Source organism: Magnolia sinica, chromosome 4 (genome assembly GCF_029962835.1).
Source record: "Magnolia sinica isolate HGM2019 chromosome 4, MsV1, whole genome shotgun sequence".
In the NCBI taxonomy this organism is placed as follows: Eukaryota; Viridiplantae; Streptophyta; class Magnoliopsida; order Magnoliales; family Magnoliaceae; genus Magnolia; species Magnolia sinica.
In genome coordinates, this window is record NC_080576.1 from 1,253,972 (window position 1) to 1,323,390 (window position 69,419).

General features: G+C 40.5%; 9 protein-coding genes across 10 annotated transcripts; all 9 read right to left on the reverse strand.

Annotated features, from left to right (window-relative positions):
• Positions 1-1,315: 1,315 nt before the first annotated feature.
• On the reverse strand, positions 1,316-15,602 carry LOC131242084 (ribonuclease 3-like). Its single transcript, XM_058240484.1, has 4 exons — positions 15,412-15,602; positions 15,142-15,297; positions 2,036-2,234; positions 1,316-1,754 (listed from the first exon to the last, which is right to left on the reverse strand). Exons 1-4 carry the CDS (start codon positions 15,508-15,510, stop codon positions 1,501-1,503), a joined length of 708 nt encoding a protein of 235 aa, XP_058096467.1. The 5' UTR covers positions 15,511-15,602; the 3' UTR covers positions 1,316-1,500.
• Positions 15,603-19,167: 3,565 nt separating this feature from the next.
• LOC131242086 (extracellular ribonuclease LE-like) lies at positions 19,168-23,770 on the reverse strand. Its single transcript, XM_058240487.1, has 4 exons — positions 23,488-23,770; positions 23,206-23,361; positions 19,886-20,084; positions 19,168-19,587 (listed from the first exon to the last, which is right to left on the reverse strand). The coding sequence occupies exons 1-4, from the start codon at positions 23,644-23,646 to the stop codon at positions 19,328-19,330; spliced, it is 774 nt and encodes a 257-aa protein (XP_058096470.1). The 5' UTR covers positions 23,647-23,770; the 3' UTR covers positions 19,168-19,327.
• A 6,421-nt stretch (positions 23,771-30,191) lies between these two features.
• LOC131242085 (wall-associated receptor kinase-like 1) lies at positions 30,192-31,936 on the reverse strand. 2 transcript variants are annotated; one of them, XM_058240485.1, is made up of 2 exons: positions 31,798-31,936; positions 30,192-31,331 (listed from the first exon to the last, which is right to left on the reverse strand). In XM_058240485.1, the coding sequence occupies exons 1-2, from the start codon at positions 31,883-31,885 to the stop codon at positions 30,319-30,321; spliced, it is 1,101 nt and encodes a 366-aa protein (XP_058096468.1). In that variant the 5' UTR covers positions 31,886-31,936; the 3' UTR covers positions 30,192-30,318. The 2 variants fall into 2 exon arrangements, with proteins under 2 accessions (XP_058096468.1, XP_058096469.1); XM_058240486.1 differs by lacking the exon at positions 31,798-31,936 and adding an exon at positions 31,632-31,790.
• A 2,651-nt stretch (positions 31,937-34,587) lies between these two features.
• LOC131241969 (wall-associated receptor kinase-like 17) lies at positions 34,588-40,055 on the reverse strand. Its single transcript, XM_058240325.1, has 2 exons — positions 38,807-40,055; positions 34,588-34,927 (listed from the first exon to the last, which is right to left on the reverse strand). The coding sequence occupies exons 1-2, from the start codon at positions 39,910-39,912 to the stop codon at positions 34,588-34,590; spliced, it is 1,446 nt and encodes a 481-aa protein (XP_058096308.1). The 5' UTR covers positions 39,913-40,055.
• Positions 40,056-48,316: 8,261 nt separating this feature from the next.
• LOC131242090 (wall-associated receptor kinase-like 1) lies at positions 48,317-57,760 on the reverse strand. The gene is made up of 2 exons (XM_058240492.1): positions 52,673-57,760; positions 48,317-49,446 (listed from the first exon to the last, which is right to left on the reverse strand). The coding sequence occupies exon 1, from the start codon at positions 57,740-57,742 to the stop codon at positions 56,876-56,878; it is 867 nt and encodes a 288-aa protein (XP_058096475.1). The 5' UTR covers positions 57,743-57,760; the 3' UTR covers positions 48,317-49,446; positions 52,673-56,875.
• LOC131241970 (wall-associated receptor kinase-like 1) lies at positions 48,434-49,992 on the reverse strand. The gene is made up of 2 exons (XM_058240326.1): positions 49,914-49,992; positions 48,434-49,446 (listed from the first exon to the last, which is right to left on the reverse strand). The coding sequence occupies exons 1-2, from the start codon at positions 49,990-49,992 to the stop codon at positions 48,434-48,436; spliced, it is 1,092 nt and encodes a 363-aa protein (XP_058096309.1).
• On the reverse strand, positions 52,669-53,252 carry LOC131241971 (wall-associated receptor kinase-like 1). The gene is made up of 2 exons (XM_058240328.1): positions 53,017-53,252; positions 52,669-52,957 (listed from the first exon to the last, which is right to left on the reverse strand). Exons 1-2 carry the CDS (start codon positions 53,250-53,252, stop codon positions 52,669-52,671), a joined length of 525 nt encoding a protein of 174 aa, XP_058096311.1.
• Positions 57,761-61,582: 3,822 nt separating the features above from the next.
• On the reverse strand, positions 61,583-62,642 carry LOC131242089 (wall-associated receptor kinase 17-like). Its single transcript, XM_058240491.1, has one exon. The coding sequence runs from the start codon at positions 62,596-62,598 to the stop codon at positions 61,717-61,719; it is 882 nt and encodes a 293-aa protein (XP_058096474.1). The 5' UTR covers positions 62,599-62,642; the 3' UTR covers positions 61,583-61,716.
• Positions 62,643-65,392: 2,750 nt separating this feature from the next.
• On the reverse strand, positions 65,393-66,925 carry LOC131242088 (wall-associated receptor kinase-like 1). The gene has a single exon (XM_058240490.1). It carries the CDS (start codon positions 66,496-66,498, stop codon positions 65,593-65,595), a length of 906 nt encoding a protein of 301 aa, XP_058096473.1. The 5' UTR covers positions 66,499-66,925; the 3' UTR covers positions 65,393-65,592.
• Positions 66,926-69,419: the final 2,494 nt, after the last annotated feature.

Below are 69,419 nucleotides of genomic sequence, written 5' to 3' on the forward strand. Positions count from 1 at the left end.
AGCTTAGCTTATGGGTCTTACACTCAGATAACCCAACCCAAAGAAAGCTGGTGCTCAGACTAGTTGCAAGCAGGCGTACCTAAGTCAATAGCTGTATGAACCTTGAAATCATGGACAGTATCCCTGAACCTCGAATTTGAACAGTTGTGGCTGGCACATGAATTGTCCAATGTGGAGGGTAACCTTACAAAATAAATAAATAAATAAATAAAATCCCAATTCTAATCCTTCAACTTGTGTCCTGCGCAAATAATCGTAAATAGATCTATTTGGGAGCTTGGAAAGTATTCGAGTGGAAAATACTTTTTGAGAAAACAGCGTTTTAGCTTGATTGGGAGTTCATTTTTGTGAAAAATAGTTTTCAAGAATGTGGTTTCATAGAAAAAGTCCTAAAAAGTTGTCTCAACCTTCCCCTTGTTTTTTGTTCTCTCCAGATGCTTTGTTGAACAATATAAATTAAAAAGAAATGTCACCCCTCTCTTCTTTCATTTTCCAAGCTCTCAAACAGTAAGAATAAAATAGAGCACACTCAACATCTGATGGGAAAAGTACAAAATATCGGATGGCTACAAGCTTCCGATCCATGAGGACTTCGGAGCATGGCCTACATCTGGGCCTGTTAGATGAACTGATTGTGGAGCCCAACTGATTCTACCACATTCTTGCTTTGTATAATGCAACCTTGGGTCCACAGTAACGCCGTCAGTAATTGGATGGCCATATAGGGGTTATTGGTCCATTATGGTCTGGCAGGAGCTATCCTCACTGTCTCAATATAGAAGTGAAGATTACACCATCTCAACTCAGTTATTTAATTCAGCTCTATTGCATGAATAATTGGCGTGTATGAAGTACCTAACATCCCTTTTCGATTGGCATGTAAAGGCCTTCTCTAACATTCACCATGTGGTTGAACATAGGTTTGGCGATTGATTGAATGGTTAGAATAATCCGGTTGGTGTGATTTGCGGGTTATAATCCAATGAAGATGTGTGCCTATAAATGGGACAGTCCATATTTGATTTTCATTCACCTTTGAGAAATAAAGGGGTGCCTCTGAAATTTGAATGTGCCATGTTCCTCTACGGATGGCACATTTTCCACATCTGTTTATTTTTATCCCTCCAATGGAAGGGTTAACATCTTCCAATTAATGCATTTCCCATTCAGTTTAGACCATATGGGATAAATGGTATGGAAAACCGAACCATGTGGGTGCCACATGTAAAATCTTTGCTTGCCCTTAAACAAATGAATCACTTAATATAGGATTCATGAACCAAAACCCTCTCCAAGTCCGTTTGTGAAGCCCTACTTACCGTTACTAAAAAATAGCCCTTTAAACTAAGTAGATGTTATTAGAAATTGGAGAGAAGATACTCGCATGAATGTTACATTAGGTGCATTTCAATTCAATTTTTATTAATGGAACCACCAATGATTTCTCTCAATTTTAGAAGAGAGAAATAAGAAAACAACGTAAAATGAAAACCATCAGAGTTATCCATCTGTTCTTTCTTCTTCCCCTTCAAAAGAAGGGAACTGGATCTTTCGTGAAGAACACCTACTCCTTGGCAGAACAGGGCACTGGATGAAGTTCGATCCGGAAGTGTCAACACACATATAGATCTGAAACAACTGACGGTTACCATCTTCATCCACATTGCACTCTATACCTGGTGTGTAACCAGTCGCTTCTCTTATAGCCGTGCTTATTCTGTTTAGATTGTAAAATCGATCATCCGGTTCAGTCCCTGAACAGCAGATATATAGTCAGGAACATGGTTAAAACACACAGCTGACTCGGATCGACTCATCCAGTGTTGAGCTGAGTCCCGACTCGCCCGAGTCAGGGATTGCTTATCTGGGTGACTTATTGATTTTGGCCACATCGGGTCCTGCCGAGTTTGAGTTGACTCGTCCGAGTTTTAAAGCCATAATCAGTAAAAGCAGTAGAAATCAATAATGATGATGAAGAAGAAGAAGAAGAAGAAGATGAAGAATATTGGTAAATTCGGATTTGTCATCTCCTTACCTGCATCCATCAGTATTTGGAGGAGATTTGCTTGTTTTTTGAGGTTGAGTGCTGCCTGGAAGTATCCGTGTTGGTCAAGGACGGACTCGGAGCACGTGCCATGCTTCTGCCACTCGTGTGACCAGAACTTGATGCCACTGTTACTTGGACAAGCAAGCGTTGGCCAGTCCGTTTGCATCTCACAAATCAGATCCTCGATCTACGGTTAGAAGACAACAGTGAAAACGTGTCAATTCGCATGCTGGTGCGTTACGTACAAACTAAGTACTGACTATTCAATTGGTGGCTACCAAATGGTCGGCCAAAATAAAATGCTGACAAATTCTAAGTGATTTTCGGACCCGAGTCCTCTAATGCACTTCTTTTATTCAGGGCGTAAAACCCACCCAGCTCTGTGGGGCCCATCATGTCTGGATGGGTTTTATTAACCCAGACCTGGTTAAGTTGTCCCTATGTCGTATAAGTGAAATCTACCGTCCACGAGGTTCTAGTCTGGATGTTAGGCCATAGGGACAACTTAACCAGCTAAGTAAATCAGGTGGGTCACACCATAGGAACATGGTACATGATGCTAACCATAGGTTTGTGTGGCCACCGTGGCGTTTATCTTTCATTAAACCTGTTAATTAGGTGTAACTCACAAGAATCAAGATAATATATAAAAAATCAGCCACATCGAAGACTCAAATCTGGCGGCACCGTGTAAATTTAAAGATCTTTGGTAAAATTATAAATTATTTCCCATTGCTGTTGTCCATTGGAGCTTTTTTAAGGTTGCCATCTTGTATGTACCGCGAAAATAGGTGTTATTACATGATTAGTGATGTAGAGTGGGTTGCGGACAGTTATATGGCCAAAATGGATCAGAAAAGGCCCGGTCGACGACGGAAGTGATCCAGACCATCGAACCTTAAATCGGGTGTATCTTGCAATTCGGAATGAGTTATCTGACGTAAAATATATGATTTTGGGGTAGAACGAGCTACTGAAGCCAACCAACCCCGCTACGCCGGGTTGCGCAACCCGGAATTGCGAAAAACTCCTGGATCGATGGTCGTTTCCCCGTTTTAATTTCGTTTTTACTATAAATAGTAAGTTTTAGTTTGATTATAACTCTTCATCCGTCGGGGTTTAGGAGTTGCGCCCAACGTGAAAAGAGCTTAGAATAATTAGGAGAACGGTTTGGTGAAGCCAAATAAGACACTTACTATTTTTGGCCGAAAACCTTGGGAACTAGTAGATATCATGACCGTCTATAAATAGTAAGTTTACTATTTATAGTAAGTCGCGGATTCTAAGAGTTTGAGTTGTAGTTTGATTCTAATTTCTTTCCTATTGCTTGGTACCCCTATTTAAAGGGTTGTGAACTCGTTTTTATTCATCAATTAATCAATTTCGAGTTTATTAGAATTTATTTCTATTTTCTGCTTTCTTTCCTCGTGGATTCGAGAAGTCTCTGTGAAGAGTCCAGAGAAGCTCCGTGGATTCGGAGTAGTTATCCTCATCACGTTCATCCCTCCGTCAATTGGTATTAAAGCGAGGATTCCCCTCGGGCCAATGGCAAACAACGAAGGTATGAATTAAAATCCTGTGGACGGTGATCCAGGGATTCGTTATCTTTCGGAAAGAATGGACGCTTTCCACCGGGAGAGTCAGTTGACCATGCAAGGGCTGCAGGCAACTCTCGACCGTCTTGCGGATGCGCTACTTCTGCCTCGAGTCCTAGGCGGTGCTCCACCACCCATGGTTGCTGTACGACACAACCCCGATTTTTGTAGAGCACTACCAGTGGCAAACCGTAGGGCTACACCAGATGATTCAAGATCTAACGACGAGGACCTTAACGAGGGTTTTGCCCGACGACCAATCCATGGAGGTGATCATCTAGATCGTGCTGAAAGAGACTATCGAGGTAAGGCTGAACTTTCTAGTTTTAACGGTTTATTACGTATAGAAGATTTTCTCGATTGGCTAGCCGAAGTAGAGAGATATTTTGATTACATGCACGTGCCAGATCATAAAAGGATAAAATTGGTAGCGTTTAAATTAAAATCTGGTGCTTCTGCATGGTGGGAACAATTACAACTCTCACGAGCTCGCCAGAACAAGGCGCCCATCTCATCATGGCCACGGATGAAACGTCTTCTTCAATCTCGATTTCTTCCCAGTGATTATGAGCAGATATTATTCCAGCAATATCAAAATTGCAGGCAGGGAAATCGAACAGTCACAGATTACACTGAAGAATTCCAACGGCTGGCTACACGAAACGATCTATCAGAATTTGAGTCATAGAAGGTGGCACGATTTATAGGTGGGCTGCGACCGATAATTCAGCACCGAGTTCAGATGTACCCAGTCGGGACTGTGGATGAAGCAGTTCAATTGGCGGGTAGGGCAGAAACATAACTTGCAAGAGCTCCTACTCGTCCATATCCTTCAACTCGATCCCCCATGACGAGTCCTACGCAGGATCCAGTGCTGCCACGAGGAAAAGACCCAGTACCTCAACTTCCTACAACCGCAAATCGTGATACGGGGAGCGGCTCATCCAGGCCTCAACGTGCAGCACTTACAACAGCGAGTCCGAGTAGGATTTCAAATCCTTATGCTCGGCCAAGGTCAAACAATTGTTATCGCTGTGGCCAACCAGGCCACTTATCAAACACTTGTCCTCAACGTCCCGCAGCACACTTGACTATAAATGAAGGGGGCACTGAAGATGAGGCCGCAGTAGAAGACCATCGCTTTGATGAACATGAACAAATCACTGAAGAAATAGCAGGTGGCGATGAAATGACGGGCGAGGATCGTGGTGAATTTCTAGTTGTGAGGCGATTGCTGTATGCCCCACGAAAGGAATTACATCCACAACGACACAATATATTTCGTACTCGGTGCACCGTCAATGGAAAGGTCTGTGATGTGATCATAGACAATGGTAGTAGCGAGAACATCGTTTTAAGAGTGATGGTGGACAAGTTGCGGCTACCAACGATGAAACATCCTTCCTCGTACTCAATTGGCTGGATAAAAAAGGTGAATGAGACTAAGGTAACTGAACAATGCACTATCTCGTTTTCAATTGGCAAAAATTATAAAGATCAAATACTTTGTGACATGGTCGATATGTAAGCTTGTCATATGTTACTCGGTCGACCCTAACAGTCGGACCGTGATGCGACCCATCGAGGACGAGATAATGTTTACATATTCGTCAAGGATAGTCGAAAAATAATCCTTGCCCCTATGGCACCAGAGAACCACCCTGAAGCCTCTAAAGTGGAGGGGAGTTCCCTCTTGACCATTCGAGATTTTATGGAAGAATTCAAGGAAACCAGCGAGGTATACGCTATAGTAGTGAAGAGCGAGGAAGATGAACCCTCAAACATCCCTCCAAGTTTAAGACTGTTGCTAAACGAATTCAAAGAAGTCTGGCCTAAGGATTTACCTGATGGATTGCCCCCCATGAGGGACATCCAACATCACATAGACCTCGTCCCTGGGGCTAGCCTGCCCAATCGCTCTCATTAACGGATGAGTCCGAAGGAGTGTGAGATACTTCAGGGGCAAGTAGAGGAATTGATCCGTAAGGGTCTCTTAAGAGAGAGCATGAGCCCATGTGCCGTACCAGCATTATTAATGCCAAAAAAAGATGGAAGCTGGCGCATGTGTGTTGACAGCCGAGCAATCAACAAAATTACCATCAAATATCGGTTCCCAATACCACGGTTGGACGACATGCTCGATATGTTAGAATGGGCCAAGGTGTTCTCTAAACTAGATCTAAGGAGCGGGTACCATCAGATTCGTATTCGACCCGGTGATGAGTGGAAAACGGCATTCAAGACCAAGGAAGGGTTGTATGAGTGGCTGGTCATGCCCTTCGGCCTATCGAACGCACCAAGTACTTTTATGCGTTTGATGAATCAAGTTCTAAAACCGTTCACTGGCCGATTTGTGGTAGTATATTTTGATGACATATTGACATATAGCCAGGATGAGGCGGAGCACAAGAAACATCTCAGGCAGGTGCTACAGGTCCTACAACTTAACAGGTTGTACCTCAACTTGAAGAAGTGTAGTTTTTTAACTAACAGCCTATTGTTTCTAGGATTTGTTGTAACGTCCACAGGCATTCGTGTGGACGATGAAAATGTGCGAGCTATTAGGGAATGGCCGATCCCGACAAACATTCATGAGGTGAGGAATTTTCATGGGTTGGCGACTTTCTATCGTCGATTTGTGCGAGATTTTAGCACCTTAGTCGCGCCTATAACAGATTGCATGAAAAAAGAACCGTTCCAGTGGACCGATAAAGCTGATAAGAGCTTTCATGAGATCAAGCATCGTTTGTCTACAACACCGGTCTTGGTGCTTCCTAATTTCGACAAATTGTTTGAGGTTGAGTGTGACGCTTCATATGTCGGAATTGGTAGAGTATTATCACAGGAAGGTAGGCCGGTAGCCTTCTACAGTGAGAAGCTCAGCGAAGTCCGAAAGAAGTGGTCGACTTATGAGCTTGAGTTGTACGCAGTTGTTCAGGCGCTGCGACATTGGCGGCATTATCTGATTCAAAGAGAGTTTGTTTTGTACACTGACCATCAAGCATTAAAATTTATTAATAGTCAGACTAATGTGAATCGTGTGCATGCTAGATGGGTTACGTTTTTACAGGAATTCACGTTCGTTCTGAAGCACAAGTCAGGGCAGCAGAACAAGGTGGCTGATGCACTTCGCCGTCGTGCATCACTACTAGTAACAATGAGCAATGAGGTAGTTAGCTTCGACTGTCTCAAGAAGCTGTATGCCGAGGATGAGGACTTCAAAGATTCTTGGATGAAGTGTCAAGAAGGTCACCCCAGTGACCTTCTTGACCTTCATATACAAGACGATTTTCTCTTCAAAGGGAATCGATTGTGCATCCCCCAAAGTTCTCTGAGGGAGCAGATTATTCAGGAGCTACATGGAGGTGACCTTGGTGGACACCTGGGGCGAGACAAGACGCGAGCTCTTGTGAAAGAGCGGTATTACTAGTCGCAGTTAGTACGCGATGTGGGAAAAGCCGTACAATGTTGTCATGTTTGTCAGACCTCCAAGGGGCAATCTCAGAATACGGGCCTCTACACCTCGTTACCTGTGCCTAATGGTCCTTGGGAGGATTTATCAATGGACTTCGTGCTTGGTCTCCCACGAACACAACGCGGCATGGATTCGGTGTTCGTGATGATAGATCGTTTCTCAAAGATGACGCACTTTATCCCATGCAAGAAGACCCTCGATGCAACACACGTGGCGAATTTATTTTTCAGGGAGGTCGTTCGGCTACACGGGGTCCCCAAGACCATTACTTCCGATCGTGACAAGAAGTTCATTAGCTACTTTTGGCGGACTTTATGGAATCGATTCGATACACGACTTCAATTCAGTAGTGCTTACCACCCACAGACTGATGGGCAGACCGAAGTTGTGAATCGCACGTTGGGAAACCTCCTTCGCTGTATTTCAGGAGAAAAACCGAAGCAGTGGGATTTGGCCTTGTCTCAAGCAGAGTTTGCATTCAACAATATGGTGAACCGCTCGACAGGGAGATCACCGTTCCAGATTATTTACGGATGAGTGCCTCGCCACACACTTGACTTGGTCCCTCTGCCCAAGCACCCAGGCATGAGCATTGCAGCAGAACATATGGCAGATAAGATCATGGGCATCCATGCAGAAGTGCAGACCAAGCTACATGCCTCGAACGAGAAGTATAAGGAACAAGCGGACAAGCATCGGCGACAAAAAGTGTTCGAGGTAGGCGACCGCGTTATGGTCCATTTGCGCAAAGAGAGATTTTCGACCGGGATGTACAATAAGTTAAAAAATAAGAAGATTAGACCGGTACCAATCATCCGAAAGATCAATGACAATGCTTATGTTGTTGATCTTCCAGATGACATGGCAATCTCACAGACTTTCAATGTTGTGGACCTGACCGAGTATCATGAACCAGAGCATGACGAGAACTCGAGGACGAGTTCTTTTGAAGTGGAGGAGACTGATGTAGAGCGGGTCGCGGACAGTTACATCTCCAAGATGGATCAGAAAAGGCCCGGTCAACGACGGAAGTGATCCAGACCATCGAACCTTAAATCAGGCGTATCTTGCAATCTGGAATGAGTTATCTGACGTAAAATATATGATTTTGGGGTAGAATGAGCTACTGAAGCCAACCAACCCAGCTATGCTGGGTTACGCAGCCCGGAATTGCGAAAAACTCCTGGATCGATGGTCGTTTCCCCGTTTTAATTTTGTTTTTACTATAAATAGTAAGTTTTAGTTTGATTATAACTCTTCATCCGTCGGGGTTTAGGAGTTGCGCCCAACGTGAAAAGAGCTTAGAATAATTAGGAGAACGGTTTGGTGAAGCCAAATAGGACACTTACTATTTTTGGCCGAAAACCTTGCGCACTAGTAGACATCACGACCGTCTATAAATAGTAAGTTTACTATTTATAGTAAGTCGCGGATTCTAAGAGTTTGAGTTGTAGTTTGATTCTAATTTCTTTCCTATTGCTTGGTACCCCTATTTAAAGGGTTGTGAACTCGTTTTTATTCATCAATTAATCAATTTCAAGTTTATTAGAATTTATTTCTATTTTCTGCTTTCTTTCCTCGTGGATTCGAGAAGTCTCTGTGAGGAGTCCAGAGAAGCTCCGTGGATTCGGAGTAGTTATCCTCATCACGTTCATCCCTGCGTCAATTAGAGGGAGCGTATTTTATATAGCGGACATGGTTGGCCCCACGAAGCTTGGTTGTTTAATCTTTGCCTGTTGGATGCTTTCAGCGATTGATCCAACCACTAGGATTGTGCTGCCTTTTCATCTATTATTATTATTATTATTATTATTATTATTATTATTATTATTATTATTTTCCTTTTGACTTCACTCATAAGCAGTAGGACGAACGAGCCAACCAATCTAAATCTCGTGAACGTTCAGCATGTTTCACATGGACGCAGTGGATCGGGGTAAGCCTGGAGTATTTTGAAATGGGGGTAGGAATCATGCCCCAAAATGAATTAAGCTGATGGGGGCGCGGATTATAGGTAATACCCCTGCCCGTGCAGAGCTCAAGACTTGGCTAGACATGTAGCCCTGTATTAGTGGAGAGCGATTACATCAGAAGGCAGAGGACACGGAGAACCCCAAACGTCTTTTCTTTTTAATTTTTTTCTGACTTTCTACCTGCTCCCAAGGACGGATTTCCTCCAAAAGCCTTTAGCAGAAAGTTGCTTCCCAAGGATGCTTGGTGAGGCCCAAAGCCATTTTTTTGGAAATCTACTCCGTTCATCTATTTTGAGATCTCATTTTAGGACAAAAGACCAACAATGGGTTGATCCAAAACTCAAGTGGGCCACACGAGAGGAAAAATTGGGGAAAGATATACCTACCGTTGAAATCTTACTAGGCTCCACCTTGATGTTTATATGACATCCAAACCGTTTATAAGGTCATTAAAGCTGTAATGAAATGGAAATACAAAAAATTTAGCCTGAAACAAATTTTTTATGGCCATAAGAATATTTCAACGGTTCTCACTGAATCCCCACTGTTTTCTCTCGTATGGCCCACTTGAGTTTTGAATCTACCTCATTTTTTGTATAATGTCGTAAAATGAGATCTCAAAATGGATGAACGGACTAGAATCCCCACTAACATGGTGGTGGGACCCGTCCATCATCCTTGTGTAGAAACTTCACGCCAAAGGCTTTGGCTGGAAATCCACATCCCCTTTTCCCATTCAAGTAAGAAACGGATTGGCTACTCCCTCTACCACCGGCCAATAGCTAGTGGTCGGTATGTGTTTCATCCTCCCGTCCATCTATTTTTATAGATCATCCGTGCCACAGGAAAACAATTGTGATTGGATATCCACTATTAAAATCCTCCTAAGGCCCACTGTAATATTTACTTGACGTCCAATTTATTGATTAGATCATAAAGACCCAGATGAACCTAAAAACAAAGATCAGCTTGATCCAAAACTTTTATGGCCCCCCAAAAGTTTTTAATGGTCAACATTCATTCAACACTATTTCATGTAATGTGGTCTACTTGAGATTGGGATATACCTCATTTTGGGTCTCATACCATAAAATGATCTACAAAAATAGATGGATGAGCATGGATGAAACACATACCGACCACTAGCTATTGGTTAGTGGTAGAGGGAGTAGCCAATCCTTTTGGGACGCGGATTAGATACGGACAGTAGAGGTGGGCATCGGACCGAGTTGGATCGGATTGGGGCTAACCCGATTCGGTCCGAAATCTAGCTGGATTGATCCGAATCCGATCCGATCCGGGACCGGGTCCGGAACATAGGACTTGATTCGACCTGACACACGGTTGGCCTGACCCGAACTGAGTCCGACTCGGTCAGGGAAACTGAGTCGGATCGGGTTGGGTGCGATTCAAATTGTTAAAAATGGTGAAAATCATTATCTCATTGCTATTTTCGGTGTGGTCCATTTGAACTTTAGATATGATTTTTTTTTCCAAATGATCTAAAATGATCATGAAAAATGGATAAACAGTATGGATATAATAAATACATCATTGTGGGGCGCATATAAGGTTGATATCATTTGAGCCGTTTGTACAACTCGGAGCTCGAGGCGCTGCAGCTGCGAACGTGCTGTGCACGGTAGCTGTTGTAACTTGTTGCCCACGAAAAGATGACTTTGATGTTACCAAGTTATGTAGGTCTGATCATGGGATATGTGTTATATCCAAACCGTCCATCCATTTGGCGAGCTCGTGTTAAGGCTTGAGATAAAAAAAATAAGATAAATCTGACTATCAAGTGGACCACACTGGTAAAAGCAGTGGGACCACACTGAAAATCATTCTCTGTTGCTATTTGTGGTGTGGTCCAGATGATCTTTGGATATGATCCATTTTTTTGGATAATGCTCTAAAATAATCTCTAAATATATATCAACGGTGTAGATACAATAAATAAATCACTGTAGGGTCATATAACTTGGATCTCCTTTGAACTGTTCGTACAACTCGTAGCTCGAGGAGCACCAATGGACTGAAGGCGGAAACGGATTGGCTACTCCCCTTGACACCAGCCCTGTGGCTAGTGGTCGGTGATCTGTGGGCCCCACCATGATGTATGTATTTCATCCATTCCGTTCATCCATTTTTAAAGATGATTTTAGGGCTTTATCCAAATTATTATAGGGAGATAAATCTCAGGTGGACCACACCTCAGGAAAATAATAGTGATTGGATATCCATCATTTAAATCCTACTAAGGCTCACCATACTGTTTATTTGACATCCAATCTGTTGATTAGGTCATAAAGACTCAGATGAAGGGAAAAACTAAAGATCAGCTTGGTCCAATGCTTTTATTATGGGCCCCAAAAAGTTTTTAATGGTTGACGTACATTCAACACTGTTTCCTATAATGTGGTCCACTTGAGATTGGGATATACCTCATTTTTTGTGTAATACCATAAAATGATCTAGAAAAATAAATGGACGGCATTGATGAAACAAATACATCATGGTGGGGCCCACAGAGCACCGACCACCAGCCAATGGCTGGTGGCAAGGGGAGTAACGAATCTGTTTCCACTGAAGACGAGTCGTCTTGGCACGACACGTACCTACAGCTAGCTACACATAGCTATGTGTGGCACACCAGCAAACATTTTCTTATTTTACACAGTAAACATTGTTGGGGCCCACCTTGAATGCATGTGGTTTATCCACGCCGTTCATTCGTTTTTGCAAATCATTTTAGTGGTTGAACTCAAAATGGATGCATATTCAAAGCTCAAGCGGACCATACCATAGGGAAAAGTAGAAGTATCGATAAGAGCTACTTCAGATCGGGTAGGATCGGATCGGTCCGGATCCATTTAGATTGGGTTTTCAGATCGGGTCGGGTCGGATAAGGGCCAATCCGAACTCGACCCGAAAAGAATTCGGATCTGGATGGAGCTACCCGATCCGCACTGATCCAGACCGTCGGTTTGATTCTGATTGGGTCGGATCGGGTCTGATCGACTGGATTGAGTCTATTTTGCCCAGCTCTAACAGATAGGTTGAGTAGCCACACTCGCTACTGAAGTGACGTCGGTAAGTTCTGTGGACCCCACTATGATGTATGTGTTGTATCCACAACGTCCATCCATTTGGAGATATTATTTTAAGGCATTAGTCAGAGAATGAGGCAGAACCAAAGCTTTAGTAGACCCCACCATAGAAAACAACGGGAAGATTGATGTCCACCGTTGAAACCTTCCTAAGGCCCACCATGATGTTTTCTTAAAATCCAACCTGTTCAAAAGTTAACAAAGACATTAAAGAAGGGAAAACACAAATATCAGCTTGATCAAAAACTTTTGTGGCCTTTAGAAGTTTTTAACGGTGGCATCACTCTCCCCACTGTTTTCTGTGGTGGGGTCCATTGGAGCTTTGGATGTGACTCATTCTTTGGATCTTACCCTAAAATGATCTCTCTAGATGGATGGACAACGTGGATACAAAACATACATCATGGTGGGGCTACGGAACTTGGTGACGTCACTTCAGTAGTAGTCTCGCTACTCAAACTGTTAGTAGCCAATCCGCGCTCATCCGTTTCCTACTATGGGGAAAAGGGGGCGCGGATTTCCTCCCAAACCCTTTCGCATAAAGTTTCTGTGCAAGGATGATGGGTGGGGCCCACTACCATGTTAGTGGGAATTCTACTCCGTTCATCCGTTTTGAGATCTCATTTTATGACATTATATAAAAAATGAGGTGGATTTAAAACTCAAGTGGGCCATATGAGAGAAAACAGTGGGGATTCAGTGAGAACTGTTGAAATATTCTTATGGCCATAAAATATTTGTTTAAGGATAAATTTTTTGTATCTCCATTTCATTCAAGTGTTAATAACCTTATAAACGGTTTGGATGGCATATAAACATCAAGGTGGAGCTCAAGAGGGCTTCAATGGTAGGTATGTCATTTTCCAATTTTTCCTCTCGTGTGGCCCACTTGAGTTTTGGATCCACCTCATTATTGGTCTTTTGTCCTAAAATGAGATCTCAAAACAGATGAACAGAATAGATTTCCAAGAAACAGATGGCTATGGGCCCCACCCAACATACTTATGCAGGAACTTCCTGCAAAAGGCTTTAGCAGGAAATCCATACTTGGGAATAAGTAGAAAGGGGAAAAAAGAGGAGATGTTTGGAGTTCTTCGTGGGGCCTGAATACAAATGTGGGCCAACGTCTTCGTTTGCTGATGTGTCCTCCCACTTTCTGATATAACTGCTATCCACCAGTACCGGGGCTACATGTCTAACCTGTCTTGAGCTCTGCCTGGGTGAAGTAGATGCCTTCCACTTATGACACCTGTCCAATGGAAGGTATGGATTGGGGCAAACGTAACCAACCTGGATCTCAGACAGGCATGTATGTGTCACAAGGAAGGAGTGTTGATTGGGGTTAACAAGGAATGCTCACATGCGTGCCTTCTTACGTGAGCACCCGTGTGCACCTTTTCACATGTGTCATGGGCTTATAATATGAACGGTCCATTAAAAAAAAAAAAAGAAAAGAAAGAAAGAAATGCAATCAAGGGAGGAAACTGTTTCCTTTCTTTCATGGCACAAGAGTCTTGCATCGGGCTGAAAATTGGCCCAGTTAAGTTTCAATGGGTGCCACATCGCGTGGACCGTTTAGATTCTGTGCCTATCACACGTGTACAATTAAAGGTGGCACGTGCTAAGGTAAGAAGGTGCGCAGGTGAGCATTCCTCAGCTTTGGACAGATGAGGGAGTTGAATACTAGCCTAAGTAACATCGTCACGTGGACGGATTGGATTGGCGTAAACGTGAAGTCAACTTTGCTCGAAGGATAAGGATCAAAACCAAAGTATTATAATCCGAACAAGCCTAGAGATCGGGCAAAGGAATCTTTTTTTGTCATCTTGCGGCTCGTTTTTCTCTCCTCTATTTTTTAACACTTCTCTACCCTGTACCACATAGATAGGGAAACCAACCTTCTCCCTTCCCTTTCTATAAAATGCATAAAATGTGACATCTATCCCTTCAACAAGTAATAGGTAAAGTCCAAAATATCAGAGTGTATCATATAATATTGCAATTGGACGGCCATGAATTCATCTGGCAGTGTGATACAAAGACATAGGGGCAAAAGAAGTATTGTTTTTACCTATTTGTCTCGTAGCAATATGTGTATACCAAATTCAATAATTCAGGAGTTTCAACATTAAGTGTCTTCACAAAGACTTTAAAAAATGAAGAACACGGAATAAGGAAAAAGCAACAACAAGAAAATTGATGGAGGCAATATGTGAGAGTGATCAGATTCAGCAGTTCTGTCAGAAGTTACTGTACACCTTTTTAATTTCCTCCAACTTGTCACACGTGTAGAATATCCCATCCGTGCAAAAGGTGGCCTGCACCATGATTACTATCTGGTAGAAAAATCAGGCCGATCTACTCATTGGGTAGGCCACACAAGTGCAGTGAGTCAAACCATTGTCTGTCCAGTGATTTTGATGTTATGTCTAGATCCATGAGTAGATCTGTCTGATTTTGATATCAGGTGATCATCATGGTGTCGTCTATTGCTTTCGCAGATAAGAAATTATACAACATGCTGGCAGGAAAAATGGATGTTTTATAATTTATGATACAGCCGCTGTATCAGATAGTTTTAAAAAAAACCAAAAAAATAAATAAATAAATTTCCATCCTCTCCATATAAAACCATCTTTCTAGCCTTATGATGAAATGGAAAAAAAAAAAAGGCAAAATGATATATTGGATTAATAAATTTTAAAATATGCTGACTAATCATTTGCACTTTATTTCTGTATGGATTCGAATTCTCAATCAATAAAAATAAGTTTTTTGGTTAAAGAAAAATGTTCATTAATCTATATTGAGTCAAGTTAAAGAAAAATGTTCATTAGTCTATATTGATATCTTTTGATCTTGCAGGAAATGAGCTCTCTCTTTCTAGTGCATCTGTTATGTCAATGAAATATTTCCTTCAATTGATTGATTGTAAACATACCTCCGATGGATCAAAACGGCTCTCAAAGTCACAATTGGACGGGTATGATCCGTCATTGTAATTTGGCCAAAGCCCATGAATGCTGAAATCTGCAGCAGGCTTTCCAGTTGTGGGGTAGCAACAACTTCGTCTGGTGTCGCAATGGGACCCGGGCCACTGAATGGATAAATAGAGGAACCATTATGTTTAATAGAAATTCAGATAAATTTTGTGAAGAATAAGGAATTAATGCTAATATATATGGAAACATGTAATGGAGAGAGGAATCACCTGTTGAACGAAGTAGAAGAAATCGAAATCTTGGGCTGCGGACAGAATTACAAGAAGGGATGCTACCAAAACATGAAGGATTAAAACATTGGATTTCATGGTTTCTTGCTCTTGGAAATGACTTCCCTTTTGTGGGTTTCGATGGTATGGAATTGCTTTCCCAATAGCTATATTTTATAGGCAGAGCCAGTAGGATTTTGGTTGGCATATTCGGTGAATGCTAATGAGTTATTCCATAGAGAAAAACCTTAATACTCCCACGTACTGTGATTGATGATACATGGGCACTTAGAAACTGCCATATTTATTGAACATTGAAAAATGAGTAGTGTCCAATCTTCCAATATCAATAGACAAGTGTCCATGAATCAGAGGTTAGGATTGCTCAACCAATCTGATTTTGGGTATGTGACGTACAGACAATGAGTTCCATAATTCAGTTGGTTTATGCTAATTAATGCATGCCATGTGTACGATTTCTGGGTGCCTGTGTATCAAGCATATACTCTGCTGGAGTATCAAGTTACTACCATATATCGTTATAAGGAGGAGTATGCATAGAAGCAATGCGCAAATTGCATTTAATGTATGCCAATCCAAACTGTCCAAATCATGGGACCCACTGAGAATCCTGTCAATATCTAAAAACCACAGTAAACAGATTAGAGGTCATAAATCGACTAAACCACAAATCTGCGTTGGTTATTGTGATTCCCAAAACTTGTGACCCCTGAATTTGGTTTAATTGGAACTTGAAAACTATACATGGCATTTGTCATACTAAAAACTTGGTCCGGTCATTAACCTAGGCCATCCATAAGTCAAAGCAGAAATTGGGATTCTGTGAAATCCAAACAGTCTCTTAAGAACAATCTGCTCACTTTAGAATGATGACAATGATGACTATGATGAAACCATATAGTGATCATCCATCAGTCAAAAATACTCTAGAAGCTTTCTAAATGATTCTAATAAACCCCTTTTACACGACTCCACGGGATAAATTTAAAAACTTCATGAAGGTCTCCAAATTACATTATTCTATTGCTTTCTAAACTTGGCTATATGCCATTCATAAACCTCTTGTGTTGCAATAATTAGCTGAGTAGCAGCTGGTACAGCCTCTTGGAGAGGTAAGCGAAACACCAATGCATGCGGATTGTCATGACGTCCACCTTGAGTAAGTTGCATCCATTTGAGCCAGTTCGCTAGAGCGCGGCCTCCATAGCATTTCTTAGTAGGACTGTCTTGGTTGGCAAAGGTGAGCTTGATCAGGCAAGCCTGTTTACTTGCACTTAATTAGTAGGTGTTGTAGAGCGGGTCACGAACACTTTCATGGTAAAGATGAACTAGAGAAGGCCCGATCGGATGCAATAATGATCATGACTATTAGAACATTAAAATAGTCGTATCTCGCAAACTGGAATGAGCTTTTGGACATATCATATATGATTTTGGGCTAGGAGAAGCTACTTTAGCCAACCAACTGCTATGCCAGGTTACCCATGCCGGATTTGCAACATTCCATCAGATCGATGGTCAAAAGTCCGTTTTATTTTTGTTTTTACTATAAAGAGTAAGTTTACTATTTATAGTAAGTCACAATTTTAGGGAGTTTGAGTCTAAAACTTAGTCCTAGGTTTGAACTCATTATTTAAAGGATTGTAATTTCATTTTCATTCTTCAATTAATTTATTTCGAATTCATTAGAAATTTTATTTTTTATTTTTACCTCTTGTAGATTTGACAAATCTCAATGAGGAGTCTAGAGAGCTCTGTGTATTCGGAGTAGTTATTCTCTGAGGAAGATGGTGATTGGCGTCATCACATCCCTCCCTGCATCAGTAGGACTGTCCTGGTTGGCAAAGGTGAGCTTGATCAGGCAAGCGTGTTTACTTTTTTGTACTGGAATGATTTTGGGGCTTGGCTCTTGGCCTAAAATTCAGGCCAAGGGCCAATGTATGACAACTATAAACAAGCACGGATTCATGCTCAGGCGAGCCTAGCTACAAGAAGTATTGCTAGAGGACAACACATTAACGTACATGGTAATCCTTTTAGGCCTGTGCCTGGCCTGCGGACGATCATAAAGCTTGATCTCAATCAATGCCAGGCTAAACCTGTCAGTCATCTTTGGACCTGGCCATTAACAACTTTGCCTGCAAGTAGTAGATTTGCAACTGGACAATCTTGGAATGGGCTGAAATTTGTCCATGCCCAAATCATGATCTAACGCCCCAAGTCCAGGCCAACCTAGCTTTCAATCCAATGAGCTGCCCAGGTTATTATGGATCTACTCGCGGAATAGTTGGTCTAATTGCATAAATAAGTCGGTATGGGTCGGGTTGAACCATCTGGGCTTTAGGAAGACTCAAGAACAAGCCCATCCCATTTATTTATTGGCCAAAGATTCAGGCCAGAGCTTAGCTTATGGGCGTTACACTCAGATGAGCCCAACCCAAAGAAAGCTTGTGCCCATGGCTGACATGGGTCAACCCGGACTAGCTGCAAGCAGGGGTACCTAAGTCTGTATGAACCATGAAATCACGCGCAGTATCCTTGAACCTCGAATTTGAACACGTGTGGCCCATGAATTGTTCATCTACACTGGAGGGTAACCTCACGAAAAAAAAAACCCAATTCTTATCCTTCAACTTGTGTCCCACGCAAAAAATCGTAAGAGCTTGGAAAGTATTTGGGTGGAAAATACTTTTTGAGAAAACAGCGTTTTCCCTTGATTGGGAGTTCATTTTGGTGAAAAATAGTTTTCAAGAGTGTGGTTTCATAGAAAAAGTCTTAAAAAGTTGTCTCAACCTTCCCCTTGTTTTTTGATCTCTCCAAATGCTTTTTTGAACAATATAAGTTAAAAAGAAATGTCACCCCTCTCTTCTTTCATTTTCCAAGCTCTCAAACAGTAAGAAGAAAATAGAGCACACTCAACATCTGATGGGAAAAGTACAAAATATCGGATGGCTACAAGCTTCCGATCCATGAGGACTTCGGGGCATGGCCTACATCTGGGCCTGTTAGATGAACGAATTGTGGAGCCCAACTGATTCTACCACATATTCTTGCTTTTGTATAATGCAAACTTGGGTCCACAGTAATGCCGTAAGTTGGATGGCCATATAGGGATTATTAGTCCATTATGGTCTGGCAGGATCCTCACTCTGTCAATATAGAAGTGAAGATTAAACCATCTCAACTCAGTTATTTAATTCAGCTCTATTGCATGAACAATTGGCATGTATGAAGGGAAGTACCTAACATCCCTTTTCGATTGGCATGTAAAGGCCTTCTCTAACATTCACCATGTGGTTGAACATAGGTTTGGCGATTGATTGAATGGTTAGAATAATCCGGTTGGTGTGATTTGCGGGTTATAATCCAATGAAGATGTGTGATGTGTGCCTATAAATGGGACAGTCCATATTTGATTTTCATTCACCTTGAGAAATAAAGGGGTGCCTCTGAAATTTGAATGTGCCATGTTCCTCTATGGATGGCACATTTTCCACATCTGTTTATTTTTATCCCTCCAATGGAAGGGTTAACATCTTCCAATTAATTAATGCATTTCCCATTTACTGTAGGCCATATGGGATAAATGGTCTGGAAAACCTAACCATGTGGGTCCCATGTGCAAAATCGTTGCCTGCCCTTAAACAAATGAATCACTTAATATATAGGATTCATGAACCAACAAACCCGCTCCAACTCCACTCGTGAAGCCCTACTTACCGTTACTAAAAAGTAGCCCTTTAAACTAAGTAGATGTTATTAGAAATTGGAGAGAATATAGTCGCATGAATGTTACATTAGGTGCATTTCAATTCAATTTTTATTAGTAGCACCACCAATGATTTCTCTCAATTTCAGAAGAGAGAAATAAGAAAACAACGTTAAATGAAAACCATCAGAGTTCTCCATCTGATCTTTCTTCTTCACCTTGAAAAGAAGGGAACTGGATCTTTTGTGAAGAACACCTACTCCTTGGCAGAACAGGGCACTGGATGAATTTCGATCCGGAAGTGTCAACACACATATAGATCTGAAACAACTGACGGTTACCATCTTCATCCACATTGCACTCTATCCCTGGTGTGTAACCTGTCGCTTCTCTTATAGCCGTGCTTACGCTGTTTAGATTGTAAAATCGATTGTCTGGTTCAATCCCTGAACAGCAGATATAAAGTCAGGAACATGGTTAAAACATTCAGCTGACTCGGATCGACTCATCCAGTGTTGGGCTGAGTCGAGACTCGCTCGAGTCAGGGATTGCTTATCTAGGTGACTTGTTGATTTTTGGTCACATCGGGTCCTGCCGAGTCCGAGTCGACTCGTCCGAGTTTTAAAGCCATAATCAGTAAAAGCAGTAGAAATCAATGAAGATGATGATGATGATAGTAATAAAGAAGAAGAAGAAGAATATCTGTGTTGGATTTTGGTGAATTCGGGTATGTCTTCTCCTTACCTGCATCCATCAGTATTTGGAGGAGATTTGCTTGTTTTTTGAGGTTGAGTGCTGCCTGGAAGTATCCGTGTTGGTTAAGGACGGACTCGGAGCACGTGCCATGCTTCTGCCACTCGTGTGACCAGAACTTGATGCCATTGCTACTTGGACAAGCAAGAGTTGGCCAGTCCGTTTGCATCTTACCAGTCAGATCCTTGATCTACGGTCAGAAGACAACAATCAAAACGTCAATTCGCATACTGGTGCGTTCCGTACAAACTAAGTACTGACTATTCGGTTGGTGGCTACCAAATGGTCGGCCAAAAATAAAATGTTCACCAAGTCTAGTGATTTTCGGATCCGTGTACTCTAATACACTTCTTTTATGCAGGGCGTAAAACCCACCCAGCTCTGTGGGGCCCACCCTGTTGTATAAGTGAAATCCACCGTCCGCGAGGAAAAAATTAGCCAGCTAGGTAAATCAGGTGGGTCTCAGCACGGGAACATGTGACATGATGCTAGCCATAGGTTTGTGTGGCCACAACGGTGTTTATCTTTCATACAAAAATTAGGTGTAACTCACGTGAATCAAGAGAATGTATAAAAAATCAGCCACATCCAAAACTCAAGTGGGCCACACCCTGTAAATTTATACATTATTCCCATTGTTGTTGCCCGAAGCTTATTTAGGGCCCGAATGGGAGCGTGGAATTGTAACCCCTTGGATTCGGAACCTCTAGGATTAGAAACCCCGTGGATTTGCAATCCTCTCAGTGTGTCTGGCACCTTGGATTGTGAATTAACTTTAATCCAAAAGTATCTATCCATAGTATATTTCCGGGGATTTGAATTTAATTACTAAATCAACTTTATTATCTCTAATCAGTGAGATATGTAATTTTTGATACAATGGTTGTGATAAGCACACTGAAATATATGCTTTGCCCGAAAATGATGAAATTCCGAGTCTCAGATGGGCCACAAGCACAAGATCATGTCTGAGTGACTAACTAACGATTTTTTAATCGTCGATTTACATAAATAATGTTTGGACAATGCTAGACAATGTTTAGATAGTACTGATTTACATGGACAATGTTTGGACGGTGCTGATCATCATTAGTGGGCCATGTGCCTAGTAAAATAATAGTGTACAGTGACACACATGTTACACCTGCAAACAACCAGGGGATTGGATACCCCTCAAATCTGCTCCAATCCATGGTGCCAAACGAGCCCTTAAGGTTGCTGTCTTGTATGTAATGGGGTTATCGTATGATTAGAGGGAGCAAATTTTATATAGCGGACATGGTGGGCCACACGAAGCTTGGTTGTTTATTCTTTGCCTGTTGGATGCCTTCAGCGATTGATCCAACCACCAGGATCGCGTTGCCTTTTTAATTATTATCATTTTTTTAAATTTGGACCTTGCCCATAAGCAGTAGGGCGAACCAGCCAACCAATCTGGATCTCGTGGACGTGTAGCATGTTTCACATGGACGCAGTGCATTGGGGTAAGCCTGAAGTATTTTCAAATGGGGTAGGAGTTGACTGGGGTTAATGGGGAATGCTCACATGGGCGCACCTTCTTACGTAAGCACCCATGCGCACCTTTTCACATGTGTCAATGAGCTTATAATATGAACGGTTGGCGTGATGCATCTCCTTGTTAAACCATGCTAACCCAACTTTCAGCCAGATCCATAGCTCTAACTGGCAGACTGAGTGGAGATATCTCATTTCAACACTTGAGGTCTTGGTATCAATCCCTGGCGGGGGTGGCTAACATGGAGTGTGTGTACTAACAAGCTAACCCAAAAACATAAAAAAAAAAAAAAACTTTCAGCCTGATGCAAAACTCTAGTGTGCAATGGAAAAGAGAAATGTAATTAAGGGAGGAAACTGTTTCCTTTTTTCATTGCCCACAAGAGTTTTGCATCAGGCTGAAATTTGGGCTTGTAAGGCTTTAAGGGTGCCGCATCACGTAGACTGTTCATATTTTGTGACCATGACATGTGTGAAAAGGTACACACGAGTGCTAATGTAAGAAGGTGCGCAGGTGAGCTATCCTTGGGAGAAACATTAAGTAAGCTTTGGACAGAGGAGGGATTTGGATACTAGACTAACAGTAACATGGTAACGTGGACGGATTGGATTGACGTAAACCTGAAGTCAACTTTGCTTGAAGGCTAAGGATAAAAAACAAAGTAGCCTAATCCAAACAAGCCTGGAGATCCGGCAAAGGAATTTTTATGTCACTTTGCGGCTCGTTTGTATCTCTTCTATTTTTTAACACTCCTCTCCCCTATACCAGGAGAGGAAACCAACCTTCTCTGTTCCCTTTCTATTAAAATGCATAAAATGGGACATCTAGCCCTTGAACAACTTAATAGGTAAAATCCCAAAATATCAGAGTGTATCGTGTAATATTGCAATTGGACGGCCTTGAATTCATCTGGCAGTGTGATACAAAGAAATACGGGCAAAAGAAGTATTGTTTTTACCCGTTTGTATCATAGAAATATGTGTATGCCAAATTCAATAATTGAGGAGTTTCAACATTAAGCATATTCACGTAGACCTTAAAAATGAAGAACAAGAACAAGGAAAATGCAACAGCAGGGTTCTCACTCTTGCTCCAGTGGTAGACTCTTAGGGGTTTCAACACCTGGTCAAGGGTTCGAGTACCATAAGTGTTGAAATCCCACCAGCGTGAGTGTGTGGGGGTGAGTACGCGTGTGTTCAAAAAAAAAATAATAATAAATAAATAAAATGCAACGGCAAGAATTTGAAGTAGGCAACACGTGAGAAGTGATCAGATTCAGCAGTTTTTGTCTAGATCGGTGAGTGGATCTGTCTGATTTTGATATGATTTTGATATCAGGTGATCATCATGGTGTCGCCTATTGCTTTCGCAGATAGGATATCATACAGCATGCTGGCAGGAAAAATGGATGTATCATAACTTATGATACAGCCGCTGTATCAGATAGTTTTTTTTAAAAAAAAAGATCCATCTTCTCCTTATAAAACCATCTTTCTAGCCTTCTGATGAAATGGAAAAAATGCAAAATAAGAAAACCACCTAACATTTTTCAAGATATATGCATTAATAAATTTTAAAATATGTTGACTAATCATTTGAATCCTCAATCAATCAAAAATAAGTTTTCAAGTTAAAGAAAAATGTTCATTAGTCTATATTGAGTCAAGTTAAAGAAAAATGTTCATCAATCCATATTGAGATCTTATGATCTTCGAGGACACAGGACTAAGGCTCTCTCTAGTGCATCTGCTATGTCAATGAAATATTTCCTTCAATTGATTGATTGTAAACATACCTCTGATGGATCAAAATGGCTCTCAGAGTCGCAATTGGATGGGTATGATCCGTCATTGTAATTTGGCCAAAGCCCATGAATGCTGAAATCTGCCGCGGGCTTTCCAGTTGTGGGGTAGCAACAACTTCGCTTGGTGTCGCAGTAGGATCCGGGCCACTGAATGGAAAATAGAGGAACCATTATGTTTAATAGAATTCCAGATAAATTTTGTGGAGAATAGTGAATGCTAATACATATGAAAAGATAATACATATGAAAAGATGTAATGGAGAGAGGAATCACTTGTTGAACGAAGTAGAAGAAATCAAAATCTTGGGCTTTGGACAGAATTACAAGAAGGGATGCTACCAAAACATGAATGTTTAAAACATTGGATTTCATGGTTTCTTGCTCTTGGAAATGACTTCTCTTTTGTGGGTTTCGATGGTATGGAATTGCCATCTCAATAGCTATATTTTATAGGCAGAGCTAGCAGGATTTTGGTTGGCATGTCCGGTGGATGCTGAGGAGTTATTCCATAGAGAAAAACCTCAATACACCCGCATACTGTGATTGATGATACACCGGCACTTAGAAACTACTCTGTAATTGATTACCACATTTATTGAACATTGAAAAATGAGTAGTGTCCAATCTTCCAACAGCGATAGACAAGTGTCAATGAACCCGAGGTTAGGATTGCTCAATCAATCAACCAATCTGATTTTGGGTCTGTGACTTACAGACAATGAGTTCTGTATTCAGTTGGTTTAGGCTAATTAATGCATGCCATGTGTACAATTTCTGGGTGCCTGTGTATCAAGCATAATACTCTGCTGGAGTATCAAGTTACTACCCTATATCGTAATAAGGAGAACAGTATGCATAGAAGCAATGCGCAAATTGCATTTAATGTATGCCAATCCAAGCTGTCTAAATCATGGGGCCCACTGAGAATCCTGTCAATATCTCAAAACCACAGTAAACAGATTGTGGTCATAAACTGATCGACTAAACGACAAATCCAAATAAACTGATCGCCTAAAAGGAAAATAAAAATAAAAATTCAGTGATCCAAATCCAATAAACAAGTGTCCACAAACCAAATCCTGGGATCCGCTTACTTAATCTAATTTCGAGACGTGCTGCATTTACCGTTGTATCCACAATTTGAATGGTTTGGATTGAATTTCATGTTCACGACATGTAAGGTGGATCTACATATATATGAATGAGAATCGATATTTTTGTCACATAATGTTGTGTGATTGTTAGCATCCACATATAGAAGAGAATTGATATTTTTGGCATGCATCTTGTGTGATTGGTGAGCATCAGCTGAATTGGTGCATGGCCAGATGTATCATCGATCGCTGTATTTATTGAAAGTGTGCCCATTTCGTGCTTGTAAAGGATCGCCCAATTTTAATGGCATAACTATACTATTGAATATGAAAACGAGTGAGTGCATTAGTCTATAAGTGGCAACCATATACGGGGGTCGAGAGCTTTCATCTGAGAGGTTTATTTGTTAACATTCCATGATACGAGTGAGATTTATCATGTAAACAGCTTGGGTAATTTAAAAGTGGCCCAGATTCAAAGGCTGAAGTTCTGACGTATGGTATTGTGATACGTGTAAGATGTATTCCAGGAAACCTGTTTATTTTAGTGTGGAAGTTTGTTGGAACATTCCTTGTGGGAGATTGCAACTCTAGCCTCGAAGGATGACTCAAGGAATCTAAAATGGATAAGCCAGAGCGTTAGGTTGTCTGCTTCGTTTTGAGTTCCTCATCAATTAAAGAGATGGAAGAATTAGTAATCACTACTCTAACACACATCCATCCTACGTAAGGTAGTATGAAGATCAATTCGGGTACCACAATGGAGGGCCATTGGAAACATTTCATGACCAGAAATCTAAACAGATTGGATGAACACATCAATATTCATTTTATTTAATTGGAATTATATATTAGAGTTAAACCTTCGTTGGTTATATTTTCAATCCCTACTAAAAACATATAATTAGGATCAAATAAAATGAGATGAACTCATTTTTAAGGGCAACCATACAGACCCTTAAGCTTCCCATGTGTGGCCTTCCCACAATCAATTCTAAGACGTCAAGCGAAGAATTGCTCGGATCTTCTAATCAAAGTTTTAATACTTGAAAACTCGACCTGACTTAATATTTGGCTGGGTTGGGTGGACTCAGTGACTCCATCGAGTTTTTATTCAACTCAATTCGGTATGTAATAAACAAAATTAAGAAATATTTAATATAACGATTGGCTGCATTTCTCTGGTATCTGGTGGTGGGCCTGCTGATGATTGGACTATTGTAATTTCCTTTGCATCATTTAAATGGAGCATATATTGTAATTTCTTTCGCATACATTTCTCCATTTTCTTTACCAAGTGGTTCCAAATTGTAAGAGAATGTTTGGTAGATGGCCAAAAATGAGTTTGCTCATTTTAATTAATTGTAATAATATATTAGAGATCATGATTCCTTCACGAGGATAAAATAATCATGAATACCGAACGATCAAATCGCTAATAGATAATTATAATTAATTAAAATGCACAATCTCATTTTTAAGGAGTTTACTAAACAGGCCATGATGTACATTTTCTCTAAAAAAATGTTTTTAGTTATTTTAGGTGAGATGGCCACATAACGAGAAATGCTGAGGCCATTAAGGGAAAGAGAGATTGAAGAGACTACTCGCAGCTCACACGCCAACCAACTGGTGCATATGTGTGGATCTGAGCGTTAATCAGCTAGGGACCACTAACAACATGCCAATGTCAAATGATCAAGACTATCCACTGGTTAGATCCTTCACATCTGTTCGGAGAATATAGACCATTGGTAATCTGTTTTCCTAACCATCCGTTTTTCTCGTATAAATGCAGCTAACCTGATGATTTTACAAGCCTGAATTTTGGGCCAGATCTTGTTCATTGTGGGAACCACCTGATGAATGGTCCGGAGGATGGCATCGTGCGCTGCAGATCACTGCTTCGAACTATCACGTGCGAATATCCCGCAGTTATTGATACGAGGCGTGTACTGTCATTCCATGTGCACTGATTTCTCACGTGACCATCACGACCATATGGGTTTTGTCTAAAACGCCCGTCTTTAGGCAGCGGATAAAGCACCCAAGCTTTGTTGGGTCCACCATATCATGTATGTAAATCCACTCCGTTCGTAAGGTGAGACACCTCGTTTTAACGGTAGCATTGAGATAGAAAACTCCAATGGGCTAGACCAAAGGGAACAATGTAAAATTACTCCTAAAACCTTTAATTTCATGCCATGTGGTTCACCCGAGTTTTAGATCAGGTCGGCCTTTTTTTTTTTTAACCTTCACCCCATCCTGGTGAGTTACACCTGATTAACGGGTTTGATGAAAGATACACAACATGGTGGCTCCACACACAAACCTATGGTTGGAATTCCATCCCATGGCTCTCTGTGGTGTGGCACACATGAATTGTGGATCCGGCTGGTTGCTTCTTTTTAGAGCCTAGAATGCAGGATAGAACCTGCATGGACGGAGTAGATGTTACATATACATCAATGTAGGCCTCGTTTTTTTTTAAAAAAAAAAGTAAAAATAAAATTTTAACACACACTCACACCCGCGAACACACAATCACACCACAATGTGTGCTTAAAACAGGTGTGGTAGAGGAATGTGGTCCTGGATTGCAGGTGCTGTCCTTTCGAGTGGTCTATAGATAGAGAAGATAGATGGGAACGGGACCACCTTCTTAATATCTATTTGAACAGTACTTTTGTGGTTTGAGGGTTGAGTGAGAAAGGGGAACACGCTAATACAACTTGGTAAGATGGATATTTTTATTTTTTTTGAAGCAATGTATTTTCGCATTGGAAACTTCCTAGATGGTCCCTCAAACACAAATTATTGGAACGAAGCAGGCAATGGGCTGGGCCTGGGCCGGGCAAAAACAACATTGATATAGCCCAGGGTTTATCTATATTTGATAGTCTTGGCCAAACCAGTTCAAATTACGGTCCTAAGCCAACCTTAGGCCAACCTATTGCAGACATACCTGGATGCTGGCTCATAATCCCTTTGTGGATGAGTGAGCCTACCACTCAAGAACTGAAGTGCTTACAGCTTCATGACGCACCTCAAAATGAGAGCCCTCCTTATATAGCTTTAGGGTCATTTGTGTTGGGGTCATGTAAATGACTTCGAAATTCAATTATAGTTCTAAAGTTGGTTCACTCAACTTGATACTTGGACCGAGTCAACTAGGCTCGACAAGATTTCGAGTAGAATCTTTAGTAAACTTGATTCTGGCAATGACTCGTTATTAACTCAGGAAGACTCATCAAGATGAGTAGGCAACTTGGTCGGCTTGACACGACACGAGTGAATCCGTCTGGGTCTCTCACTCAATTGGAATTTTAATAAAATTTTAAAAAGAAGAGTTTAGAAATTGAACCCACAAGACCATTTTTTTTGCTCATAGACACTCCCCACCACCAAGCTAATTAATGATTTTGTTGTGTGATATCCTTTTTTTACATATACATATATTTTAAAGATTCCTTGTTATTTCTAAAAGTTGTAATTTATATTTATTAACTATCAAGTGGAATCAGGTCGAGTCAACCTTCCAGTGACAAACTGAAATAACATGTTTGATTAAAACCATTCTAGCTACAGTGGAAAGAAGGTGCAATTTCCATCCTGCAAGGCAGTTGATGATTTATTTTGCACCAATGGCTGAAAAAGCACAACCAAGCTCTCCCCTTGGAAATGGGAACTCTCATTATTTATTTTATTTTGAATTTGTTGTTTTTGTTTGTGCATAATACGGATTTACCATATGTTTTGTTTACCATTTATATATAGGGATTCTCACGGGGACACCCTATGAATCAACGGAAACCTCAGATTCATCTCTAGCGGATCTCTCAGTAGGATTCAAACTCAGATGAAGTTCTTACCATCTGTCAGAGAAAAAAGAATGAATTGATCTTGTAAGATTCTCTAAAAATTCCAAGGCATGCCACTGGAAGGTGGGTTTGATTGCATCCTAAAGCCCTTTCTACTACTTGAATTCTAGCTGGATTGGCCTTTGATGAAACGATGAATTTGCTTTTTTTAGGGATTTTACTTTTGGTCCAAGCCCTTTCATACGACCTACAGAAACAATTTTAATTGACCCTCCGAAGGGACTCCAGCCTGCCATTCACAAAAAGAATCGTATTATCTGCAAAAAAGATGTGAAACAATTGGGTGTCCACTTGAAGCAGAAAGTGACACATTTGCAAAAGCCTCTACTAAAATCTTCCATATCTAGGATGTATAAGCAAGAAGACAGCGGATCTGCTTGTTGCAGACACCTTGACGATTTGATAAATCCTCAGCTAATGATGTTAGTTAAAAAATGAGAACCAACGGTCGTCCCAACAGCTTTCAACCAGGCTTACCACTTTTCCATTGCATATCATCGCTTAATACAACCATGGGCCCAAATTAAGGCATGCATTAGTGAGTCAGCCATGTTTGGTCCATTATGGTCTGGCGAAATCAATCCCCACCATTGGATTAGTGTGATGAGCGGTCTATATTTCGACGACAATGTGGTCCATGTTTGACATTCATTCACCTTTAAGGAATATTGGTGAATCAAGTTTGGGATTTAGAGAACCCACATACTCCATTCCTTCCCAAAAGCTTTGGGCTTTGGAGAACCCACAAACTTTTTTTGCTGCAAGAGAATTCTCCCTAGCAGATTCAATTTTCAGTCTCCTTAGTATTTCGGCTTGAAGCTGGCCTCAAAAACTTTACACAAATCCAGAAATGTATGCATTGTTGAGAAAACAAGTCTACATTTCTCTTTTATTAGGGGTTAGGTCGATAATAAAACATGTTTCATCAACAATGGAAATCTACACTGCGACTTTGAAAAATGACACTAAGATATTGAGGATTTTGTTGAATCATTCGGACAGACCTTTTAACCTTCATTTTGATCCACCTTTAACCATTTTGCCACTTGCAAGAACATATTTTATAAGGTGGTAAACTGTGATGCAGCCCCTGGTACACTATGGTGTATCAAGAAGTACCATATCATACTCAAGTCTTCTTATATATGTAGTAGTCTTTTCATGAGAGAGGTATTCTAGAGTTGTTTCTTACAAACTTTGTATTTGTGAGTTGAGTGATTTCTCTCTTGTTAGGTGAGTAATTTTGGAATAAACGGCAGAATCACACAGAGATGAATCTATGATAGCAATCCAAGAGCGTACCAAGCAAATACAAAGAGAACACAACAATTTAATGTGAAAAATTCTTTTGGAAAAAAACAACGGCATAAAGCGACATAAATCCACTATGAAAGCATAAAATTACAAAGAGAAAAGACTTACCCGATTCGAATAACATGGAATCTCACCCTTTGCTATACCCTTTGAATCCCTAGAACTATTCAAAAACTCTCTGGAATAGTTTAGGAAACCTTGGAATATCTTAAAATGACTCTAGGAGCATCCTAAATACTTCTATTTATAATTGGGGAACTCCAACTTTTGCACCGATTTGGAATAATCCGGAAATCGCCTCAATTTACGTAGTCCGCGCACAATTTGCGTATTCTCCGACTAGTCGAACCAGAGCTCGGGCTAGTCGAAGGGCACTTCGACTAGTCGAACTTATCCTCTGACTGGTTGAATTTCTCAGAAGTTTCAAAATAAATTATTGTTAGACTTTCACCTGAACTTTCTCGGGCTAGTCGAATTTTCTCAGATTTAAGACATCTGTTAATAACAAGTAAGTCCCCAAGCTATCTTTTATTGGGTGAGTGATTCCCCAACCCCTTAGGGAGTGAGTCCCCAAACTATCCCTCATTGGATGAGTGATTCCCCAATCCCTTGGGAGAGTGAATCCCCAAGCTATTTTCTTTTCTTATTTTCATTTGGCTCATTTACTCTTATTCCTTAATTATAACAACAAAGTTCTGTTTTTGTTTTTTTCCTTCTCTTTATTACATTGCTTTGTGTTCTACATCAAATTGTAATAGCATAAATCATCCATGTATGACACCATACATAACACGCATTTGATGAGAGATGGAAATTCAGGAATTGGAAACTGATTGGGATGAAGGATGCTTGAACCTTTGTATACTTTTGAGCTCTTGCACCACTTCCTTCATCGTTGGCCTTTCCTCGCCCTTCTCGTGGATGCATCTTAGGGCAAGCTCTGCAGAAGCTTTGAATTGTTCCATCTTTCCCTCTTCCATAATGCCCACATCCACAATTGAGCTAAGCTGGTTCTTGATCATGGAAGACATGACAAGATTCCCCAACCACAGCTCCTCCCTGGTCTGGTCCAATGTCTTCTCTCCTGTTAAAAGCTCAAGTAGTAGCAACCCGAAGCCAAAAACATCGCTCTTCTCTGTGAATAACCCAGTACTCGCATATTCAGGATCGATGTATCCAACGGTGCCTTTAATAGCTGATTCTACATTTCTTTCGTCGGGTGATATTGAAACCGAGATCCTGAAATTGGTTAATTTTGCAGTGTAGTTTCCGTCCAATAGAATATTGGAAGGCTTTATGTGCATATGTATGATTGGCTTGGGAGATGAAGCGTGCAGATAGGTAAGTGCATCCGCAACTTCAGTGACAATTCTTAGACGATTCTCCCATGAAATCCGACCTGAAAGATCAGTCTCATGGATATGCTGGTAAAGACTTCCATTGGGGACAAATTCATAAACCCGCATGGGAACTTCAGTCTCCAAGCAACAACCCAAGAGCTTCACCACATTCCTATGGCTGATTTGTGATAACATGACAATTTCATTGAAGACAAAGTTCATGTCATCCTCATTTGCACTATCAGAACTTATCGTCCTAACAACGATCGTGCGGTCTTCATAGGTTCCCTTATAATAGGTGAAGGTGCCTTTCTTACCCAAAATTCTTCTCTCATCGTAGTGGTCAGTAGCCTTCCTGAGCTCTTCCTCAGAGAAGATCCTGAAAAGGTTTACTTTGCCATCGCACGAAGAGATTAGGTCTTGCAACAGCCGAGCTCCGTTGTCTAAGAACCTTCGTTCTGTATCTGTTTTCTTTGGAAAGGCCCCACCTGCAACAATCACACGAAAAAAAAAAAAAATCGGCGTTAGAAACTGACCATTCATACATTTCACCTGTATGACCATAACAAACCCAACAAAGTTTGAATGATCAAATACAACTCCATTGCATCACAATATTATCATTGACCTGTCCTTGATTGATCAGGACCTCAAAATGCTCATGGCCTTAAAAAAAAAAAAAAAACAGCCTAATTGTACATGTCTGTTAGCAGGAGTTTTACTGGATCATTCCTGAAGATAAAATACAGTTTGTTTGAAAAATAAACGGCTACGGAGATGAAAGTTACAACGAAAGCCCATCAATTTATGATGAGTCTTTGGCTGTTAACAAAAGGGATTGCTCTTGCTGTGCTGCACTCTATTCAAATATGCATATAAAATCGATCTTGAAAGAGATTTTTAAAGGATATCCAAGAAACATACTGCAAAGGCCTCTAGACCAGAGAAGATTACCAAAACAAGAATATCTGCTTCCAGAAGGTGGAGTTTTCAACCGAAGGAAAAGATGGTGAGGTGGGAAGGTGCCCAGCCTTTTCCTCATGGTTTCCAGTCAATTGCAAAGAGTCGCAACTTGTGATTGTGACACGTGTCCGGTTAAGAAATGATGTGGACGTTCCTCTTTCCATTGACGCGTCCGGGATTGGTGGGTCCAGATTGTCTGCCATGTGGGACCTACAGTGGGTGGCCCCTGGTTCAAAAGATCATACTGGCCCAATGATCTGGGCCATCGCTTCTCTTCATTTTCCTCCCTGGCTTTCAAATTGTCACTACTTGTGTTTTCTACCGTCCATTGTAAGGCCCCTCAAATCAGAAGGGTAGGATCATCCTATTGGTATGTTTCTTCAACGATGGTACATCCATGGTATGGTCCGCATGGTGGATGTCCCCATCAACTATCTCCTACGGATGGATATGGTTCTACAATAATAAGATGGAATTGAACTAGAGCCAGTTTTTAAGGAAGTGCTAATAAATAACAAGTGATTGGTTAGTGGAGACGGTGGATCTGGACCATAAACCTAGTGGACCCGACCATTTCATGATTAAAGGTTCACCAAGGACAGATGGCGCCTTCAAATGGCTGGTTGTTAACAGCTGATATTGAGTAGGAATTTTGAGAGAAAATGATGGCTAAGACTGTCCTATTAGTACGGTTTCTGAACGAAGAACCATCCAGAGGAGATTACACTTGTTGCACGGTCCGGATCCACAGCCTCAAATGCCATGTGTATGGTAGAAAGGGGCATCTATCGTGTTATCAAAGAGAGCGTGGCTATCATATCATTTCCCAGAGCCATGTTACTATCACCGACTCTCAATCTTAAACTTCCAGTACTCTAAACCGTGTGGGGCTATCATTTTCTGCGTTTGACTTTCTAGATCACACCGGTTAGAATTTAGAATTGGCACAAGATGAATGTTACTTACCTATTCTTGCATATCCACCGGCCAAATACAACCGTCCCACACGTGCCACTCTGGCCCACCTTTTCAATAATTCAGCTCTATTTCAGGCAGATTGAACAGCGTTTGGAAAAATTAATTCTATTGGACGTATGAGGTGGGCCATGCATGAGTCAATGAATGTGGAGTGTTGGTGTCTTTTTTTTTATTTTTTTTATAAATTTATTTTAAAGCTGTTGCTTCTATTGGCACATGGGTCCCATCTGATGAGCACACCGGCCTGATTTTGCAGTTCAGATTACATTTATTTGGGTGGAGGGAGTTGTTCTAGTTAAGGCTTCAAAATGGTAAGGGGCATTCTTCAAAGGAACGCTAGGGATGATGGGGAGAAATGGTTTGATAACCTGTCTCATATTTTAAACGAGATTATGGTCCCTGATAGAGTGGAATAGCAGAATAGGATTCGTGTAGCAAATTCTAATAAATTGAATAAGGCTTCAGAAAGAGAGTGATGGGAAAGCATGCATTTGGAAACTCCTGGGGTAGAAAGAGCATCTAAAAGATGAGATCGCATTGCTACCCTTGCTTGGAGAATTAATCCCCAACTGCACAATGGTGGATAGCTGATTTAAAAAAATGGATGGGAAGGGCTCGATCATTTTCAGTATATGCCTCTACAGTCCTGTCGACTGTTTTAAATTTCATGGGATATAATCTATATCAATGCCTGAAAGTCAATGAATTGAATTTTCAAAACAGATTTTAATAAATGACAATTTACCACTAATTTTTAAGTATTGTTGTCTCGCTCCATCCTTTTATCTAGCAGTGGAGGCTTGGCAGTACATACAGTCCAAATGATAGGGAAATGAATTTCCAGACATGCTATAACTACAATGTGACCCACAATTCCTACTAGCTCGAATTGTTGTGCATTTATGCCATGTTTACCATGGATAGGACTCGTAACTGAAAGAATGTTAGGTATAATCTGGATTGGATTGTCAGATCGGTGTCCCCAGATCTGGTCATGGATCAGGTAAGGTTGGCCAGTTGTGTAGAGAATTTTATACAAACCAATCACTACTCACTTTTCCATGCTTTTAGTTGTTTAAAATCTATCATCTTATCCATTTAAGTAATGTCAGAGTTGAACCAATCTAACCGCTGGTTGGACCTGTTTGAAAACAGGACAAGGCCCCATCTGGGTTTTATGACATTGGGATGAACTTTGTAACATTGGAATGACCAGAAGAACAACCCCACTACGCAGAAATTTGAAATGAACAACATCCATCAAGCACATTTTTTTTCCCCAAGTGACTAAGATGATCTTGAATCGAGTCGAGACTCAGCCATGGCAGGGGATAATACTGAACTGTGTGTTCTTTGTACCACAAGCATCCATTGCTGGGTCACCATATTTCATGGACAATACACACACAAAAGCAATGGACCAAGAATGGGACCGGAAACTCCTCCAAAACTCAAAACTATGATGGAGAATTAGTTACAATAGCAGTCCTTCTCCATCCAAACTCTTTCCATCTTTGTCAACATCTTGAACCAGCTTCTTGACCAGTTACTGCGTCGAGCACAAGCAGCATTTTTTCTCTAATTTCATTTAGATAAGTACTAAGCATAAAAATCAAATAATAAACACTCTCATTACCCGTCTACACTCATCAACATATACGGCTCTAAATATTCTTGTAAAATCTGATCAGATGTGCCAAAAGGCAATGGTCTTGCCAACACAAATTCTGAAGGGAATGGAACAAGCGAAAAAACCCGCTCATGAAAATCTTGAGTAACACAACAGCACTTGTAATGATATCCTTACAAGTAAGTCTTGGCTCCTTTTATTCTTCTGAGCTCCTGCGCCACTTCCTTCATTGTAGGCCTTTCCTCCCCTTTTGGTTTGACACAGCTTAAGGCAAGCTCTACCCAAGCTATCAGTTGCTCCATCTTTTTGTCACTCTCAATGCTGGCCTCCGAATCCAGGCCAAGCCATTCCTCTTTCATGGAAGAAATTACCAGATCTGAAAATGCAGCACCTCGGTCACCTGTCCTCTTCCAGTCATAAGCCTTCTTTCCAGTTAAAAGATCGAGCAAGAGCTCCCCAGAGCTATAGACATCGCTCTTTTCTGTCAATTTCCCTGTGCTAAGTATTCCGGATCTGCAGACCCATATGTTCCTTCAATCTTCTCCAATTCCAAACGTGTTTCTCCCAAGGGAATTGATACTGCGAGACCCAGTTCAGCTACTTTGGCGGAAAAGTGTTCATCCAATAAAATACTGGAGGGCTTTATGTCCCTATGTATGATAGGCCGAGGAGTGGCTTTGTGCAGATAGGTAAGTGCATCTGCAACTTCGCTAGCAATTCTTAGACAGTCCTCCCATGAAAGGCTTCTTTTGTCCACGTAATAGATATGGCGGGAAAGGCTTCCATTTGAGACGAATTCATAGACCAGCAAGGGAGGTTTTGTCTCGAGGCAGCAGCCCAAGATCTTCACCACATTCTTATGGTTAATTCGGGATAACACCGTAATCTCATTGAAAATATGGTGGGTCAATTGTTCGCTCTGCTTCTTAATGACAATTGTGTGGCCACGGGGGTTCCCCTATAATAGGTATGCGTGTCATCCTCATACAAAATCACTTTCTCTTTGATGATCGCTTTTTCGAGCTCTACCACAGAAGATTTGGATAGACTTTACTTTGCCGTCACCAGAGGAGATCAACTCCTCCAGCAATTGAGCTCCATTTTCAATGAACCGTTGTTCTCATTCCCTTCTCTTCAACGGGCCCTTACCTGCAGAAATAACAAGAGAAAACAAATAGCATTCATCTTAGCTGGATGGAAGTAGAAAATTCATTATTCCATCTATATTTGTAAGAAACCAAGTAATGAAAGAGATTGAAGAGGGAGGTGTTTGGAACCTATACCAATAAATAAGAAGTTGATGATAGAGGAGGGGATGTTATGTCCAAAACCCATGCCTTTCTATTATTTGCAATGCGAGTGCTTTAAGCTGTTTTGTTATCAATGAACTTAGTCCCCTCCTCTCAAATTCTACTATGCAAAAATTAATAACAATAATAATAGAAGAATTGAGGATGAGCAAATTGGTCAATAAGTCAGCTTTGCCACAAGTCGATGATGACTTCCAGTCAATTGGTCTGAACTTTATACTAAAATGTGTGTGGTTAGGTGTGGACAGTTCAATTAATCGATCTTGGCAATCTGTTAGGTCCTGCCCCATCATGGACATACCCAAAGAAATCTCTCTAATTGGATAATCTTATGGGTCCAAAGGTTTCCCTTCTTTTCTGAAGCCATTCGTTTTCCAACACATGGATTATCATTAGAATCATTCGTTACCATTATTCTTTGGAACCATAGACCATTCATGCGAAAAGGCCCACCAAATGGATGGTTGAAATGGTAGATTGGGTCTGTTTCTTCATAAGCAATCTTCCCATCCATATTGCAAGTGACTGATTAGATGGATAAAAGTCATCATAAGGGGATTTTTACAGCACAATCTGATGGATCGATTGGATCTTCCACATATCCCTATCTAAGATAGGAGAGTAAGACCATTTCTTGGTCTTTACAATGCCAGAATATGATCAATCAAGAGGAATGCAGTTACTGTAATCAGCGGAATCCATTCAGTTCCATTGTGTACCACTGAGAACATCTCCAACATGTTATTCCACATTTTAGGGTGATCTATGTCACTAATTGGGAGGCCCACTCAAAAATCAATATGGTCTTATTATCATAATGGGCAGATCCTTCAACCATCCCAACATGCATGCTGGCCCATCCACATGATAGTTCACCACATGAACATTGCCAATCAGTATAAATGTTATTGTACACTAATGTCTGCATTGCGTGAAACTTCCCAAGTGTCAACGTTTCTAGCATTTGCCTTTCTCACTAGATGTTGGTAGAATTTCTCTTTCAAACAGTTGGTGGTAGTATTTGTCCAAATGGTTGGAATTTTAAACCTAGAGGGGAAAATTATAGGCTTCTTGGCATTATAACACAGATAATGTGCAGGGAGCGCCTCTGCTGTAAACATGGCACCTACTTTGTATCCAAACCAACCAAGTAGTGGGACCCACTGTAGACTGCCACAGATGCTAACCCATAAATTCAGCTGAAAATATGAGCCCAATCAGCATATTGTTGGAAGTCTGATGGATGGAAAAAGGAAAAGTAGCAAGCAGATGAAATTGAACAAATTTTCTAATCAGAGGTCTAAATTGTTCAAGAATCTATTTATTGGACATGACCAATCTACAGTGGGTTCCACTATTTGGACAGTTTGGATTTGAGCATACCATGTGTACAAATCAGGGGAGCCCTCAGCACCTTAGATGTGATGAAAAGCATAGCACCCTATCATTCCACAAAGTAGAGGATGCGGTAATGCACCATTTATATTACTTGTATAGTATCTTGTATTACCTGGTAGGAGTGAGTCAGAGGTTTGCTAATCCCATAAGCATGTTTAAGGCAGCCCTTCTGCAGGCTATCACCTTTGTCAATGTTGTCCGAGGCTGCAAATCAGACTGGCAGGCTTGTCAGATCCGGCATAATGTTAGAACAATCGAAGAGCTTCAAACCCAGTTTATAAAACCAAAAAAATCAGGCCAATTGACTCTTCCTGAGAGATGAAAAACATGAATTGTTTTCCAGCTGCTGAACAAAATTATTTATGCTGAAACTGATAACAAGAACCACTGATTATAGAAATACAACAAGGGACTCAAATTTCAGGAGCCAAAAATTCATGGGATGTGTAATATGCATTTTGCCCATGCTTGATTGAAATCCCCAACTCTCTCGTTCATGTTTGATGACCGTGTTGCGATATGTCAGTCAATATACAGAGCTATATATAATTCCATCTTTTCTGTTTCATCAGCCAGTAGCTATATATTTTGCATTGACATCTTCCATGGTCCCTAAAACACAGATCTGATACTTGTGTTTAGCCCTACTGAATTGACATGATTCTAAATATCGTTCTGTTTAGCTGATGTGGATCATTGAAGAGGATTTTCAGTGGCTAAAATTCAGTTCCACAGTACAATAATAAAGATCCATTCATGTATTTTCCCAAAAGATGGATAATTGTTGGACCACATTTGCATATGGGCTCTATTGGGTAACACAAGCAGTATCTGTAGTCATGGAATAGGAAAAACGAATCAATGTTGTCAATCAAAATATAAATTCCATTTGGGTGGACAATGTCCAGCCAAGTAAGATGAGGAAAACAGAAGGGTGGGAGTGGCACTGAAAATAGGAAACATGAATACTATTTTGAAAACGGGTAACAAAATAAAGTATTAAGTTCTCCATTGTCCAAAACTTGAAAGCTTAAAAGAGTTAAGTATTCATTCTATTCAAAGGACTGGGTCACTGCCCAAATTAACTCTTGAAAAATTAAAAATTAAAAATTAGACAAAAAACACTGCTCCGAGAAGCATCTTCCAAGTAGATATTAAAGAGCCAATACCTACTACTGCTTTGATGAACTGAGGCACTTCCAGAAGCCCAGATCTCAGCATTCATCATCACCACCAATCGTCACTTTCAATGTAATAGAAGCATCACAGACCCAAAATCGACTCGTAACCACAAAACCAAACATTTCAAAGGGAACCACCACCATAACAAGAGCAGAACTAGCCATCCATATTTGTGGCTTCCACGATCATCAATTTCTAAGGAAAAACCCCCTGTATTGGACCGTAAAAAAGAGAGGGAAAAAAGAAGAGAACAATGACCATAAATTTTCTCAGATGATGGTCATCCTCTATAAGCCAGCAGCACTTGGGTTGCTAATATTCATGATTCCAAAAGCCATCTCAGGACATCATTAAACCAGCACATCAAAAGAAAGACAGAAAGAAAGAGAAATAGGGAATTTCATAGCCATAAACCAGCACAACCAAATGATACCCACCCAACAACAGTTTAACTTTCCTACAACTTTAAATCCGGGAAAAAAGGGTGTTTTACATGGATTGCCTTGGAGAAAAATCTCTTACATCGGAATGTCTTTCAAGATCACTAACATCGGAATATCTTTCCCTTTCTGTCATAGACATTGGTTCGTACAAGAACCTTAGTATCCTTCTGAGCTCCTGATGCACTTCCTCCATGGAAACGTTTTCCGTTTCTGTTGTATTCCTTGTTTCCAAAGATGATCTTATTATCCTTCTAAGCTCTTGAACCACATCCTTCATGGTTGGCCTTTCTTCACCCTCACGTTCGAGGCACCTTGAGGCAAGCACTGCAAAAGCCAACAATTGCTCCGTCTTTCCCTGGCTTCTATTGCCAGCATCCATTTTACCTTCGATGGATGGAATGGCCAAATCACCGCCCTTATCCATAATGGCTTTCGACCTCTCATGTGGAGATGTTTGGGTAAGCAGATCAAGCAGGAGCTGCCCGAAGCTATAGACGTCGCACTTTTCTGTTACTCGGCCTCTCGAAACTTGGTCAGGAGCCATATAGTACACGGTTCCCACTACGCGTGTCTCTACATGCGTTTCTCCTACAGGAATTGTTACACAGAGCCCTAATTCAAATACTTTGGGGGAATAGTTATCATCCAATAAAATAGTGGATGGTTTTATGTCCCTATGTACGATGGGTGTAGAAGTGGCCGTGTGCATATATGTAAGTGCATCAGCTACTTGGGCTGCAATTCTTAGACGGTCTTCCCACGAAAGGTCTTTGATATGGTCAGAAAGTGTTCCATTGGAGGCGAATTCATAGACAAGCATGGGAATTTTCGTCTCAAGGCAACACCCCAAGAGCTTCACCACGTTCCTATGCTTCATCTGTGACAACACTGCCATTTCGTTGAAAATATCGTCACGACCCCATTCACGGAACTCTATGAGAATGGTACGGCCACGGTAGGTTCCCTCGTAATAATTTCCACCGCTGTCGGGGAGAACTGGATTGGTGTTGCCAATAGCCTTTTCTAGCTCTGCTGCTGAGTACATCCGGATGGGATTCACTCTGCCATCACAAGAAGAGATGAATTCCTCCAGCATCCGCCCTCCGTTCTCTATGAAATTTCTCTCTTTTTCTTTTTGACTCAATTTCTTTAAGCGGAACTTCATCTCCCCAAATAACAGGGAAAATCAAAATAGCTTTTCTTTCCTTCTCCATGTCTGACGGAAATTAAATATACAAAAGCGACTACAAGGGAGGAGTCTACACAGTATGCTCGGCTTTCCAAACAAATCGCTTGCAGTTTCCAGGAAATCTCGTCATCAATTAGATTTTGAGGTCAAACGACCTTCCCTCTCTTCGTCTCCCTTCTAGACGCGGATTGCCTCTAGACGGATGTGGATTGCGCGGTGCGTAAACGCTTTGGGGCCACCATCGATGTATGTGTCTTATGCACGCCGTACATCCGCACATGACCCTAAAATTGAAGCATATCCAAAGCTCAAGTGGTTTACACTGTAATAATGATGTCCATAGTTGAAATCTTCCATTGGCTCATAGTAATAAAGCCACACTACGATTGAAGGGAAAATACAAATATCAGCTTACCCCTGTAATGATATTGTACAACGTTCAAACCTTCGTAGGGCGGTTCATCTACATCACTTGATTATCACCTACATCACTTGATTATCACGCAGGATGAACATAATGAGGCTGAGCACCGTCTTCCTTAACAGGATAACTGTCCCCAATCCATGGAGCTTCTCTAAACTCTTTACAAAGGCTTCTCGAATCCACAGGAAAAAAAACAAGCAAAATAGAAAATAAATTTTATAAAATTCAAAATTGATTAATGAATGAAATAAATGAGTTCACAACCCTTTAAATGGAGATACCAAGTAATGAGAGAGAAATTAGAAGCAAATTATAAATAAAACTCATAGAATTCTCAACTCACTAGAAATAGTAAACTTACTATTTATAGATGGTCGTGATGTCTACCAATGCGCAGGGTTTTCAGCCAAAAATAGGTGTCCAATTTAGCTTCACCAAGCTGTTCTCCTAATTATTCTAAGCTCTTTTTACATTGGGCGCAACTCTGAGAGCCCAACGAATGAAGAGTTATAATCAAACTAAAACTTACTATTTATTGTAAAAAAAGAATTAAAATAGGAAAATGATCATCGATCCAAGGGTATTTCGCAAATCCGGCTTGCATAACCCGACATAGCAGGTTGGGTGGCTAAAGTAGCTTGTTCTACCCCAAATTCATATATTTTACGCCCGATAACTCATTCCGGATTGTGAGATACGCCCAATCTAAGGTCCGACGGTCCGGATCACTTCTGTCGTCGACCGGGCCTTTTCTAATCCATCTTGGCCATGAAACTGTCCGCGACCTGCTCTACATCAGATTAATACAGCCGTGTGTGAAGGCTTTTGTCAAAAAATATAAGATGTAGTGGTTAAACTTTTTGCCATATTATATACAAGCAAACGGCCAAGCATAATCTACAAACAAGATCTTCAAGGATATCATTAAGAAAATGATAGAGGATAATCCATGGGTGTGGCACTTAACATTGTCTAAGGCACTTTTATTATTATTATTATTGATCAGAATTTACCAACAACAGGGACATAGGTAACTTTATTTGCATTAAAGTATGGACATGGCATGATATTGTCACTAGAGATAATCGTGCCATCATTAAGAATGGCCTATCAAAACTAGTTAACTCCTAAAGAGTTCACCGCGGCCATGCTCATTAAATTAGAAGAGTTAGACAAGGTTATGTTAAAAACTTGGAATGTCTTAAAACAGCATAAGGATAGAAATAGAGTATGCATGAAGCGATGATGATAATGCTTAGAAGAAAATTGACAAGGTAAGGAAGTGATTTTGCGATTAAAGTGGAGATTGTTAAAATTATGACATAAAAATCGCTATGGGTTTATTTACTTTTATGAGCCCATATGATCCATGTTTCACATACTAACAAGGCCCAAGTATTAGAGGACCCTTGGAATGGTATTTTTGACACTTATCTCTTGAAATGATAGCTTTTATTGTAAGTAATGTTAGAGTTAAGAATTTTTGTTTATTGTTATGTTTTGAGAGCCTCCAATGTGAGAGAGATATAGATTTTTGCTATAAGTTCTCTCCATCCTTATAATATTCTCTAAATAGTGATTGATTGTCGCCTTATGCGATGGTTTTTTCACGCAAATGTTTTCCACATAAAAATCATGTGTTGTGTGTAGTTGATTGGATTTTTTGCTCTCTCTCTCTCTCTCTCTGTCTCTCTCTCTCTCTCTCCTTCTCTTTTTGTTTCAATCCAGATTAATGTACTTCCACAGGGCCGATTCTCTAATAATATTTCCTTCAATTGATTGATTGTAAACATACCTCCGATGGATCAAAATGGCTCTTTGAGCCGCAATTGGATAGGTATAGTTCGTCATTGTAATTTGGCCAAAGCTCATGAATGCTGAAATCTGCTGCAGGCTTTCCAGATGTGGGTTAGCAAGAACTTCTCTTGCTGTCACAATAGGACCCGAGCCACTAAATGGAAAATAGAGGAACCGTTATGTTTAATAGAATTCAAGATAAATTTACTAAAGAAAAAAAAAATGCTAATATACATGGAAGGATGTAATGGAGAGAGGAATCATGTGTTGAATGAAGTAGAAGATATTGAAATCTTGGGCTTTTGACAAAATTACAAGGGATGCCACCAATGTAAATTACAGTTCAGAATTGAAACTCTGCTATGCATCGAGCATGGAGATTAAATAAACTAGCTAAAAGGCATATGTAGCGCCTCGAAATTCAAGGACCGAGTAGCTACTCGGGCCCGAGCGACTGAATTATCTGATCCTACGTCGGTTCGCACGTGCACCTCAGGACACTGTTCCCTTTTTGGACAGGGCGTTACAGCATACCTGATTGGAAAGTATTGTAATAGGTAATTGTTGGAATCTTTCGCACCTTACACCCTTAGAGAAGCATCATGATGGGAAGTATAGGCTTCATACACGAGTTAGTTTGGAGACCCAACTCTTATTTAAATAGTTGCAAGAGAGGAGTTTGTAACCCATCGAGATGCCTCCTCCTCAAATAAAATTAGAAGTACTGAAAATTATTGGATCCTATTATTCTTCCGAGCTCATGTGCAACTTCCTTCATTGTAGGCCTTTCCTCCCCATTCACTTTGACACAGCTTAACGCATGTTCTACCCAAGCTATCGGTTGCTCCATCTTTCTGTCACTCCCAATGCTAACCTCCGAATCCAGGCCAAGCCATTCCTCTTTCATGGAAGAAATTACCAGATCTGAAAATGCAGCACCCATGTCACCCATCCTTTTCTTGTCATAAGCCTTCTTTCCGGTTAAAAGATCGAGTAAGAGCTCCCCAAAGCTATAAACATCGATCTTTTCTGTCAAGTTGCCTGTGGTTTTAAGTATTCGGGATCTGCATACCTGTATGCTCCTTCAACTCTACACGTGTTTCTCCCAAGCGAATCGATACTGCAAGACCCAGTTCGGCTACTTCGGCAGAATAGTGCTCATACAATAGAAAACTGGTGGGCTTTATGTCCCTATGTATGATGGGCCTAGGAGTGGCTGTGTGCAGATAGGTAAAGTGCATCTGCAACTTCGCTGGCAATTCTTAGCCAGTCTTCCCGTGAAAGATTTTTTCTGTCTGTATAAAAGATATGGTGGGAATGGCTTCCATTTGAGGCAAATTCATAGACCAGCAAGGCAGGTTTTGTCTCGAGGCAACAACCCATGAGCTTCACCACATTCTTACGGTTGATTTGGGATAACATCGCAATGCTTTGCTTCTTAATGATAATTGTGTGGCCACGACGGGTTCCTGATGCAAGGGAGGACGTGAGGTCGAGCACCGTCTTCCTCAAGAGGATAACTATTCCGAAGCCATAGAACTTCTCTGGACTCCTCACAGAGACTTCTCGAATACACGAGGAAAGAAAGCAGGAAATAGAAATAAATTCTAATAAATTTGAGTTTGATTAATGAATGAATAAAAATGAGTTCACAACCCTTTAAATAGGGGTACCAAGCAATGGGAAAGAAATCAGAATCAAACTACAACTAAAACTCCTAGAATTCGCTACTTACTATAGACAGTCGTGATGTCTACTAGGGCGCAAGGTTTTTGGCCAAAAATAGTAAGTGTCCTATTTGGCTTCACCAAACCGTTCTCCTAATTATTCTAAGCTCTTTTCACATTGGGGGCAACTCGTAAAGCCTGACAGATGAAGAGTTATAATCAAATTAAAACTTACTATTTATAGTAAAAACGAAATTAAAACAGGGAAACGACCGTCAATCCAGGGGTTTTTCGCAATTCCAGGCTGCGCAACCCGGCATAGCTAGGTTGGTTGGCTAGCGTAGCTCGTTCTACCCCAAAATCATATATTTTACGTCAGATAACTCATTCCGGATTGCGAGATACGCCCGATCTAAGGTCCGACGGCCCAGATCATTTCTGTCGTCGAACGGGCCTTTTCTGATCCATCTTGGCCATGTAATTGTCTGTGACCCGCTCTACATCAATTTTACTTTTGGTCCAAGCCCTTTCATACGACCTACAGAAACAATTTTAACTGACCCTCCGAAGGGACTCCAGCCTGCCATTCACAAAAAGAATTGTATTATCTGCAAAAAAGATGTGAAACAATTGGGTGTCCACTTGAAGCAGAAAGTGACACATTTGCAAAAGCCTCCACTAAAATCTTCCATAGCTAGGATGTATAAGCAAGGAGACAGCGGGTCTGCTTGTTGCAGACACCTTGATGATTTGATAAATCCTCAGCTAATGATGTTAGTTAAAAAATGAGAACCAACGGTTGTCCCAACAGCTTTCAACCAGGCTTACCACTTTTCCATTGCATATCATCGCTTAATACAACCATGGGCCCATATTAAGGCATGCATTAGTGAGTCAGTCATGTTTGGTCCATTATGGTCTGGCGAAATCAATCCCCACCATTGGATTAGTGTGATGAGCGGTCTATATTTCGACGACAATTTGGTCCATGTTTGACATTCATTCACCTTTGAGGAATATTGGTGAATCAAGTTTGGGATTTAGAGAACCCATACACTCCATTCCTTCCCAAAAGCTTTGGGCTTTAGAGAACCCACAAACTTTTTTTGCTGCAAGAGAATTCTCCCTGGCAGATTCAACTTTCAGTCTCCTTCTTAGTATTTCGGCTTGAAGCTGGCCTCAAAAACTTTACATAAATCCAGAAATGTATGCATTGTTGAGAAAACAAGTCTACATTTCTCTTTCATTAGGGGTTAGGTCGATAATAAAACATGTTTCATCAACAATGGAAATCTACACTGCGACTTTGAAAAATGACAATAAGATATTGAGGATTTTGTCGAATCATTCGGACTGACCTTTTAACCTTCATTTTGATCCACCTTTAACCATTATGTCACTTGCAAGAACATATTTTATAAGGTGGTAAACTGTGATGCAGCCCCCTGGTACACTAAGGTGTATTAAGAAGTACTGTATCATACTCAAGTCTTCTTATATATGTAATAGTCATTTCATGAGAGAGGTATTCTAGAGTTGTTTCCTACAAATTTTGTATTTGTGAATTGAATGATTTCTCTCTTATTAGGTGAGTAATGTTGGGATAAATGGCAGAATCACACAGAGATGAATCTAGGATAGCAATCCAAGAACACCATGCAAATACAAAGAGAACACAACAACTTAACGTGGAAAATTCTTTCGGAAAAAAACTACGGCACAAATTATTCACTCCCCAAGTATAGGGTAGTGATGTAGTAATAAACTCGGTGAGACCGAGGTCGAATCCCAAGGAACTGATACCTGTACATTATTTGAAACTAAGTAGAACTAAAATTAGACTAAGATGAAATTTAAATCAAATAAATTTAACGAGTAATAGTGAAATATTTATCTAAAATTTAGAGAGATCAGAGGTTGGAAACTAGGGATTCAGAAGATCCACTTGTAGAGATCAGGGAAATCTTATGCCTGCTTCAAGAACTCAACTAGACTTAAAGTTCCATATTCATCCAGTTGATGGGTGTAACCATGAAAATCAAACTAAACTTCCTTTGATATAGTTTTCAAGAGATGAAAGGTATATTAATTAGAATGGATTCCATCACCAAACCATGCCCAGGAGACAAAGTAAACAACAGAATTAAACTAATTACCAACCACTCAACAATGTATGAAAGTTAGGAAGGGTACCATCATCCGACCATGCGCAGGAGACGATGGTGAACAACAAGGCATCCTGACGTCATAAACATAAACAGGAAAGGAACATGCTCAAAGCTATTACAGACCCATTGTAATTTTAGTCACAACAGACCATTAAAAACTAAAAACATTCTCTTAATTAAACTAAAATCAACATCAGTTCAGTCTAAACAAAAGGCACAAGGAAAAAGACTCTCATTACGCTACAAGCTTCACCTCTTAGCCATATTTAAGAGGTTTAGTGTAACATGAATGGGCTGGATCCCTTAAACAAAACAAAATAAAATAAAAAGAAAAAGAAAAAAACAACTCTACTTTCTCTCTCTCTGACGTCCATCCCCCGGATAGATCGTTTCTCTTCTCTTTTCTCTCTTTCTTATAGCAGTGGGAAATAGTAGGAATGTCGGTGGAGAGCCTGAGAGAGAGTCGGCTGGAAACTTACGCACGAGAGGCGGTACGGAAGCCTTCTTTACGCAGAAACCGAGCCGCGCCCCCTGTTTTACACAGCAAAGAACGGATCCGATCTGCTCCACTTTCCTTTCTTTTTTTCTTTCCAAAGAAATAACGTCTCCTAGGATGGTTTTCGACGGATTAATCGATGAACGGATCAGATCTTCCATCCGATCTACGACCATGATTGTGCAACGGCCAAAAATCATCCGTTTCGGACGTTGAAACAGGGCCTGCGTAACAGGACTTACGCCATTCTGATGGTGGGGCCCACTTAGCTTTTTTTTTTGAGAAATCCACTCCGTCCACCGGATTCCTATCGTAATTTCGGTCATAAATGGATGCTTTTTGATTAATTTTGATGCGGTCCACCTTATTTTCTGGTCTGTCGTCCGTCTTACGTTTGGACGGTTGGATTATGATACACGTTGTCTCCTAAAATTCCATCACCTAGGCTTTAGTAAGAGGGCCTGTGATATAACAATAGACAGTCCAGATCATCTATTTGGATGACGGGTGGGGTCCACTAGAGAAACCCAATCGGACGGGGACCGTCCCTGACATGTATTTGAGAATTTTGAAAAGAAGCATCGGTCAGCGCATGCTGACCGCTGTCTTGATTTTTGGTGCTCGTCCAGTGCATGTGCTGTGCACACACACCATGTAAAGTGGATCCCATATTGATATGTCTGAAGAATCCGCTCCGTCCATTCCTTTCCTCATCCCATTTAACGCGTTGAGACCAAGATTGAAGCATATCCAGATATCAGGTGGACCACACGTCAGGATTTAAGGTATGATCTGTCCGTTAGAAAATTTTCATAGGGATCCAATGGGTCAAATTTTACTTGTACGGTTAATTTATAGTTTTTAGGCCATAAAGTTTCGAGCTAAAAAAATGGTGGAAACCCTATGATCTTACATTCTGGACGTCTTTTAAGCCACTTGAGCTTTAGTTTCTCGGTTTTCTCGGATCTCTAGCATGTTAATCCGTCAATCTTAGTCCCCTGGGAGTCTTTCCCTTGCCTTGGTGACTTCAGAGCATTAAATCCATGCTTTTAGCACGTTGTTTTAGTCCAAGCTCGTTAATACACCTTGCAGCACAAACACGATTAAATCGGGCTGCTAAGCAATATCATGTTCGTAAATCCAGGCAATAACTGGGGTCTGATATGTAATATTTGACCCTCAACACAAAGCGACAGAAATCCACTATAAAAGTATAAATTACAAAGAGAAAAGACTTACCCGATTCGAACAACATCAAATCTCACCCTTTGCTACACCCTTTGAAACCCTAGAACTATTCAAAAACTCTCTGGAATAGTTTAGGAAACCTTGGAATATCTTAGAATGACTCTAGGAGCATCCTAAATACTCCTATTTATAGTTGGGGAACTCTGACTTTCGCACCGACTTGGAATAATCCGGAAATCGCCTCAAATTTACGCAGTCCGCGCACAATTTGCATATTCTCCGACTAGTCGAACCAGAGCTCGGGCTAGTCGAAGGGCACTTCGACTAGTCAAACTTATCCTCTGACTGGTTGAATTTCTCATAAGTTTCAAAATAAATTGTTGTTGGACTTTCACCCGAACTTTATCAGGCTAGTCGAATTTCCTCAGATTTAAGACATCTGTTAACAACAAGTAAGTCCCCAAGCTATACTTTATTGGGTGAGTGATTCCCCAATCCGTTAGGGAGTGAGTCCCCAAACTATCCCTCCTTGGATGAGTGATTCCCCAGCCCCTTGGGAGAGTGAATCCCCAAGCTATTTTCTTTTCTTATTTTCATTTGGCTCATTTACTCTTATTCCTGAATTATAACAACAAAATGCTGTTTTTTTTTTCCCTTCTCTTTATTACATTGCTCTGTGTTCTACATCAAATTGTAATAGCATAAATCATCCATGTATGACACCATACATAACACGCATTTGATGAGAGATGCGAATTCAGGAATTGGAAACTGATTGGGATGAAGGATGCTTGAACCTCTGTATACTTTTGAGCTCTTGCACCACTTCCTTCATCGTTGGCCTTTCCTCGCCCTTCTCGTGGATGCATCTCAGGGCAAGCTCTGCAGAAGCTGTGAATTGTTCCATCTTTCCCTCTTCCATAATGCCCACATCCACAATTGAGCTAAGCTGGTTCTTGATCATGGAAGACATGACAAGATTCCCCAACCACAGCTCCTCCCTGGTCTGGTCCAATGTCTTCTCTCCTGTTAAAAGCTCAAGCAGTAGCAACCCGAAGCCAAAAACATCGCTCTTCTCTGTGAATAACCCAGTACTCGCATATTCAGGATCGATGTATCCAACGGTGCCTTTAATAGCTGATTCTACATTTCTTTCGTCGGGTGATATTGAAACCGAGATCCTGAAATTGGTTAATTTTGCAGTGTAGTTTCCGTCCAATAGAATATTGGAAGGCTTTATGTGCATATGTATGATTGGCTTGGGAGATGAAGCGTGCAGATAGGTAAGTGCATCCGCAACTTCAGTGACAATTCTTAGACGATTCTCCCATGAAATCCGACCTGAAAGATCAGTCTCATGGATATGCTGGTAAAGACTTCCATTGGGGACAAATTCATAAACCCGCATGGGAACTTCAGTCTCCAAGCAACAACCCAAGAGCTTCACCACATTCCTATGGCTGATTTGTGATAACATGACAATTTCATTGAAGACAAAGTTCATGTCATCCTCATTTGCACTATCAGAACTTATCGTCCTAACAACGATCGTGCGGTCTTCATAGGTTCCCTTATAATAGGTGAAGGTGCCTTTCTTACCCAAAATTCTTCTCTCATCGTAGTGGTCAGTAGCCTTCCTGAGCTCTTCCTCAGAGAAGATCCTGAAAAGGTTTACTTTGCCATCGCACGAAGAGATTAGGTCTTGCAGCAGCCGAGCTCCGTTGTCTAAGAACCTTCGTTCTGTATCTGTTTTCTTTGGAAAGGCCCCACCTGCAACAATCACAAGAAAAAAATAAAAATAAAAAATTGGCGTTAGAAACTGACCATTCATACATTTCACCTGTATGACCATAACAAACCCAACAAAGTTTGAATGATCAAATACAACTCCATTGCATCACAATATTATCATTGACCTGTCCTTGATTGATCAGGACCTCAAAATGGGCATGGCCTTTAAAAACAAAAAAGTCCTAATTGTACATGTCTGTTAGCAGGAGTTTTACTGCATCATTCCTGAAGATAAAATACAGTTTGTTTGGAAAATAAAAGGTTATGGAGATGGAAGTTACGACAAAAGCCCATCGATATATGGTGAGTCTTTGGCTGTTAACAAAAGAGATTGCTCTTGCTGTGCTGCACTCTATTCAAATATGAATATAAAATCGATCATGAAAGAGATTTTTAAAGATATCCAAGAAACATATTGCAAAGGTCTCTGGACCAGAGAAGAATACCAAAACTTCCAGAAGGTGGAGTTTTCAACCGAAGGGAAAGATGGTGAGGTGGGAAGGTGCCCAGCCTTTTCCTCTCCATGGTTTCCAGTCAATTGCAAAGAGTCGCAACTTGTGATTGTGACACGGTTAAGAAATGATGTGGAAGTTCTTCTGTCCATTGACGCGTCCGGGATTGGTGGGTCTAGATTGTCTGCCATGTGGGACCTACAGTGGGTGGCCCCTGGTTCAAAAGATCATACTGGCCCAATGATCTGGGCCATCGCTTCTCTTCATTTTCCTCCCTGGCTTTCAAATTGTCACTACTTGTGTTTTCTACCGTCGATTGTAAGGCCCCTCAAATCAGAAGCGTAGGATCATCCTATTGGTATGTTTCTTGAACGATGGTACATCCATGGTATAGTCCGCATGGTGGATGTCCCGATCAACTATCTCCTACGGATGGATATGGTTCTACAATAATAAGATAGAATTGAACTAGAGCCAGTTTTTAAGGACTAATAGATGTCAAATGATTGGTTGGTGGAGACGGTGGATCTGGACCATAAACCTAGTGGACTTTACCATTTCATGATTAAAGGTTCACCAAATACAGATGGCGCCTTCTAATGGCTGGTAGTTAACAGCTGATATTGAGTATGAATTTTGAGAGAAAATGATGGCTAGGATTGTCCTGTTAGTACGGTTTCTGAACCAAGAACCATCCAGAGCAGATTACACTAGTTGCACGGTCCGGATCCACAGCCTCAAATGTCATGTGTATGGTAGAAAGGGGCCTCTATCATGTTATCAAAGAGAGCGTGCCTGTCATATCATTTCCCAGAGCCATGTTGGTATCACCGACTCTCAATCTTAAACTTCCAGTACTCTAAACCGTGTGGGGCTATCATTTTCTGCGTTTGACTTTCTAGATCACACCGGTTAGAATTTAGAATTGGCAAAAGATGAATGTTACTCACCTATTCTTGCATATCCACCGGCCAAATACAACCGTCCCACACGTGCCACTGTGGCCCACCTTTTCAATAATTCAGCTCTATTTCAGGCAGATTGAACAGCGTTTGGAAAAATTAATTCCATTGGACGTATGAGGTGGGCCATGCATGAGTCAATGAATGTGGAATGTTGGTGTCTTTTTTTTATTTTTTTTATAAATTTATTTTAAAGCTGTTGCTTCTATTGGCACATGGGTCCCATCTGATGAGCACACCGGCCTGATTTTGCAGTTCAGATTACATTTATTTGGGTGGAGGGAGTTGTTCTAGTTAAGGCTTCAAAATGGTAAGGGGCATTCTTCAAAGGAACGCTAGGGATGATGGGGAGAAATGGTTTGATAACCTGTCTCATATTTTAAACGAGATTATGGTCCCTGATAGAGTGGAATAGCAGAATAGGATTCGTGTAGCAAATTCTAATAAATTGAATAAGGCTTCAGAAAGAGAGTGATGGGAAGGCATGCATTTGGAAACTCCTGGGGTAGAAAGAGCATCTAAAAGATGAGATCGCATTGCTACCCTTGCTTGGAGAATTAATCCCCAACTGCATAATGGTGGATAGCTGATTAAAAAAAAAAAGAAGAAGAAGGGTGGGAAGGGCTCAATCATTTTCAGTCTATGCCTCTGAAGTCCTGTCGACTGGTTTAAATTTCATGGGATATAATCTATATCAATGCCCGAAAGTCAATGAATTGGTTTTTCAAAACAGAGTATAATAAATGACAATTTACCACCAATTTTTGAGTTCCGTTGTCTCACCCCATCGTTTTATCTAGTGGTGGAGGCTTGGCAGTACATACAGTCCAAATGATAGAAATGAATTTCCAGACATGCTATAACTACAATGTGACCCACAATTCCTACTAGCTCGAATTGTTGTGCATTTATGCCATGTTTACCATGGATAGGACTCGTAACTGAAAGAATGTTAGGTATAATCTGGATTGGATTGTCAGATCGGTGTCCCCAGATCTGGTCATGGATCAGGTAAGGTTGGCCAGTTGTGTAGAGAATTTTATACAAACCAATCACTACTCACTTTTCCATGCTTTTAGTTGTTTAAAATCTATCATCTTATCCATTTAAGTAATGTCAGAGTTGAACCAATCTAACCGCTGGTTGGACCTGTTTGAAAACAGGACAAGGCCCCATCTGGGTTTTATGACATTGGGATGAACTTTGTAACATTGGAATGACCAGAAGAACAACCCCACTACGCAGAAATTTGAAATGAACAACATCCATCAAGCACATTTTTTTTTCCCCAAGTGACTAAGATGATCTTGAATCGAGTCGAGACTCAGCCATGGCAGGGGATAATACTGAACTGTGTGTTCTTTGTACCACAAGCATCCATTGCTGGGTCACCATATTTCATGGACAATACACACACAAAAGCAATGGACCAAGAATGGGACTGGAAACTCCTCCAAAACTCAAAACTATGATGGAGAATTAGTTACAATAGCAGTCCTTCTCCATCCAAACTCTTTCCATCTTTGTCAACATCTTGAACCAGCTTCTTGACCAGTTACTGCGTCGAGCACAAGCAGCATTTTTTCTCTAATTTCATTTAGATAAGTACTAAGCATAAAAATCAAATAATAAACACTCTCATTACCCGTCTACACTCATCAACATATACGGCTCTAAATATTCTTGTAAAATCTGATCAGATGTGCCAAAAGGCAAGGGAATGGAACAAGCGAAAAAACCCGCTCATGAAAATCTTGAGTAACACAACAGCACTTGTAATGATATCCTTACAAGTAAGTCTTGGCTCCTTTTATTCTTCTGAGCTCCTGCGCCACTTCCTTCATTGTAGGCCTTTCCTCCCCTTTTGGTTTGACACAGCTTAAGGCAAGCTCTACCCAAGCTATCAGTTGCTCCATCTTTTTGTCACTCTCAATGCTGGCCTCCGAATCCAGGCCAAGCCATTCCTCTTTCATGGAAGAAATTACCAGATCTGAAAATGCAGCACCTCGGTCACCTGTCCTCTTCCAGTCATAAGCCTTCTTTCCAGTTAAAAGATCGAGCAAGAGCTCCCCAGAGCTATAGACATCGCTCTTTTCTGTCAATTTCCCTGTGCTAAGTATTCCGGATCTGCAGACCCATATGTTCCTTCAATCTTCTCCAATTCCAAACGTGTTTCTCCCAAGGGAATTGATACTGCGAGACCCAGTTCAGCTACTTTGGCAGAAAAGTGTTCATCCAATAAAATACTGGAGGGCTTTATGTCCCTATGTATGATAGGCCGAGGAGTGGCTTTGTGCAGATAGGTAAGTGCATCTGCAACTTCGCTAGCAATTCTTAGACAGTCCTCCCATGAAAGGCTTCTTTTGTCCATGTAATAGATATGGCGGGAAAGGCTTCCATTTGAGACGAATTCATAGACCAGCAAGGGAGGTTTTGTCTCGAGGCAGCAGCCCAAGATCTTCACCACATTCTTATGGTTAATTCGGGATAACACCGTAATCTCATTGAAAATATGGTGGGTCAATTGTTCGCTCTGCTTCTTAATGACAATTGTGTGGCCACGGGGGTTCCCCTATAATAGGTATGCGTGTCATCCTCATACAAAATCACTTTCTCTTTGATGATCGCTTTTTCGAGCTCTACCACAGAAGATTTGGATAGACTTTACTTTGCCGTCACCAGAGGAGATCAACTCCTCCAGCAATTGAGCTCCATTTTCAATGAACCGTTGTTCTCATTCCCTTCTCTTCAACGGGCCCTTACCTGCAGAAATAACAAGAGAAAACAAATAGCATTCATCTTAGCTGGATGGAAGTAGAAAATTCATTATTCCATCCATATTTGTAAGAAACCAAGTAATGAAAGAGATTGAAGAGGGAGGTGTTTGGAACCTATACCAATAAATAAGAAGTTGATGATAGAGGAGGGGATGTTATGTCCAAAACCCATGCCTTTCTATTATTTGCAATGCGAGTGCTTTAAGCTGTTTTGTTATCAATGAACTTAGTCCCCTCCTCTCAAATTCTACTATGCAAAAATTAATAACAATAATAATAGAAGAATTGAGGATGAGCAAATTGGTCAATAAGTCAGCTTTGCCACAAGTCGATGATGACTTCCAGTCAATTGGTCTGAACTTTATACTAAAATGTGTGTGGTTAGGTGTGGACAGTTCAATTAATCGATCTTGGCAATCTGTTAGGTCCTGCCCCATCATGGACATACCCAAAGAAATCTCTCTAATTGGATAATCTTATGGGTCCAAAGGTTTCCCTTCTTTTCTGAAGCCATTCGTTTTCCAACACATGGATTATCATTAGAATCATTCGTTACCATTATTCTTTGGAACCATAGACCATTCATGCGAAAAGGCCCACCAAATGGATGGTTGAAATGGTAGATTGGGTCTGTTTCTTCATAAGCAATCTTCCCATCCATATTGCAAGTGACTGATTAGATGGATAAAAGTCATCATAAGGGGATTTTTACAGCACAATCTGATGGATCGATTGGATCTTCCACATATCCCTATCTAAGATAGGAGAGTAAGACCATTTCTTGGTCTTTACAATGCCAGAATATGATCAATCAAGAGGAATGCAGTTACTGTAATCAGCAGAATCCATTCAGTTCCATTGTGTACCACTGAGAACATCTCCAACATGTTATTCCACATTTTAGGGTGATCTATGTCACTAATTGGGAGGCCCACTCAAAAATCAATATGGTCTTATTATCATAATGGGCAGATCCTTCAACCATCCCAACATGCATGCTGGCCCATCCACATGATAGTTCACCACATGAACATTGCCAATCAGTATAAATGTTATTGTACACTAATGTCTGCATTGCGTGAAACTTCCCAAGTGTCAACGTTTCTAGCATTTGCCTTTCTCACTAGATGTTGGTAGAATTTCTCTTTCAAACAGTTGGTGGTAGTATTTGTCCAAATGGTTGGAATTTTAAACCTAGAGGGGAAAATTATAGGCTTCTTGGCATTATAACACAGATAATGTGCAGGGAGCGCCTCTGCTGTAAACATGGCACCTACTTTGTATCCAAACCAACCAAGTAGTGGGACCCACTGTAGACTGCCACAGATGCTAACCCATAAATTCAGCTGAAAATATGAGCCCAATCAGCATATTGTTGGAAGTCTGATGGATGGAAAAAGGAAAAGTAGCAAGCAGATGAAATTGAACAAATTTTCTAATCAGAGGTCTAAATTGTTCAAGAATCTATTTATTGGACATGACCAATCTACAGTGGGTTCCACTATTTGGACAGTTTGGATTTGAGCATACCATGTGTACAAATCAGGGGAGCCCTCAGCACCTTAGATGTGATGAAAAGCATAGCACCCTATCATTCCACAAAGTAGAGGATGCGGTAATGCACCATTTATATTACTTGTATAGTATCTTGTATTACCTGGGAGGAGTGAGTCAGAGGTTTGCTAATCCCATAAGCATGTTTAAGGCAGCCCTTCTGCAGGCTATCACCTTTGTCAATGTTGTCCGAGGCTGCAAATCAGACTGGCAGGCTTGTCAGATCCGGCATAATGTTAGAACAATCGAAGAGCTTCAAACCCAGTTTATAAAACCAAAAAAATCAGGCCAATTGACTCTTCCTGAGAAATGAAAAACATGAATTGTGTTCCAGCTGCTGAACAAAATTATTTATGCTGAAACTGATAACAAGAACCACTGATTATAGAAATACAACAAGGGACTCAAATTTCAGAAGCCAAAAATTCATGGGATGTGTAATATGCATTTTGCCCATGCTTGATTGAAATCCCCAACTCTCTCGTTCATGTTTGATGACCGTGTTGCGATATGTCAGTCAATATACAGAGCTATATATAATTCCATCTTTTCTGTTTCATCAGCCAGTAGCTATATATTTTGCATTGACATCTTCCATGGTCCCTAAAACACAGATCTGATACTTGTGTTTAGCCCTACTGAATTGACATGATTCTAAATATCGTTCTGTTTAGCTGATGTGGATCATTGAAGAGGATTTTCAGTGGCTAAAATTCAGTTCCACAGTACAATAATAAAGATCCATTCATGTATTTTCCCAAAAGATGGATAATTGTTGGACCACATTTGCATATGGGCTCTATTGGGTAACACAAGCAGTATCTGTAGTCATGGAATAGGAAAAACGAATCAATGTTGTCAATCAAAATATAAATTCCATTTGGGTGGACAATTGTCCAGCCTAGTAAGATGAGGAAAACAAAAGGGTGGGAGTGGCACTGAAAATAGGAAACATGAATACTTTTTTGAAAACGGGTAACAAAATAAAGTATTAAGTTCTCCATTGTCCAAAACTTGAAAGCTTAAAAGAGTTAAGTATTCATTCTATTCAAAGGACTGGGTCACTGCCCAAATTAACTCTTGAAAAATTAAAAAGTAAAAATTAGACAAAAAACACTGCTCCAAGAAGCATCTTCCAAGTAGATATTAAAGAGCCAATACCTACTACTGCTTTGATGAACTGAGGCACTTCCAGAAGCCCAGATCTCAGCATTCATCATCACCACCAATCGTCACTTTCAATGTAATAGAAGCATCACAGACCCAAAATCGACTCGTAACCACAAAACCAAACATTTCAAAGGGAACCACCACCATAACAAGAGCAGAACTAGCCATCCATATTTGTGGCTTCCACGATCATCAATTTCTAAGGAAAAACCCCCTGTATTGGACCGTAAAAAAGATAGGGAAAAAAGAAGAGAACAATGACCATAAAATTTCTCAGATGATGGTCATCCTCTATAAGCCAGCAGCACTTGGGTTGCTAATATTCATGATTCCAAAAGCCATCTCAGGACATCATTAAACCAGCACATCAAAAGAAAGACAGAAAGAAAGAGAAATAGGGAATTTCATAGCCATAAACCAGCACAACCAAATGATACCCACCCAACAACAGTTTAACATTCCTACAACTTTAAATCCGGGAAAAAAGGGTGTTTTACATGGATTGCCTTGGAGAAAAATCTCTTACATCGGAAAGATCACTAACATCGGAATGTCTTTCAAGATCACTAACATCGGAATATCTTTCCCTTTCTGTCATAGACATTGGTTCGTACAAGTACCTTAGTATCCTTCTGAGCTCCTGATGCACTTCCTCCATGGAAACGTTTTCCGTTTCTGTTGTATTCCTTGTTTCCAAAGATGATCTTATTATCCTTCTAAGCTCTTGAACCACATCCTTCATGGTTGGCCTTTCTTCACCCTCACGTTCGAGGCACCTTGAGGCAAGCACTGCAAAAGCCAACAATTGCTCCGTCTTTCCCTGGCTTCTATTGCCAGCATCCATTTTACCTTCGATGGATGGAATGGCCAAATCACCGCCCTTATCCATAATGGCTTTCGACCTCTCATGTGGAGATGTTTGGGTAAGCAGATCAAGCAGGGGCTGCCCGAAGCTATAGACGTCGCACTTTTCTGTTACTCGGCCTCTCGAAACTTGGTCAGGAGCCACATAGTACACGGTTCCCACTACGCGTGTCTCTACATGCGTTTCTCCTACAGGAATTGTTACACAGAGCCCTAATTCAAATACTTTGGGGGAATAGTTATCATCCAATAAAATAGTGGATGGTTTTATGTCCCTATGTACGATGGGTGTAGAAGTGGCCGTGTGCATATATATAAGTGCATCAGCTACTTGGGCTGCAATTCTTAGACGGTCTTCCCACGAAAGGTCTTTGATATGGTCAGAAAGTGTTCCATTGGAGGCGAATTCATAGACAAGCATGGGAATTTTCGTCTCAAGGCAACACCCCAAGAGCTTCACCACGTTCCTATGCTTCATCTGTGACAACACTGCCATTTCGTTGAAAATATCGTCACGACCTCATTCACGGAACTCTATGAGAATGGTACGGCCACGGTAGGTTCCCTCGTAATAATTTCCACCGCTGTCGGGGAGAACTGGATTGGTGTTGCCAATAGCCTTTTCTAGCTCTGCTGCTGAGTACATCCGGATGGGATTCACTCTGCCATCACAAGAAGAGATGAATTCCTCCAGCATCCGCCCTCCGTTCTCTATGAAATTTCTCTCTTTTTCTTCTTGACTCAATTTCTTTAAGCGCAACTTCATCTCCCCAAATAACAGGGAAAATCAAAATAGCTTTTCTTTCCATCTCTATGTCTGACGGAAATTAAATATACAAAAGCGACTACAAGGGAGGAGTCTACACGGTATGCTCGGCTTTCCAAACAAATCGCTTGCAGTTTCCAGGAAATCTCGTCATCAAATAGATTTTGAGGTCAAACGACCTTCCCTCTCTTCCCCTCCCTTCTAGACGCGGATTGCCTCTAGACGGATGTGGATTGCACGGTGCGGAAACGCTTTGGGGCCACCATCGATGTATGTGTCTTATGCACGCCGTACATCCGCACATGACCCCAAAATTGAAGCATATCCAAAGCACAAGTGGTTTACACTGTAATAATAATGTCCAAAGTTGAATTCTTCCACTGGCTCATAGTAATAAAGCCACACTACGATTGAAGGGAAAATACAAATATCAGCTTCAACCCCTGTAATGATATTGTACAACGTTCAAGCCTTCATTGGGCGGTTCATCTACATCACTTGATTATCACGCAGGATGAACATAATGAGGTTGAGCACCATCTTCCTTAACAGGATAACTGTCCCCAATCCATGGAGCTTCTCTGAACTCTTTACAAAGGCTTCTCGAATCCACAAGAAAAAAAAACAAACAAAATAGAAAATAAATTTTATAAAATTCGAAATTGATTAATGAATGAAATAAATGAGTTCACAACCCTTTAAATGGAGATACGAAGTAATGAGAGAGAAATTAAAAGCAAATTATAAATAAAACTCATAGAATTCTCAACTCACTATAAATAGTAAACTTACTATTTATAGATGGTCGTGATGTCTACCAATGCGCAGGGTTTTCAGCCAAAAATAGGTGTCCAATTTGGCTTCACCAAGCTGTTCTCCTAATTATTCTAAGCTTTTTTTACATTGGGCGCAACTCTGAGAGCCCAACGAATGAAGAGTTATAATCAAACTAAAACTTACTATTTATTGTAAAAAAAGAATTAAAATAGGAAAACGATCAACGATCCAAGGGTATTTCGCAAATCCGGCTTGCATAACCCGACATAGCAAGTTGGGTCGCTAAAGTAGCTTGTTCTACCCCAAATTCATATATTTTACGCCCGATAACTCATTCCGGATTGTGAGATACGCCGGATCTAAGGTCCGACGGTCCGGATCACTTCTGTCGTCGACCGGGCCTTTTCTAATCCATCTTGGCCATGAAACTGTCCGCGACCTGCTCTACATCAGATTAATACAGCTGTGTGTGAAGGCTTTTGTTAAAAAATATAAGATCTAGTGGTTAAACTTTTTGCCATATTATATACAAGCAAACGGCCAAGCATAATCTACAAACAAGATCTTCAAGGATATCATTAAGAAAATGATAGAGGATAATCCATGGGTGTGGCACTTAACATTGTCTAAGGCACTTTTATTATTATTATTATTGATCAGAATTTACCAACAACAGGGACGTAGGTAACTTTATTTGCATTAAAGTATGGACATGGCATGATATTGTCACTAGAGATAATCGTGCCATCATTAAGAATGGCCTATCAAAACCAGTTAACTCCTAAAGAGTTCACCGAAGCCATGCTCATTAAATTAGAAGAATTAGACAAGGTTATGTTAAAAACTTGGAATGTCTTAAAACAGCATAAGGACAGAAATAGAGTATGCATGAAGCGATGATGATAATGCTTAGAAGAAAATTGACAAGGTAAGGAAGTGATTTTGCGATTAAAGTGGAGATTGTTAAAATTATGACATAAAAATCGCTATGGGTTTATTTATTTTTATGAGCCCATATGATCCATGTTTCACATACTAACAAGGCCCAAGTATTAGTGGAAATTAGGACGGAAATTTCTGTCTTTTTCTTTTTTTTCTCATCTTCTTTAAGCCCAACTTCATCTCCCTAAATAACAAGGAAAATCAAAATAGCTTTTTCTTTCCATGTCTGTCTGACGGAAATTAAATATACGAAAGAAGACTGCAAGGGAGGAATATAAACAGTATGCTCGGCTTTCCAAACAATTCGCTTGCAGTTTCCAAACAATGCTCACCATTAAATACTTCATAGGGCCTCTGTAATGTTTATTTGCCATCCAACCTGTTGATTTGGTTACACGGACCTAAGTGGAGGGAAAACACAAATATCAGCTTGGTCCAAAACTTGTGGCCTTCAACTAGTTTTTAAAGGTGGGCATTCAATCAACACTGTTTACTATGGTGTGGTCCACCTGATATTTGGATTTGTTTCTTTTTTGGGACCATGCCCTACATATGGTATCAAATCTGGGCCAACCATCATGGATGACTGGCTAACAAGTCAGCCCTTAAGCTGAGAAAGTGAGAAGCTAAAAATGCCTGGACGGGTAGATGGAAGAGGTGAATCACAGCACACAGGTACTAATCTGGCACAAGCGTGTGAGATGCACCATTCATTATGTGATTCAAACCACCCCAGAGTTTCCATTGACCAGAATTTCAGCTGGAGAAAGGGTGGTAAGGAGCCGAACCTTTTCCTTTCTATGGTTTCTGGTCAATGGAAAGTGCTGCAACTTGCAAAACCCTGTGCAGATTTTCAAACTTTAACAGCTACCCTGTTTCCCAATAGAATGAATATGATTGACGCGCTCTTATCTTATCTGATGAGCCCCACTTCTATCCCCATGCGCATCCGGTTCAGTGGATCGCTGCTGTCAATCATGTGGAACCTACAGTGGTTGGCCGATGGTTCAAAAAATCTGGTGGATCTGCACAATCAGCCATATTGAACCTACCATGAGTGGCCATGGTTCAAAAAATCCAAAACTCAACTCAACTCAGTGTTCAGCTGGGTCAGGCCGACTCGAAGAATCAACTCCATGCTCAACCTGGTTGGATCGACTTGAAGACTTGAGTGGGTTTGATATTTAATTATTTAATTAATAACATCTATTTAAAGGCTATGAATATAAAAATTGAATTAATAACATATCTCCACGTAGCTTTTCCAAGTCAAATCTGTAGTATTAAGTTCTCCATTGTCCAAAACTTGAAAACTTAAAAGAGGTAAGTATTCATTCTATTCAAAGGACTGGGTCACTGCCCAAATTAACTCTTGAAAAAATAAATTTAAAATTAAAATTAAAAAATTAGTGGACAAAAAACACTGCTCCAAGAAGCATCTTACAACTAGATATTAAAGAGCCAATACCTACTACTGCTTTGATGAACTGAGGCACTTCCAGAAGCCCAGATCTCAGCATTCATCATCACCACCGATCTCACTTTCAATGTAATAGAAGCATCACAGACCCAAAATCGACACGGAAATCCACAAAACCAAACACTTCAAAGGGAACCACCACCATAACAAGAGCAGAACTAGCCATCCATATTTGTGGCTTCCACGGTCACGTTTCCAAGGAAAACCCCCTGTATTGGACCGTAAAAAAGATAGAGAAAAGAGAAGAGGAGAACAATGGGCATACAATTTCTCACCTCTATAAGCCAGCAGCACTTGGGTTGCTAATATTCATGATTCCAAAAGCCATCTCAGGACATCATTAAACCAGCACCATGAAAGACAGAACGAAAGATAGAAATAAAGAAAGAGAAATTGGGAATTTCATAGCCATAAACCAGCACAACCAAATGATACTCACCAAACAACAGTATAACATTCCTACAACTTTAAATCCGGGAAAAAAAAAAAAGGTGTTTTACATGGATTACCTTGGAGAAAAATCTCTTACATCGGAAAGATCACTAACATCGGAATGTCTCTCAAGATCACTAACATCAGAATGTCTTTCAAGATCACTAACATTGGAATGTCTTTCCGTTTCTGTCATAAACATTGCTTTGGACAAGTACCTTGATATCCTTCTGAGCTCCTGATGCACTTCCTCCAAGGAAAAGTTTTCCGTTTCTGTTGTATTCCTTGTTTCCAAAGATGATCTTATTATCCTTCTAAGCTCTTGAACCACTTCCTTCATGGTTGGCCTTTCCTTACCCTCATATTTGAGGCACCTTGAGGCAAGCACTGCAAAAGCCAACAATTGATCTGTCTTTCCCTTGCTCCAATTGCCAGCATCCAATTTATCTTTGATGTATGACATGACCAAATCAACGACCCTATACGTGTCTACCATCGGATCTCCTGAAAGCGTTTGGGTAAGCAGATCAAAAAGAAGCCGCCCGAAGCTATAGACATCGCACTTTTCTGTTACTAGGCCTCGTGTCATTTGTTCAGGAGCCATATAGCTAATGGTTCCCGCTACCGGTGTCTCTACGTGCGTTTGTCCTATAGGAATTGTTACAGAGAGCCCTAATTCAAATACTTTGGGGGAATAGTTATCATCCAATAAAATAGTGGATGGATTTATGTCCCTATGTACGATGGGCGTAGAAGTGGCCGTGTGCATATATGTAAGTGCATCAGCTACTTGGGCTGCAATTCTTAGACGGTCTTCCCATGATAGGTCTTTGATATGGTCAGAAAGTCTTCCATTGGAGGCGAATTCATAGGCAAGCATGGGAATTTCCGTCTCAAGGCAACACCCCAACAGCTTCACCACGTTTCTATGCTTCATCTGTGATAACACCGCCATTTCATTGAAAATTTCGTCACGACCCTGTGGGTTTGAAAAGTCATGGAACTTGTCACAAGACTGTGGGTTTGAAAATTCACGGAACTTTATGAGAATGGTACGGCCACGGTAGGTTCCCTTGTAATAATTTCCATCGCTGTCGGGGAAAACTGGTTTGGTGTTGCCAATGGCCTTTTCCAGCTCTTCTGCTGAGTACATCCGGATGGGATTCACTTTGCCATCACAAGAAGAGATGAATTCCTCCAGCATCCGCCCCGTTCTCTATGAAATTTCTCTCTTTCTTTTTTTCTCATCTTCTTTAAGCTCAAGCCCGACTCCAACACCATCTCCCCAAATAACAAGGAAAATCAAAATAGCTTTTCATTCCATCTCTCCGTCGGACGGAAAATAAATATACAAAAGAGACTGCAAGGGAGGAATCTAGCTCCGCTTTCCAAATAATTCGCTTGCAGTTTCCAGGAAATGTCTGCCGTCACTAGCTCCCGATCAGGCTTAGATGCTGATGATGTCTGATTTCTCCATCAATTAGATTTTGAGGTCAAACGACCTTTCCTCGTCTCTTCCTCTCCCTTCTGGACGCGGATTGCCTCGAGACGGATGTGGATTGCCTAGCCAGTAAACGCCTTGGGGCAACCATCGATGTATGTGTCTTGTGCACGCTTTTGTGGCCTTCAAGTAGTTTCCTATGGTGTGGTCCGCCTGATATTTGGATTTGTCTCTTTTTTGGGACCATGCCCTACATATGGTATCAAATCTGGGCCAACCATCACGGATGACTGGCTAACAAGTCAGCCCTCTTAAGCTGAGAAAGTGACGCAGGGATGAACGTGATGAGGATAACTACCCCAAATCCACGGAGCTTCTCTGGACTCCTCACAGAGACTTCTCGAATCCACGAGGAAAAGAAAGCAGAAAATAAAAATAAATTCTAAGAAATTCGAAATTGATTAATTGATGAATAAAAACGAGTTCACAACCCTTTAAATAAGGGTAACAAGCAATGGGAAATAAATCAGAATCAAACTACAACTCAAACTCCTAGAATCCGCGACTTACTATAAATAGTAAACTTACTATTTATAGACGGTCGTGATGTCTACTAGTCCGCAAGGTTTTCGGCCAAAAATAGTAAGTGTCCTATTTGGCTTCATCAAACCGTTCTCCTAATTATTTTAAGCTCTTTTCACGTTGGGTGCAACTCTTAAAGCCCGACGGATGAAGAGTTATAATCAAACTAAAATTTACTATTTATAGTAAAAACGAAATTAAAACAGGAAAATGACCGTCGATGTAGGGGTTTTTCACAATTCCGGGCTGCGCAACCCGGCGTAGCGGGGTTGGTTGGCTTAGTAGCTCGTTCTACCCCAAAATCATATATTTTACGTCTGATAACTAATTCCGCATTGCAAGATACGCCCGATTTAAGATTCGATGGTCTGGATCACTTTTGTCGTCGACCGGGCCTTTTCTGATCCATCTTGGCCATGTAACTGTCCGTGACCCACTCTACATCAGAAAGTGAGAAGATAAAAATGCCAGGACGGGTAGGGATGGAAGAGGTGAATCACACCACACACGTACTAATCTGGCACAAGCGTGTGAGATCCACCATTCATTATGTGATTCAAACCACCTCAGAGTTTCCATTGACCAGAATTTCAGCTGGAGAAAGGGTGGTAAGGAGCCAAACCTTTTCCTTTCTGTGGTTTCTGGTCAATGAAAAGTGCTGCAACTTGCAAAACGCTGTGCAGATTTTCAAACTTTAACAGCTACCCTGTTTCCCAGTAGAATGAATATGATCGACGCGCTCTTATCTTATCTGATGAGCCCCACTTCTATCCCCATGCGCATCCGGTTCAGTGGATCGCTGCTGTGGATCATGTGGAACCTACAGTCGTTGGACGATGGTTCAAAAAATCATGGTGGATCTGGACAATCAGCCATATTGAACCTACCATAAGTGGCCTTGGTTCAAAAAATCCAAAAATTCGACTCAACTCAGTGTTCAGCTGGGTCAGGCCGACTCGAAGACTCAACTCCATGTTCAACCTTGTCGGATCGACTTGAAGACTTGAGTGGGCTTGATATTTAATTATTTAATTAATAACACCAATTTAAAGACTATGAATATAAAAATTGACAACCACTATAATAGATAAAATTCTTGCCTTGGTGGTAAAGTCACTTGACTCTCCACTTTTGATTATTTGTTTATTTTAATTATGAAAAGAAATCACCCAGCAAGTTACTTGATTCGAGTTGCAGCAAGTCAATTAACTTTTCTTTTTTTTTTGGAACAGCTATATATAGATATGGGCAAGCATACAAGATGAGGATTCGGGAGGGCCCAGCTAAGAAGCAGGCCACTCCTATCATATGAAAAGAACATCAACAGAAAAGGAATGAACAGAAAGACAGTAGATATCAGATGAACATGGCACTGTGCCCAGCTAATGGAGTAAGGTTGAAGGCAGAAATTCTGTCCCGAGCTGGCAGAGGCCTCCCAGCAAGTCAATTACCTCAGCAAGCAGACTTAACGAGTCTGCATGAGTCTCAACCAAGTTTATTTCACCAAGTTTTGAGTTAAGTCACCAAGTTCTAGAACCATGTTTTGGAACCATAATTTTAGAACTATGGTCTACCATGTAGAAGCTATAGTGGATGGTCCATGGTTTTTAAAATTATGCTGGTCTGATGATTTGAGCCATCACTTCTCTTCATTTTTTCCCCCTGACTTGCAACTTTTAACTGAGCGAAGATTATTAACTCTCTCAACTTGGCTTAATCTGTAGTGTAATCAGAGTCCAGATACACATCGCTGGTGGGGCAATTGATTCAGCAGCAAGAACCAGTACACCTAGAATTAGCTTTCTAGTGGGTGGAACTTGTCCTATAGACAACAATCCAAATCACATTGGGACTCCTCTTCATGTAGTTTCAACAGTAAAGAACACATGGTACAATGCGAATTCAAGAACAGAAATTAGAATAAAATCATTGGTTGCATGGTAGGCCTGCACATGAACTGGATGGAACACACAGCGAAGGTTGTAGTTTTGGGACCAAATGAAGAAAACCCAATTTGCTTATCCATCGGAGCTCTTGTGCCACGTCCTTCATTGTTGGCCTTTCCTCCCCCTTCTCGTTGATGCACTTCAAAGCAATTTCTGCAAATGCAATGAATTGCTCCATCTTTCCGTCATTCAAAATCCTTTCTTCCAAAACTGAGCCAAGGCGTTTCTCTTCCATTGAAGAAAAGACAATCTCCCCCAACCACATGTTCCCTCTGCTTGCCTCAAAAGCTGCCTTACCGGTTAAAAGCTCAAGTAGCAAAACCCCAAAGCTAAAAACATCACTCTTTTCTGTTAATTGTCCTGTGCAAATGTATTCAGGATCAAAATGACAGAGAGTCCCTGCTTCGGTCGATTCTACATGCTTTTGACCCAGCGGAATTGATACTGCAAGACCGAAATCAATTAGTTTGGGATTGTAATGTTCATCCAATAAGATATTTGTGGATTTTATGTCATTGTGCAAGACGGGACTTGGAAAAGCTACGTGGAGATATGTAACCGCATCAGCAATTTGAGTAGCTATCCTTAAACGAATTTCCCAGGAAAGGTCGAACTTGCGGATGTGGTGGAAAAGACTTCGATTGGAGATGAATTCGTAGACCAACAAGGGACACTCAGTCTCCAGACAACAACCCAAGAGCTTCACCACATTCCTGTGGTTGATTTGGGCTAACATAACAATTTCATTAAAAACATACTCTGCACTTCTTTGGCTATCATTCCAAATTATTTCCCTTTTAATGAAAATTGGCCGGCCTTGGTACAGACCCTTATAATTAGTACTGAAGCCTCCACAACCAATTTGGAAGTAATTCGCAATAATCATTTCGATTTCACCTACAGAGAAGATACAGATGGGGTTTTTAACTTTGCCATCGCAGGAAGAGATTAGCTCCCGTAGCAACCGTGCTCCGTTTTCTAGGAACCATTGTGCCTGTTTTCTCCTTCACTGAGCTACCTGCAAAAACTATAAGATTGAAAATTCATTCATTTCAACGATAAGCAAGCATGGTGACAGAGATCAAATGTGGGGATTTTCAGAACGTAATCAAATAGTTGTTGGGTGAAGAGTAGGAGAACTAACCTTTAAAAGCCTTTTTTCAGAAAGCTATAGGTGTCTTCTAAGGACCCCAATTGCTCTAATGGCAATGAAAAATGCCTAATTAATACGGCCTAACAAATGCAAGTGATGGAAAGGCCACCTACATGGAATATGTAACATGTATCTGGAAACTCCCGGGGAAGAAAGAGCATATAAAAGATGAAGATCGTATCACCACCTTTACATGGAGAATTAATCCCAGACTGCAATATGGTGGATAGCTGATAAAGAGAAAATGGATGGGAAGGGGCTCAATTATTTTGCAGTCAATGCCTCAAAATTCCAGTCAACCGGTAGAAATTTCATAGGATTTCATGTCTATCAATGCCTAAAAGTCAATGAATTGAAATTTCAAAACGGATTATAATAAAGGACAATTTACCACCGATTTTTAAGTTGTGTTGTCTCACCCATCGTTTTATCATGCTTTATAGGCTTGGCAATCCATACGGTCCAAATGACCAAACGACCAGCAGAAAAAAATCAATCAAAGAATTCAGATGGTTGAGATTGTTTGATCAGTGTGAATTTCGAGCTATGCTCTAACTACAACGTGTTCCACAACTACTTGCTCAAATTGCTATGCAGTGTGCATTTATGCCATGTTTACAATGGACAGGACACTATACCTGAAAGAATGTTAGGTTAATCAGGTAGGGTCGGGCCAGTTGAGTGTATAGAATTTTATACAAACCAAACACTACGCACTTCGCTATTCTAGTTGCTTAAATTCTATCATCTTGATCATTCAAGTAATGTTATGATTGTTAGTCCCGAACAAAATATGTGAAAAATATTTTGAATTCAAATAAATTTTCTTTTAGATATGTTCATTATGTAAATTCTTATAATTCTCAAAACAATTTAAACAGTATAATTCAAAAGCACACTAATTTTAAAATTAAAAACAACCTTAATTGTAGTGTACTTAGCAAACAACTTAATTGAGCACAAATCATTAATCACTTGGTAGAAAAATCCCAAACATTTAATTCCTTGGTGCACAGTGATATCTAGACTTAACGCATGTAAAGGTTCAACTTACTACATTTATGTCAACATTGACAATCACACTATGACTTTTTTAGTTTGCAATTTTTTTTTCATCAATGGTAGTTACTCTACTTCTCCTTCTTTCATTCAATAGGTAACCTTTTTTGAAATATATTATTTTTTAACTGGATCTTAACACTTTTTTTTTTCAATTCATTTTTTACTTTTTCCCTTGAACATGATTGACAAGTTCCTCAGGCTTGGTTTCTAGTATTGTTGATAATTATCAATTTAAAATTACAGTATCAAACTTCATATCTGAATATGTAAGCTAAATATTAAATGTGAAAATTCATGACTCAATCAATATGAAATTTTCAAAGCAACTAAATCTAGGCTTCAAAAGTACTCCTCACTAAGTACCTTTCATTCTAAATTTCAGACCACTTCAAATCATAGCAAATTTATAGAATTTTACTTACAATTTTTTTAGCACAAAACAACAAATTTTATACACAGTTGAAGAATTTTTCAACGAAACTCCACCCCCAACCTAAATGATACATTGTCCTTAATGTTAAAAATATAAGTAATAAAATTACACAAGAGCAATTTTATTTTATTTTTAGTTAGCTTGTTAGCACACACCCATGTCAGTACACACACTCCGTGTTAGCCACCCCCGTTAGGGATCGATACTAAGACCTCAAGTGTTGAAACGAGGTATCTCTACTCAGTCTGCCAGTTGAGCTATGGATCTGGTAAATTGTAATCAAGTGGACGGTAGAGAACACCCAAAAAAATGCAAAAATTCTTGAATTCTCTAAATTGGTGCAAAAATACAAAACTACCTAAGCTAATAAACAATCGAAGCTTAACTAAAAACTAATGTCCAAGATCTCCATTAGACTAGAAGATAAAAAAGGACTCCGATAGGTATGGACAACTCCTCTGAAGCACTTAGTGTCAATCTGTATCCAATACATCAATCCTCAATGCTCTAGAATTTCAACTATTAGCATGATCATTAAGAGCATTCTTATATCGGGGATTTAAGAAAATGAGATTCCATAATATTGTTCATTAGGTTCTATCTCCACCACAGAATACGGTGTAGGGCAAAACGAATCCTCAACCACTATACTTTCAGATATAGGCCTCTCTTCAAGTAGATCAAACGCCAAACTTTTAATTTTTTTGTACAACAGAAATTTTCATACCAGATTTTGGTGTTTCTTCAGTTAAAAAGTCTTTAGTTAAATTTTTAGATTTTGGCTCTCTTAAGGCATTAATGATATCTAAGATCATCTCGTTCTCAGAATTATATATATATATATATATATATATATAAAAGAGCCAAGCAGACGTCTATAGGGTCAGAGCAAAAAGGCAATATTCTATAATTGTGGAGATCATGTCAACCTCTTGCATGTCCTCTACATCCCCTTGTTATTTGGGCATGTTGATCATATTCAACTCCATAATTATATTCCCAAATAACAATTTAAGAACCATAATTATATTCCCAAATAACAATTTAAGAACCACATTTCTACAATTGATTATGGCGTTTGAAATAGTTAAGTATGGTCAACTTAGAATAACCAAAATATGGGTGCTCGCATTTATAATTGGTTGGGTATCCAAAACGA

What these genes read in the sequence shown, in the direction of transcription:
- LOC131241969 (XM_058240325.1), bottom strand. Translation starts at nt 39,912, where the DNA reads ATGAAGTTCCGCTTAAAGAAATTGAGTCAAAAAGAAAAAGAGAGAAAT. An exon ending in GTAAGAGATTTTTCTCCAAG is followed by an intron (nt 34,928 to 38,806) that starts GCAATCCATGTA and finishes ATGGGTCTGCAG; the next exon opens with ATCCGGAATACTTAGCACAG.
- LOC131242089 (XM_058240491.1), bottom strand. Translation starts at nt 62,598, where the DNA reads ATGGCGGTGTTATCACAGATGAAGCATAGAAACGTGGTGAAGCTGTTG.
- LOC131242086 (XM_058240487.1), bottom strand. Translation starts at nt 23,646, where the DNA reads ATGGCAATTCCATACCATCGAAACCCACAAAAGAGAAGTCATTTCCAA. An exon ending in GCCATTTTGATCCATCAGAG is followed by an intron (nt 20,085 to 23,205) that starts GTATGTTTACAA and finishes TTCTGACCGTAG; the next exon opens with ATCAAGGATCTGACTGGTAA. An exon ending in CCAAATACTGATGGATGCAG is followed by an intron (nt 19,588 to 19,885) that starts GTAAGGAGAAGA and finishes TCTGCTGTTCAG; the next exon opens with GGATTGAACCAGACAATCGA.
- LOC131242085 (XM_058240485.1), bottom strand. Translation starts at nt 31,885, where the DNA reads ATGAGGAAAAGGCTGGGCACCTTCCCACCTCACCATCTTTTCCTTCGG. An exon ending in AAGCAGATATTCTTGTTTTG is followed by an intron (nt 31,332 to 31,797) that starts GTAATCTTCTCT and finishes TGATTGTTGCAG; the next exon opens with GTGGGGCCTTTCCAAAGAAA.
- LOC131241971 (XM_058240328.1), bottom strand. Translation starts at nt 53,252, where the DNA reads ATGGACAAAAGAAGCCTTTCATGGGAGGACTGTCTAAGAATTGCTAGC. An exon ending in AAGATTGAAGGAACATATGG is followed by an intron (nt 52,958 to 53,016) that starts GTCTGCAGATCC and finishes CGATGTCTATAG; the next exon opens with CTCTGGGGAGCTCTTGCTCG.
- LOC131242084 (XM_058240484.1), bottom strand. Translation starts at nt 15,510, where the DNA reads ATGAAATCCAATGTTTTAATCCTTCATGTTTTGGTAGCATCCCTTCTT. An exon ending in TCTTCTACTTCGTTCAACAG is followed by an intron (nt 15,298 to 15,411) that starts GTGATTCCTCTC and finishes TTATCCATTCAG; the next exon opens with TGGCCCGGGTCCCATTGCGA. An exon ending in GCCGTTTTGATCCATCGGAG is followed by an intron (nt 2,235 to 15,141) that starts GTATGTTTACAA and finishes TTCTAACCGTAG; the next exon opens with ATCGAGGATCTGATTTGTGA.
- LOC131242090 (XM_058240492.1), bottom strand. Translation starts at nt 57,742, where the DNA reads ATGGCAGTGTTGTCACAGATGAAGCATAGGAACGTGGTGAAGCTCTTG.
- LOC131241970 (XM_058240326.1), bottom strand. Translation starts at nt 49,992, where the DNA reads ATGGAGAGGAAAAGGCTGGGCACCTTCCCACCTCACCATCTTTCCCTT. An exon ending in TCCACCTTCTGGAAGTTTTG is followed by an intron (nt 49,447 to 49,913) that starts GTATTCTTCTCT and finishes TGATTGTTGCAG; the next exon opens with GTGGGGCCTTTCCAAAGAAA.
- LOC131242088 (XM_058240490.1), bottom strand. Translation starts at nt 66,498, where the DNA reads ATGATTATTGCGAATTACTTCCAAATTGGTTGTGGAGGCTTCAGTACT.